Source organism: Coregonus clupeaformis, unplaced genomic scaffold, assembly GCF_020615455.1.
Source record: "Coregonus clupeaformis isolate EN_2021a unplaced genomic scaffold, ASM2061545v1 scaf2475, whole genome shotgun sequence".
In the NCBI taxonomy this organism is placed as follows: Eukaryota; Metazoa; Chordata; class Actinopteri; order Salmoniformes; family Salmonidae; genus Coregonus; species Coregonus clupeaformis.
This window is the reverse complement of record NW_025535929.1, coordinates 1-72,089: the sequence shown is the minus strand read 5'-3', so window position 1 is coordinate 72,089 and position 72,089 is coordinate 1. Positions and strand designations below refer to the sequence as shown.

Below are 72,089 nucleotides of genomic sequence, written 5' to 3'. Positions count from 1 at the left end.
TACCATGTTGTGCTGCTGCCATGTTGTGTCGCCATGTGGTATTGCTACCATGCTGTGTTTCTGTTATTTTATTTTTTATTTTTTATTTTTGGGGGGTAGATCAGCTTTAATATTGCAGATAGATTGTAACTTCCATCAATGTAATTGCCTGCATCACTTCCAATCCCCCATATGTATTTTTTTCCCTCGCAAATATATATATACACACACTACCGTTCAAAAGTTTGGGGTCACTTAGAAATGTCCTTGTTTTCCATGAAAACATACATGAAATGAGTTTGAATAGGAAATATAGCAAAATGAATAGGAAATGTAGTCATTGACAAGGTTAGAAATAATGATCTTTAATTGAAATAATAATTGTGTCCTTCAAACTTTGCTTTTGTCAAAGAATCCTCCATTTGCAGCAATTACAGCCTTGCAGACCTTTGGCATTCTAGTTGTCAATTTGTTGAGGTAATCTGAAGAGATTTCACCCCATGCTTCCTGAAGCACCTCCCCACAAGTATGTCAACTTCTGAAGCTGAAATAAATCAGTGTACATATACAGTATCTACATTTTTGTAAATATTTGAGTATATCTTTCACTGAAGAAATGACACTTTGCTACAATGTAAAGTAGTGAGTGTACAGCTTGTATAACAGTGTACATTTGCTGTCCCCTCAAAATAACACAGCACACAGCCATTAATGTCTAAACCGCTGGCAACAAAAAGTGAGTACACCCCTAAGTGAAAATGTCCAAATTGGGCCCAAAGTGTCAATATTTTGTGTGGCCACCATCATTTTCCAGCACTGCCTTAACCCTCTTGGGCATGGAGTTCGCCAGAGCTTCACAGGTTGCCACTGGAGTCCTCTTCCACTCCTCCATGACGACATCACGGAGCTGGTGGATGTTAGAGACCTTGCACTCTTCCACCTTCCGTTTGAGGATGCCCCACAGATGCTCAATAGGGTTTAGGTCCGGAGACATGCTTGGCCAGTCCATCATCTTTACCCTCAGCTTCTTTAGCAAGGCAGTGGTAGTCTTGGAGGTGTGTTTGGGGTCGTTATCATGTTGGAATATTGCCCTGCGGACCAGTCTCCGAAGGGAAGGGATCATGCCCTGCTTCAGTATGTCACAGTACATGTTGGCATTCATGGTTCCCTCGAACTGTAACTCCCCAGTGCCGCAGCACTCATGCAGCCCCAGACCATGACACTCCCACCACCATGCTTGTACTCCTCACCTAGTTGCCGCCACACACGCTTGACACCATCTGAACCAAATAAGTTTATCTTGGTCTCATCAGACCACAGGACATGGTTCCAGTAATCCATGTCCTTAGTCTGCTTGTCTTCAGCAAACTGTTTGCGGGGCTTTCTTGTGCATCATCTTTAGAAGAGGCTTCCTTCTGGGACGACAGCCATGCAGACCAATTTGATGCAGTGTGCGGCGTATGGTCTGAGCACTGACAGGCTGACCCCCACCCCTTCAACCTCTGCAGCAATGCTGGCAGCACTCATATGTCTATTTCCCCAAAGACATCCTCTGGATATGACGCTGAGCACGTGCACTCAACTTCTTTGGTCGACCATGGTGAGGCCTGTTCTGAGTGGAACCTGTCCTGTTAAAGCTGTAATGCATCCTGATGTCTTTGCTTGCTGGGTCAGTAGGGCACCTCAGAGACAACTACAGGTCTTGACAGGTGGTCATGTAGTCAGCAACCATCTTCTGGTAGACAGACTGCTCACTTTGAACAAGCAGGAGATGCTGCACTTGTTTTTTTCAGATTGGCAGATCTGAAGACCTGATAGTTGTTCCTCTTGCACTGCCAGCACAGGTCTGTCCTGGGCTTAGTGCTTGAGACGTGGGGTAGCAATTGTCACCACAGAGTCTTGAAGGAAGACAGCCCGACTGCACGTACCTCTGGAAAATACACAAATAATGTAAGATCAATAAAAATAGTGCCAATCATGTTGCTGCAATAATAAAAAAGGGTTTGTTTATGCTTTACATACTTTACAAGTGTTGTCATTGATTCCTTGTAGAGACGCCACACCGCTATTTTTGTCATGAGATGGCAGCAGCTTTCCACCAAAGTGTTTGTGTCCTGGGTGGCGTCCTGGTAATACTATTGCATTATCCTCTGCATAGTTGTTGATGAAGTTCATAACTCCGCTGCAAGTCCTCATGCTTCAGGTGTAACCTGCCGCTTAGGCCATCTATTTTTGAATTAGACCATTCTTCTTGTATGACTTGTGGAGGAGAGTCAGGCGTGTTCTATTGATGCTGAAAAACAAATTCCAGTTACAAATATTTTAGCAATAAAGATGAGGCTTACCCAGACACAATTCTCTAAATTGACATCTAGCTAAGTGGATGGGTCTCTATTGTCTGGACCTGTTCACATGTTCATGAAAATACAATAGATGGGCGTAATCACCCCCCAGACACACCTGGCTAACTTGATGGGTCATGTAATCATTGGGCAAAGTGGAGTCTTTTGTTTAGATATGTAAATTAGCTGGATAGCTAGCTAGCAAAACAATGAACCATTATCCCAATCTATACAGTACTAGGAATACAAACCAATTGCCATAGCTACACGACGCATGAAATGCTGTAGTATGAATCTGCAGGTAGCTAAAGCTAACCAACTAGGTTCCATTTTAGCTATCTAGCTAACATTAGGCTATAACTAGCAATGCAAATGATTTTTTTAGATATATATAATATTACTAAGCAGATCATGTAATCATCTGGCGAATGGAGTCTTTTGTTTAGACATGTAAATTAGCCTAGCTAGCTAGTTAAACAATGAAAAATTATCCCAACCAATACAGTACTAGCAATACAAACCGATTGTCATAGCTACGCCACCATGCCATGAAATGCTGTAGTATGCTGAAATAATAGATCCCAGAAATGACTATATGCACAAACGCTTATTTCTCTCAAATGTTTTGCACAAATATGTTTACATCGCTGTTAGTGAGCATTTCACCTTTGCCAAGATGGATCCATCCACCTGACAGGTGTGGCATATCAAGAAGCTGATTAAAGAGCATGATCATTACATAGGTGCACCTTGTGCTGGAGACAAGAAAAGGCCACTAAAATGTGCAGTTTTGTCACACAACACAATGCTACAGATGTCTCAAGTTTTAAGGAGAGTGCAATTGGCATGTTGACTGCAGGAATGTCCACCAGAGCTGTTGCCAGAGAATTTAATGTTCATTTCTCTACCATAAGCCACCTCCTCACCAGGGTCTTGATCTGACTGTAGTTCGACATCGTAACCGACTTCAGTGGACAAATGCTCACCTTCGATGGCCACTGGCACGCTGGAGAAGTGTGCTTTTCACAGATTAATCCCGGTTTACACTACCGGCAGATGGCAGACAGCGTGTATGAGGTTGTGTGGGTGAGCGGTTTGCTGATGTCAACGTTGTGAACACCCCATGGTGGTGGTGGGGTTATGGTATGAGCAGGCATAAGCTACGGACAACGAACACGATTGCATTTTATTGATGGCAATTTCAATGCACATAGTTACCGTGACGAGATCCTGAGGCCATTGTCGTGCCATTCATCCGCCGCCCTCACCTCATGTTTCAGCATGATAATGCACAGCCCCATGTCGCGAGGATCTGTACACAATTCCTGGAAGCTGAAAATGTCCCAGTTCTTCCATTGCCTGCAAACTCACCATAAATGTCATCCATTGAGCATGTTTGGGATGCTCTGGATCGACGTGTACGACAGTGTGTTCCAGTACCTGCCAATATCCAGCAACTTCACAGCCATTGAAGAGGAGTGGGACAACATTCTACAGGCCACAATCAACAGCCTGATCAACAGCCTGATGCAAGAGGCAAATGGTGTTCACACCAGATACTGACTGGTTTTCTGATCCACGCCTCTCTTTTTTAAAGGTATCTGTGACCAACAGATGCATTTCTGTATTTCTAGTCATGTGAAATCCATAGATTAGGGCCTAATTATTTTATTCAATTAACTGATTTCTTTATTTGAACTGTAACTCAGTAAAATTGTTGAAATTGTTGCATATGGCGTTTATATTTTGTTCAATACTATCAGTTGAACATCATCATTGTCATCAACCCCCGTGATCCATCTTCCCTCTCCTCCCTTCGCATTTTGAGAAAGGGGAAAGCAGAGATGACATGAGGAATCACCCAATTACAATTGAGGGTCACCCAGGGTTCGTAATCGGCATTCCTGATGCTGCTTGAGATGGAACAATGTAGTAGTGTCACCTGTCATGTGTACTGTAGCTAACTGCCTTTATGGAAATTCGAAGTAAGCTTTATTTAAAAAGGCTTTTCAATGGCTGTATTGTTAAGTGGGTTATTTTGTAAAAAAACATATACATATTATTAGTGTAATCATGTATTATTATTATTATGAAAGAATATGAAATGATGTCAACACCAGGTTATGAAGGTTTTTTCATTCCACATTCACAAATGTTTCCAAATTACCATGACTCTCTGTTGTATGTATGGAGGCATATAGCTGTCGATGTAATTTGCATGTCATTGTCTTCACGCAGTCAGAAGCGCTGTTCACAAGTGTCACCGCAGAGAACAAGTCCATATCTTCGGCCTGTAGTAGTCTGTTAGGCGGCTCGAAAAGTGACAACAGTTTCATAACAAGGTGCGCAATGAAAAGAAAACTGCGCTGCGTAATGGCACGAAGCAGCCCGGTAGCCTCGACGCGCACTCTCCGCCTCCAAGGCCTCGTGTGTTTTCCACCTCGGTCAGTAATGTGGATATGTCGTGAAAACTCTTCACAACTTTGACCGTTGTCAAGTGGCCAGTCCATCTCTGGTTCAAGAGACGTTTCAGGGGTATCGCTTGAACAGAATAGCCAGGTTGGCTTCCTGATGAAGTTGTACAGCATGTTGCATACTCCAAAAAAAATAATCGACAGCTGCTTCACTGGACATGGCATGAATCACAACCAGATGAAGTTGGTGATTAAAGCAGTGAATATATGGTATGTTATGATCCAGCTTGTTTTGGAGCAATTTCTGCACACCACCATGCCTGCCAGACATGAGTGATGCGCCATCATAAACTTGACTCAGGATTTTGTCCGTGCTGAGTCCGGCGCTGGTGAGCTCATCAATGATGACACCTGTCAGAGCCTCTGCATCACTTTTCTCAGATGTGGCCATTACCAAGAGGCGCTCACACAGACCATAGTGTTTGTCAACAAAACGCACAACTACAGATATGTTTTCTTGGCCTAAAGGATCCCGTGTGACATCCACTTTAATACCAGCTATCGCCGACTTGTCTCACTATCTCCTCTCTGTCACGAGATTGCTCATCATTTCGAGAATCTCGTTTTGTATCTGTGGGCTGGTATAGCGTGCATCTCTGTGGGATTGTTTTTGTAATCCGTGTCAGTTCAGGATCTTTGCGCATGGTGTACTCAAAGAGAGACAAAAACAGCCCCATTGAGCAATTATCATCTAGCACACTGGCAAAACCAGCATTATCCCACGTAACGGCAATTGATTCACCACTAAAAACTCCAGCATATCAATTACAGCTGACATGTAGTATCTGTTGCGAGCCAGTTGCTCTAAATTTAAGAGTGGAAATCTCTTTTCCTGTCTCTCTACGTTTTTCTGAATCTCTCCACATTGCTTCACAGGCTAACTGTTCTTTTGAAGCTGCATGCTTATTTTAAGCCCTTGCCTGTTCCAATTGCATGTTTCCAATCATTACATCCCTTAATGGAGAAGTTCGCGTCCGATGATACAGATTTGAATTTCCTGCACGCATAACAAAATGCGGAGTCTTTTTCCACCGAGTACTCAAGCCAGTCCCTGTTCAAATACCAGCTAGAGCAGGGGTGTCAAACGTAACGCCCACGGGCCGGATCAGGCCCGCAAACGGGTTTAATCCGCCCGCGAGATGATAAATTTTTTTATTTTTTTATTTTTATATTTTTTAAGTATAAAAATGCGCTGCAATTTTTCAATAAAATAAACTGCTGTTCCAATTTCGTCCACTGGATGGCGCAATAGCAATTGTGTTAAGCAAGCAAACTGTTTATACCGGGCAGAGCAAGTAGGTCAACACGTGCAGCCAATGAGCTACTTTTGTTTTGCCCGCGATATTTATTACGGCTTCTACTTTTAACATTATGTGCTTTGGCACCCTCATTGCCCCAATATGTCTCTGTCAAAAAAGAGAAAAGTGGACGCAGAGTGCAGAGTGTTCCAAGAAAAATGGTCATCCTATTTAATCACGGAATTGAATGGGAAAGCTGTATGTTTGGTGTGTTCAGAGCATGTTGCAGTGCTGAAAGAATATAACCTTTGGTCGCCACTATGTGAGTCTTCATGCCGACAAATATGACAACTTTCAAGGACAGCGGAGATGAGAGAAGGTGAATGAACTGTTGGCGGGTCTGAAGAAACAGCAGTCTGTGTTTACTCACAGCCGAGACATCAGTGACGCTGCAGTGAAAGCTAGCTACCTCATTGCTAATGAAATCGCAGTGGCTTCAAAACCATTTAGTGAGGGTGAATTTGTAAAAACATGCATGATGAAGGCAGCTGAGATTTGGTGCCCTGAAAAGCGGCAGGCTTTTTGCAAATATCAGCCTGACAAGAAACACAGTGGCAGACAGGATTTCCGATCTTTCAGTGGATTTGGACAGCCAGTTGAAGCAAAAAGTAAAGTCATTTATTGCGCTTGCGTTGCAATTGATGAAAGCACGGACATTATAGATGTTGCACAACTGGCCATTTTTTCATCCGCGGAGTTGATGACACATTGACCGTCACCGAGGAGTTCGTGGAGTTGGTGCCGACGACAGATACAACGACAGCAGCTGATATTTTTACCGCACTGGTCGGGTGGTGATCAGGGTCGGAGTGGACTGGTCCCGCGCTGTCAGCCTGGCTACAGAAGGTGCGCCCTCAATGATCGGGAAAAAAGCAGGCGTTGTGACAAAGTTCAGAGAGAAAGTGCAATCTGCAAATGGAGGACGTGATTTTTTTGACTTTTCACTGTATTTTGCACCAGGAGGCTTTGTGTTGCAAGTCATTAAAGATGGATAACGCCATGAAGGTGGTCATCCAAACTGTTAATTTCATCCGATCCAGAAGCCTGAATCACCGTCAGTTTGACAGCCTTCTCAGAGAGAAAGACCACATCTATGGCCTGCCATACCACACTGAGGTAAGATGGTTAAGCCGAGGTGCTGTGCTGAGGCGTTTCTTTGATTTACGAAGAAATTGAACAGTTCATGGAAGAAAATGGCAAACCAGTGTTAGAATTTCATTCCGCAGAATGGATGCCGGACCTTGCATTTATGGTGGATGTTACAGAGCACCTGAATAACTTGAACAAACAGCTGCAAGGCGTAACAAAGTTGTCACGCAGTATTATGACAGCATACGTTCTTTCAAGTTGAAGCTGTCATTGTGGAGACGCAACTTGCCGGTGGTGATGCAGCTCACTTCCCCTGTCTGAAAAATTGTACGCGACCCAACATGCTTGGAGACATGAAGCGGTTCAAAGATAAAATAACTGGACTGTTACGGAGTTTGAGCAACGCTTTCAGATTTATGTTTATATGTTTTTATGTTGATGTGCTATTGTTTTTAATTGATTTTATTTTATTTGTATATTTAACCTATTCTTGACTCTGTGGCTCTTGCACTTGTTTGGGGAACAGGATTTCATTATTTTTATCTACATTTCTGCCTGAGAAATGACACCCTGATATAGTTCTGTGATCTGTGAAACAGTTCTGTAATCACTGAGGCATTGTGTGTTTGTGTGTTCTTTTTCTTTAAAATTTTCAAATAAACTTGACGTGTTTTATGATTAATAGTGATGTTGTGCTTGTACTATTTTGGACACACTGTCCTCAGGCTCCAGCTTTATGTTGTATGTTGATCGTATTAAAACAAAGAAAACAATCGAAGTTGTTGTTTTTAGTTATATATACCATGATTTTTCCGGTCCGGCCCACTTGGGAATAGATTTTCCTCCATGTGGCCCCTGAGCTAAAATGAGTTTGACACCCCTGAGCTAGAGGAAAATGATCGTTTTTTAACCAAACATTTTGACTGAATATTTCCTCAACACAACCTGTTTGGGTTTGTCCATGCCGAGGTCACTCATACCCACTGATTCAACAGGCAGTTGTGGCCCAAATGCTGCCCCGGACTCCACGGAGCTACTAGCATCAGGCTCAGACTGTCGTCCAGGGTCTCCTTCTCCAACTACAACATCAGAAGCGTCGGTGTCGTATCCAATTTGGCAGAGGAGACTGTTGGTGGGGCTTTTCAACCACTTACGGATATATATGACGAACTGAAGCGAGTAAGCCGTCGAAAACTCATCCAGCTTTCAAAAATGCTGTGGTAACTGTTGAGCGTTACACTGACGTAGGCTACGCCACGTACGTAGCCTAACTTCTTTTTATTAAGGCCGTGATAGGCTGTTGCAGTGTAGATTCCATCAATCAAACAAAATCACACCATTGTTTCTTTATATTTTTTTATGTTTTAATGATAAAGAATGCAACATTAATGCAACACAAAATTAGCAACTATTATAATATATATATATATATATATATTTTTTACATTACATTTACGTTATTTAGCAGACGCTCTTATCCAGAGCGACTTACAAAATTGGTGCATTCACCTTACAGCCAGTGGGATAACCACTTTACAACACATTTTATTTTTTTATTTTTTTGTGGGGTGAGGTAAGGGGGGAGGATTACTTTATCCTAACCCAGGTATTCCTTAAAGAGGTGGGGTTTCAAGTGTTGTTCCACCATTGGGGTGCGAGAGCAGCGAACAGTTTTGACTGGGCTGAGCGGGAACTATGCTTCCACAGAGGTAGGGGGCCAGCAGGCCAGAGGTGGATGAACGCAATGCCTCGTTTGGGTGTAGGGACTGATCAGAGCCTGAAGGTACGGAGGTGCCTTCTCACAGCTCCGTAGGCAAGCACCATGGTCTTGTAGCAGATGCGAGCTTCAACTGGAAGCCAGTGGAGTGTGCGGAGGAGCGGGGTGACGTGAGAGAACTTGGGAAGGTTGAACACCAGACGGGCTGCGGCATTCTGGATGAGTTGTAGGGGTTTAATGGCACAGGCAGGGAGCCCAGCCAACAGCGAGTTGCAGTAATCCAGACGGGAGATGACAAGTGCCTGGATTAGGACCTGTGCCGCTTCCTGTGTAAGGCAGGGTCGTACTCTCCAAATGTAGTAGAGCATGAACCTACAGGATCTGGTCACCACCTTGATGTTAGCGGAGAACGACAGGGTGTTGTCCAGGGTCACGCCAAGGCTTTTTGCACTCTGGGAGGAGGACACAACAGAGTTGTCAACCGTGATGGCGAGATCATGGAACAGGCAGTCCTTCCCGGGAGGTTCAGCTTGACGTGGTGATCCGTCATCCACACTGATATGTCTGCCAAACATGCAGAGATGCGATTCGCAACCTGGTTATCAGAAGGGGGAAAAGGAGAAGATTAGTTTTGTTTCGTCTGCGTAGCAATGATAGGAGAGGCCATGTGAGGATATGACAGAGCCAAGTGACTTGGTGTATAGCGAGAATAGAAGGGGGCCTAGAACTGAGCCCTGGGGGACACCAGTGGTGAGAGCACGTGGTGCGGAGACAGATTCTCGCCACACCACTTGGTAGGAGCGACCTGTCAGGTAGGACGCAATCCAAGAGTGAGCCGCGCGGAGATGCCCAACTCGGAGAGGGTGGAGAGGAGGATCTGATGGTTCACAGTATCAAAGGCAGCAGACAGGTCTAGAAGGACAAGAGCAGAGGAAAGAGAGTTAGCTTTGGCAGTGCGGAGAGCCTCCGTGACACAGAGAAGAGCAGTCTCAGTTGAATGACCAGTCTTGAAACCTGACTGGTTTGGATCAAGAAGGTCATTCTGAGAGAGATAGCAAGAGAGTTGGCTAAAGACGGCACGCTCAAGAGTTTTGGAGAGAGAAAGAAAGAAGGGAGACTAGTCTGTAGTTGTTGACATCGGAGGGATCGAGTGTAGGTTTTTTTGAGAAGGGTGCAACTCTCGCTCTCTTGAAGACGGAAGGGACATAGCCAGCGGTCAAGGATGAGTTGATGAGCGAGGTGAGGTAGGAGAAGGTCTCCAGAAATGGTCTGGAGAAGAGAGGAGGGATAGGGTCAAGCGGGCAGGTTGTAGGGGCGGCCGGCCGTCACAAGTCGCAGAAGATTTCATCTGGAGAGAGAGGGGAAAAGAAGTCAAAGCATAGGGTAGGGCAGTGTGAGCAGGACCAGCAGTGTCATTTGACTTAACAAACGAGGATCGGATTTCGTCAACCTTCTTTTCAAAATGGATTCAGCAGGGAGGTGAAGGTGGTAAAGAGCTTCCTAGGGTTAGAGGCAGATGCTTGGAATTTAGAGTAGTAGAAAGTGGCTTTAGCAGCAGAAACAGAGGAAGAAAATGTAGAGAGGAGGGAGTGAAAAGATGCCAAACCCGCAGGGAGTCTAGTTTTCCTCCATTTCCGCTCGGCTGCCGGAGCCCTGTTCTGTGAGCTCGCAATAAGTCGTCATGCCACGGAGCAGGAGGGGAGGACCGAGCCGGCCGGGAGGATAGGGGACATAGAGAGTCAAAGGATGCAGAAAGGGAGGAGAGGAGGGTTGAGGAGGCAGAATCAGGAGATTGGAGGAGAAGGATTGAGCAGAGGGAAGAGATGATAGGATGGAGGAGGAGAGAGTAGTGGGAGAGAGAGAGGGAAGGTTGCGACGACGCATTACCATCTGAGTAGGGACAGAGTGAGTAGTGTTGGAGGAGAGCGAGAGAGAAAAGGATACAAAGTAGTGGTCGGAGACATGGAGGGGAGTTGCAGTGAGATTAGTAGAAGAACAGCATCTAGTAAAGATGAGGTCAAGCGTATTGCCTGCCTTGTGAGTAGGGGGGACGGTGAGAGGGTGAGGTCAAAAGAGGAGAGGAGTGGAAAGAAGGAGGCAGAGAGAAATGCATCAAAGGTTGACGTAGGGAGGTTAAAGTCACCCAGAACTGTGAGGGGTGAGCCATCCTCAGGAAAGGAACTTATCAAGGCGTCAAGCTCATTGATGAACTCTCCAAGGGAACCTGGAGGGCGATAAATGATAAGGATGTTAAGCTTGAATGGGCTAGTGACTGTGACAGCATGAAATTCAAATGAGGAGATAGACAGATGGGTCAGGGGAAAAGAGAGAATGTCCACTTGGGAGAGATGAGGATTCCTGTGCCACCACCCCGCTGACCAGATGCTCTCGGGGTATGCAAGAACACATGGTCAGACGAGGAGAGAGCAGTAGGAGTAGCAGTGTTTTCAGTGGTAATCCATGTTTCCGTCAGCGCCAAGAAGTCGAGAACTGGAGGGTAGCATAGGCTGAGATGAACTCTGCCCTATTGGCCGCAGAACGGCAGTTCCAGATGCTGCCGGAGACCTGGAACTCCATGTGGGTCGTGCGCGCAGGAACCACCAGGTTAGAGTGGCAGCAGCCACGCGGTGTGAGGCGTTTGTATAGCCTGTGCGGAGAGGAGAGAACAGGGATAGACAGACGCATAGTTGACAGGCTACAGAAAATGGCTACAATAATGCAAAGGAGATCGGAATGAAATGAACTAAACATCTGGGAAAGCGAGAGAGCGGGGCCTCCTTCACTTACGTTTCACTGAAATATAACTCTCCCAACTTCCACCTCAGAAAGATCCACCTCACTTTTTAAGAGATCTGTGCCTCAAGTGGGGGTTGCCAAGCATTTTGGGGGCGGGCCCGGCCCCCTATGGCCCGCCCATAGCGACGGGTGTGGTCCTCTTAAGCACGTTATTTCAATATTTCCTAGCTCTGAATTGACGCAGGTTACACTTTTGCAAAACTACTCGGTTAAAAATAAGAGCATGAATGACAATAAAGGTATGACTTTAATTATATGCATAATGATGTAGTAAACAACATCGCTCAGCGTGGGAACTTTTGGTGGGGGAAGTAGCCTTTATAAGTCTCCATGGTGGGTAAAGACCATCACTTCGTTGTCTTGTTGGGAATAGTAATAATTCGTGACAGTACGCATTGTATTAGTCTAAGAGTTGTTTTTCATTTTATTTCTCACATTAAAAAGACATTTGAGAAGGATTTGAGAAGCGAATTGCTTGCAGTTGTACATATGACGCACAGACACACTAAAGCTGTACAGTGTAGTTAGAAAAGACAGTTTACATTATTTGCAGATGTGTTCCCTTTTATTTACAAATCGAAAAATTTAACATTTGAAATGAATGTGGCAGAACAGTTAAGCCAAGAGTTCCTGTGGGAGTCTTCTCCTTCAGTCTTTTTGCCTCCTATGCCTCGTTTCCCATTAGATGGGATTTTCCCAATGCCAACTTCACCTGAGACAGCCACTATCCAGTGTCATGTGTTGCTGAATTACAGATCTCGCTATCCCAATGTCGCTGCTGTCCATGGTGCTGAAATATCCAATCTCGGCTATTTGCATACATAGGACCATTCACACTTGACACCACACAAACAAGTTAATGCTTTTTCTCTCACACACTTTTGAACATTGCACAACCTGCAACAAGACACTGAAACAACACTTAATTTCAAGTTTGTTTCTTTCTGAATAAAGATGAAATCAATGTGTGGAAGGAGATTGGACAATGTATAGGCATTCCCTATAGCTGTTTTTGACTGGAGCATGATCCGATTGCTTTGTTTGAGCCAGAATGGAAATTTGGTCTGAGAAACGACGCCCATTATAGCATGACTATTTCAGACAGAATTAACTTTATGTTATATGTAAAAATATAAATAAGGCAGTGTTTATATGACCCCCTTTCAAACAGTCACTTATTTATCACTTTCTTGCAGATATACAGTGCATTCAGAAAGTATTCATACCCCTTAACTTATTCCACATGTTGTTTTCTTACAGCCTGAATTCAAAATGGATTCAATTATAATATTTTCTCTCACGCAGCTACACACAATACCCCATAATGACAAAGTGAAAACACGCTTTTGAAATTTCTGCAAATGTATTGGAAATTACATACAGAAATATCTCATTTACATAAGTATTCCCACCCCTGAGTCGATTAAAGCTGTGTCTTTCTGGGTAAATCTCCAAGAGCTTTGCACAACTGGATTGTAAAATATATGCAATATACATTATATAGACAGCCATTTTTTTTTTGCCATAGGTTTTCAAGCCGAATTAAGTCAAAACTGTAACTAAGCCACTCAGAAACATTCAATGTCGTCTTGGTAAGCAACTCCAGTGAATATTTGGCCTTGTGTTTTAGGTTATTGTCCTGCTGAAGAGGGAATTTGTCTCCCAGTGTCTGTTGGAAAGCAGACTGAACCAGGTTTTCCTCTAGGAATCTGCCTGTACTTAGCTCTATGCTGTTTCTTTTTATCCTAAAAAAGTCTCTAGTCCTTGCCAATGACATGCATACCCATAACATGATGCAGCCACCACCATGCTTGGAAATATGAAGAGTGGTACTCAGTGATGTGTTGTGTTGGATTTGCCCAAAACATTACGCTTTGTATTCAGGGCATGAAGTTCATTTCTTTGCCACATTATTTGCAGTTTTACTTTAGTGCCTGATTGCAAACACAATGCATGTACAGGTTTCCTTCTTTTACATTTACATTTTAGTCATTTAGCAGACGCTCTTATCCAGAGCGACTTACAGTTAGTGAGTGCATACTCTGTCAATTAGGTTAGTATTGTGGAGTAACTACAATGTTGATGATTCATCCTCAGTTTTCTCCTATCAAAGCATTACTTTCTACTGTTTTTGGCCTCATGGTGAAATCCCTGACCGTTTTCCTTCCTCTCTGGCAGCTGAGTTAGGATGGACACCTGTATTTATGTGGTGACTGGGTGTATTGATACACCATCCAAAGCGTAATTAATACCTTCACCATGCTCAAAGGAATATTCAATGTCTGCTTTTTTTGTACCCATCTACCAAAAGGTGCCTTTCTTTGCGAGGCATTGGAAAACCTCCCTGGTCTTCATGGTTGAATCTATGTTTGAAATTCACTGCTCGACTGAGGGACCTAATAGATAATTGCATGTGTGGGGTACAGAGATTATGTAGTCGTTCAAAATTCACTATTATTGCACACATAGTTAGTCCATCTAACTGATTATGTGACTTGTTAAGCACATTTTTACTCCTGAGCTTATTTAGGCTTGCCATAACAAAGGGTTGAAAACTAATTGATTAGATTACTAGATACTAGACTCTGTCAATATGTTTTTGGAAGTGGCTCTGCATTTCTTGCATACATATCATATTTATTTAAGGATTATGACGACTTTCTAAAAGGACAAAGCTGTTTCTGTGTGCTCCCCTTGTCTCCACTGTCACTCACCACATCCCTCGATGCGTGCAAACAGAGCATCTATATTAGGGATGGGCAACTCCAGTCCTCGGGACCTGATTGGTGTTACACTTTTTCCCCAGCCCCAGCTAACACGTTTGACTCTAATAATCAAGTACTCATGGGTTTCAGTTTAGAATGCAATAAGTTTAATCATCTGTGTTTGCTAGGGATGGGGAAAAAGTGTGACCCCCTCCGACTCCCAAGGACTGGAATTGTCCATCCCTGATCTATATGGTAGGACCAGTACCAGACCTGAATGAATGTGTCTGTTTTGAATATTCACGGAGACAGAATGATGTGGTTGATAGCAGAGACGTCATGCCCAAAGGGGGCACAGGGTCACTTGCCCCCTCAGATTTGTGATGTTTAAATTTGTCTTGCTATATTTTCTCTGTCATACTACTAACCATGAAGTTGGCTTTAGCTAGCCCAGATAGGATCCCAATCTCCCAACCTAATAACTACACTGAACAAAAATATAAACGCATTATGTAAAGTGTTGGTCCCATGTTTCATGAGCTGAAATAAAAATCCCAGAAATGTTCCATTCGCACAAAAAGCTTATTTTTCTCAAATTGTGTACACAAATTTGTTTACATCCCTGTAAGCGAGCATTTCTCCTTTGCCAAGATAATCCATCCACCTGACAAATATGGCATATCAAGAAGCTGATTAAACAGCATGATAATTACACAGGTGCACCTTGTGCTGAGGACAATAAAATGCCACTCTAAAATGTGCAGTTTTGTCACACAACACAATGCACAGATGTTTCAAGTTTTGAGGCAGCATGCAATTGGCTTACGGACTGCAGGAATGTCCACCAGAGCTGTTGCCAGATACGTTTATGTTTATTTCTCAACCATAAGCCAAGGCGGCTTTAGAGAATTTGGCAGTACTTCTAACTGGCCTCACGACTTCAGACCACTTGTAAAGCAGCGTATGGGCGAGCTGTTGGCTGATGTCAACGTTGTGAATGCTCCATGGTGGCAGTGGGGTTATGGTATGGGCAGGCATAAGCTAAAGACAATGAATACAATTGCATTTTATCGATGACAATTTGAATGCACAGAGATACCGTGGGATAGTGTACGTGCACAAAGTGAGTTTGTAACATGTATATCATTCTTACTTGTTGTTCTTTATATTTACTACCATTGCCTACTGTACAGTTGCCTCTCTGTGTTTTACTGTGTTGTGTAATACTCCGCAGGTAGCATTATGCCATTAATACAGCCCTTCCTTTGTTAATAGCGTTGTTGCTCTACTTGTGCTATCAGTTATTGTGCATATTCATTACCCCTGTTATCTGTCCATTACAGGACCACTATCATTCCAATACCTTTCCATGTCCATTTCATCCGTGTGTGTCAATAAAGTATCCTTGAATGTAACTCTGAGGTTGCCTTATTCCCCTCTTACCGGGGGAGGTGAAAGCGCAACCTGGTCTCAGAACATTTCGTATTATTCTGTATGTACAAAGCTGTGATCAAGGCAAAGGGGTGGCTACTTTGAAGAATCTCACATCTGAAACATATTTTGATATGTGTAACACGTTTTTGGTTACTACATGATGCCATATGTGTTATTTAATAGTTTTGATGTCTTCACTATTATTCTACAATGTAGAAAATACACAAGACACAGAGGAGGAGAAACTATCCAACACCCTGGGAGAGAGAACGAGTGACCTCAGTCGAACTCACAGCCAGAAAGATGGGTTAGATACAGGAGAGGAGGAGGTTACCCCGGATGCCATCACCCCTGCTCCTGTGAACAAGGAATGAGAGGGGAAGCCTTCTAATCAGGCCAACGGGCAGGCGGAGCGAGAGGTCATAGTGATAGTGATTCACACCCAGAGAGAGACAGACAACCCATACAACCTCTTGGCTGAGATTAACCACACAGAGGTAGAGGCAGAGGGCCTTCAGGGCAAGCCAGTCAGCCTGCCTGCTCTGATCCTCAAGTCAATTGTATTTAAATTCATATTCATTAAAGATTTTTAGTCAAGACTTGAAAAGTGCCATTTATTTCAAATGATAATTATTCAGTGTCTGCAACCCTCAAGAACCAGGGTGAGTCTGGGTCCCCCTTTAACTGGGCAAACACAACTTGCATATCGTCATAGACTAGGCCGAAACGTTAATCTTTTAACCTTGCTTAAATAAAACAATGCATTTTTAATAGTGAGCAAGAGTTTTCTATGATGATTAAAGTTTTTTTGTCGCGCCCTCCACTTTTTTGTCAAATAATACATCTAAAAAAATGTAATAAGTTAATTATTAAAAGCATTAAAATTGCGATTGGGATGTTTCCCACTTATTTATACAACCTACTCCACAAAGTTTAGAGAAATGTTCTGAAATTAATTAAGAATTAAACAGAAGAAAATCAGAATTGAAGGCAACTATAATGCAAAGAATTTAATGGTCTATGGTTCAATCCTGTTTCTGGTCTAATGAATAGTTAATATTGTTCCTCCCCTATTCCTTGTGGCAAGCGCAGCAGCACACTGCCCTCCAAAGCCTGCAAAAAAACGCTGGACTGCCCCTTTCCTCGCCCTGCATGGAACATCCAGGGTCACGTCCTTGGTGACGTGTGGGGTGACGTCCAGGGTGACCACAGCAACATCCTCTGGAAAGGGACAAAAGCAGGACAGAACGTAAATAAATGCAAACCGTAGGTTCTAAACACTGGCCAGTTGAATGGGATCTTTTATTTCAGCTCATGAAACATGGGACCAACACTTTACATGTTATCATGACGAACGGCACCTGTCAGAGTGCTTTCTATAAGTCTTACTCACCTGCTTGGATGGCAGATGGCAGAGTGGCGTAGACGGCCACCATGAGAGGCTTTTCTTCAGGTGTGACGTCCACAACCTCCAAGAGTGAAGAAGCAGGGTATGCATCTGTGTTAGGGGTGAGGTCCACAACCTCCAGGTGGGAAGAAGCCGGATCTGCCTCTGTGTTTGGGGTGATGTCCACAACCTCTAGGTGGGAAGAAGCCGGGTCTGCATCTGTGTAAGGGGTGATGTCCACAACCTCCAAGTGGGAAGAGACAGGATCTGCCTCTGTGTTTGGGGTGACGTCCACAACCTCCAGGTGGGAGTAAGCCGGGTCTGCCTCTGTGTTAGGGAGTGATGTCCACAACAACTCAGGTGGGAAGATGCTGGGTCTGCCTCTGTGTTAGTGATGATGTCCACAACCTCCAGGTGGTAAGAAGCCGGCTCTGCCTCTGTGTTACGGGTTGATGTCCACAACCTCCTGGTGGGAAGAAGCCGGGTCTGCCTCTTTGTTAGGGGTGATGTTCACAACCTCCAGGTGGGAAGAAGCCAGGTCTGCCTCTTTGTTAGAATTGATGTCCGCAACCTCTAGGTGGGAAGAAGCCGGGTCTGCCTCTGTGTTTGGGGTGATGTCCACAAGCTCCAGGTGGGAAGAAGCCGGGTCTGTCTCTGTGTTAGGGGTGGTTTCCACAACCTCCTGATAGGAAGAAGCCGGGTCTGCCTCTGTGTTAGGGGTGATGACCACAAACTTCAGGTGGGTAGAAGCCCGGTCTCAGCCTCTGTGTTAGGGGTGATGTCCACAAGCTCCTTGTGGGAAGAAGCCAGGTGTGCCGCTTTGTTAGGGGGTGATGTCCACAACCTCCAGGTGGGAAGAAGCCGGGTCTGCCTCTGTGTTAGGGGTGATGTCCACAACCTCCAGGTGGGAAGAAGCCGGGTCTGCCTCTGTGTTAGGGGTGATGTCCACAACCTCCAGGTGGGAAGATGCTGGGTCTGCCTCTGAGTTATGGGTGATGTCAACAACCATACGGTGGGAAGAAGCAGGGTCTGACTCTGTGTTAGGGGTGATGTCCACAAACTTCAGGTGGGTAGAAGCCGTCTCAGCCTCTGTGTTAGGGGTGACGTTCACAACCTCCATGTGGGAAGAAGCCAGGTGTGCCTCTTTGTTAGGGTTGATGACCGCAATCTCTAGGTGGGAAGAACCCGGGTCTGCCTCTGTGTTTGGGGTGATGTCCACAAGCTCCTGATGGGAAGAAGCCAGGTGTGCCTCTGTGTTAGGGGTGATGTCCTCAACTTCCAGGTGGTAAGATACTGGGTCTGCCTCTGTGCTACGGGTTTTGTCAGCAACCTCCAGGTGGGAAGAAGCCAGGTGTGCCTCTGTGTTAGGGGGGATGTCCAAAACCACCATGTGGGAAGAAGCCGGGTCTGCCTCTCTGCTACGGGTGATGTCCACAACCTCTAGGTGGGAAGAAGCTCGGTCAACCTCTGTGTTAGGGGTGAATCCCACAACCTCCAGATGGGCAGAAGCCGGGTCTTACTCTGTGTTAGGGGTGATGTCCACAACCTCCGGGTGGGAAGAAGCCGGGTGTGCCTCTTTGTTATGGGGTATTTCCACAACCTCCAGGTGGGAAGAAGCCTGGTCTGCATCTGTGTTAGGGGTGACAATTAAAATCCTGATTGGCTCTACTACTACAAGGCACCAGGATGTCATGACAAAAGGCATCTGTCAGAGTGCTCTCTATGAGTGCTACTCACCTGCTTGGATGTCAGCTGGTAGTGTGGCGGAGACGGCCACCACTAGGACAGGGGGAACTCGCAGGGTGTCTGCAGTAGGCTGGAAGTAGCTTTTCACCTCGTCCGCCACAAAGGCACAGACAGAGCTCATAAAAAAGGGGTCTTGAGGTCATCCAGGGAGAAGGACTGCCTGATTCTCCCGAGGATCGACCTCACAGAGTCAAAAGCAGCAGCCCGGGAGAAAGGGGTGTGAGGAGAAGAGGCCTTCAACGTGTTGGAGAGCTTCTCCCCTACGGCCACCACCATACTCACAGCCATCCCGCTTAGGAGGATGGGGTGATCTGAATGGCCTTCCTCTGGCTGAAGCCACAGGGCCAGGAGGATCCTGGGCACCAGCTCCACCACCACCTGGGATGGGCTGAGCAGGTTGCTACAGGGCTTATTGGACAGCTTGTCCAGAATGCTCCTCACAGCTCTCTCCACGATGATGTGGACCTTGGGGTCGCTGAAATCAACAAAAAGCAGCAGAGAACGCTAAACGATGTGCAATGTTCACACAGAGAACACTGCCCTAGTTATTTTCTGCATAGCTCCAGATGTGTAGATGAATGGAGCAAGCTGTATGCAGGGCAGTACATGGAACTCACATGTCAGCGCCAGCTGGAGAGGTGGTGTGCATAGAGCGGCGGAGCTTGCAGACAGCCTTGTGCTCCATGTCAATCATTTTTAGGCAGGTGTTTACTTCCCAGGTCTGCCGTAGGAAACAGGAAGTCCCATTAGTGTAATTTCACAACAGATATATTCTGCTGTACTGACTAGTTGTTGAAAGGCTAGAAAGGAGCTCACTGACTGATAGTCTAAGTCTCTAACTCTCATTCTCTTACCAGCCGTGTGAGTTCGTTCCCCTCCTCCAGGGTTTCCTTCCACACCCTTCAAATAAAACACAAAGCATTTCCAACTTTCCTGGCTTCCTATTGATCTGTTGTTTATTTTACCCACACCTCCTGGAGTGCTGCTGGTGACAGAGAATGGCAGTGAAGGTGAGAGCTGACGTGGTACTCACCTCTCCCTAAGGGATTTTTTGCCCTGAGACACCAGCCAGTCGCTCATGTGCTCCATGGTGACATGGGGCGAGACCTGGCCTCGACTCTGGAGCAGCAGATAGTGGACCATGAACTTCTTCTGCAAGATGATGTAAGGTGTGAGACCGTGCCACTAAAGACCATATAATGTGCTTTCAGAAGGGCCTCATTTCACAACTGCTCATGTCCTCACAATTTGCAAGTGATATTAAAAACTCTTATGACCATCTTCTCTAAACTGTCTTGAAATAAAACTCTTGTTTTGGGATTAAATCTATCTCTTTTTTTCTGTGGTTACTTTTTTTGTGGGATGAATCTTACCTGTTTATTGTAATATGCTTCCTCCCAGCAGGCCTGCAGAGTCTGAAAATAAAGGCTGCTTCTACAGAATTCCTTTGAAGATAATTAAAACAATTATGCTTTATTAGGTACATTATGCACAGGCATTTACAGTATGCCAAAAGGAATATCTCCTAAGATTACCTTAGTGGGACCATAAGTGAACTCAGGAATGCTCCCAACTGTCATGAGCCCTCTCACTCCACCGGGTTACCACCTTAATTTGTTTCCACTATCTTCCACTCTGCTCACCACTCTCTCTCTACTCAGCCTAACTAGCTCCACCTGTCCCTGCTCTGCTCGGCTCTAATTACTCTGCCAGCTGCGCTGCATTACCCACTAACCTCTCCCAGTATTTAAAGTCCTGTCTTTCAGCTCTCCTTTGTCAGATCGTCTGCAAAGCTCACACCCGAACCTGTTTGCTCGCGCTTCTGGCTCTCCCTTGTTTTGTGACCCCGGACCTGCCTGATTCTTGGATACTCTTCTGCCCCAGGAAAACCAGACCTGCTTTCTGCCATTACGACTCCTGACTACTCTTCGACCCCGGTAACTCTGACCAGCCTTCTGCCTTGCTACAACGTATTTGGATTTCCCTTGAACTGTACTTCTGCCTTGTTTCATCCGCGCCGTTGTGTCTGTGTTTCCTCCCCCAGGACTTCTGGACCACCAACCACCGGCCTCATCGGACGCACCGCTGCCACTGGGGGGGGGCACAGACCCAGCACATTGGACGGAATAACCCCTGGAGCCTTCACTCACTCCCTACTTCCCTTTTCCCTTAAGTTTTAATAAACTTTCTGGTGTGACGCAATTGTGGTCCTCTTGTCGTCTGTCTGAACCGTGACAGTACGATCTGACCATCATGGACTCAGCGCACACTTCCCCCGACATGGAAACCGAAGAACCTGAGCAACCCACCGCCATGCTACGCCTGGAACACACTGAGAGAGAGCTAGGCCGCATGAGCGGCGACATCACCTCTCTGCTTCAGGTCGGCTACCAACAGCATCAGCAGTTCCAGCAGCACCAGCAGCAGTCCCAGCAGCAGCAACAACAACTCGCCATGATCATCCAACTCCTCACCAACCTTACCCCCAGCCAGTCTGCCCACCAGCCCTGCCTCCCGAGTTACCTGCCCCGGTCATTGCAGCCGCTGCCCCGAACCCAAGATTGGAAACCCCGAGACGGTTCAACGGCGATTCTACCCAGGTCCGGCCATTCCTGACTAGCTGCCGACTTCAGTTCTCCTTGCAGCCAAGGACCTTCGCCACGGAGGGGGCTAGGGTCGGGTATGCCATCACTCACCTGACGGGCCGAGCTCGACTCTGGGGAACAGCAGAGTTCGAACGTCAAACCCCCCGCATGTGCAACCTTCGACCTGTTTGCTGAGGAGATGCTGAAGGTGTTTGACCTGGATTCACCCACCGCAGAGGCGTCTCGTGAACTGTTCAGTATTCGACAAGGCAGACGTACAGTCGCAGACCATTCCATCGACTTCCGAACCCTGGCAAGACGAAGTTCTTGGAACACACCATCGTTGGTGGACGCGTTCTTCCATAGCTTGGCTGACTATATCAAGGCCGAGTTGGTCTCCCATGAACTGCCTTCCACTCTTGATGAAGCCATCGCACTGACTGTCCGGATCGACAGAAGGATACAGACCCGTCGTCGTGAGAGGGGGCGCCAAGGTCCACCAACTACCGGCATTCGGAGAGATCCGACTGGGCTCCTGTCAGCTACTGCCACTCACCCAAGTCAGCTTGATCAGTCTGAGCCTATGGAGATTGGGCGAGCCTCTCTCACTCCTGCAGAGCGCCAGCGCCGCTTCACCTCAAACCTCTGCCTCTATTGTGGAGGTGATGGACATCGTGTGGTAACCTGCCCTTTAAGGCCGAAGCTCACCGGGCATAGGGGGAGTCCGGTTGAGCTCAATGACCATCCAGTCCTCCGACCGCAAACCCTTGCTGCAAGTTCACCTCCGCCTCTCTGACTCAACTCACACCCTGGCTGCTCTGGTGGATTCTGGCGCCGAAGCCAACATAATGGACATCAAGCTGGCACGCCAACTGGGACTGGAGAACCTCCGTTTGACACCTCCTATTCCTGCCCGGGCACTGGACGGACACTTACTCGGATCGGTCACTCATGTCACGGCCCCGGTCTTGATGGGTCTGTCCGGGAAACCATCAAGAAACTATCCAGTTTCACCTGCTCCCCTCTCCAGGCCAACCCCTCATCCTGGGTTACCCATGGCTCCGCCGGCACAACCCTCAGCTCGACTGGGTGACCGGGGTGATCAGGGGAGTGGGGAGAGGACTGCCACCGAACCTGCCTGCTTGCTGCCGCACTACCCCCTCGGCCAGTACCTACTAACTCCGCCCCTGACCTCTCCCATGTCCCAGAATGCTACCATGGTCTCAGAGAAGTGTTTAACAAAGCAAGAGCCACATCTCTGCCCCCTCACCGACCGTACGACTGTGCCATCGACCTCCTCCCTGGAACAGCCCCTCCAAGGGGCCGTCTTTATTCGTTGTCTGCTCCTGAAAGAAAGTCCATGGAGGACTACATCAATGACTCTCTGTCCACAGGATTGATCCGTTCATCTTCATCTCCGGCTGGTGCTGGCTTCTTCTTTGTGGGGAAGAGGGACGGATCTCTTCGCCCCTGCATCGACTACAGGGGACTCAACGACATCACAGTGAAAAACCGTTACCCTCTCCCTCTGCTCACCTCTGCTTTTGAGTTGCTCCAGGGAGCCACTGTTTTTACCAAGTTGGATCTCAGAAACGCTTACCACCTAGTGCGGATCCGGGAGGGAGATGAATGGAAGACCGCCTTCAATACACCAACAGGCCACTACGAGTATCTGGTTATGCCTTTTGGCCTCACCAATGCTCCTGCGGTGTTCCAGGCTCTAGTGAATGATGTACTGCGGGACATGTTAAACAAGTTTGTCTTCGTTTACCTGGATGACATCTTAATCTACTCCAGAAACCTGTCTGAACACACCCGCCATGTCCAGCAAGTCCTTCATCGTCTTCTGGAGAATTCCCTCTACGCCAAGGCAGAGAAATGTGAGTTTCACGTCAAGACAGTGGCCTTCCTGGGGTACATAGTGGCAGAGGGAAGTATCCAAATGGATCCTGCCAAAGTATCAGCAGTCACTTCATGGCCAGTTCCGGAGAACAGAAAGAAGCTGCAACAGTTTCTGGGGTTTGCTAACTTCTATAGAAAGTTTATCCGGGAACTACAGTACCGTTGCTGCCCCTCTCACTGCTCTAACCAGCACCAAGCAACCCTTCACCTGGACCCCAGCAGCCGACAAGGCCTTCAGTACCCTCAAGGTAAGGTTCACCTCCGCTCCCATCCTCCAGATGCCTGACGTGGACCGGCATTTCATTGTGGAGGTGGACGCCTCGGATGTGGGAGTTGGTGCTGTGATTTCTCAGTGGGCTGCGGAGGATAGGAAGCTCCATCCCTGTGCCTTTTTCTCACGTCGGTTGTCCCCCTCTGAGTGCAATTACGACATAGGGAACCGAGAGCTGCTGGCTGTGAAGCTTGCCTTGGAGGAGTGGCGTCACTGGCTGGAGGGGTCCACCATTCCATTTCTCGTTTGGACCGATCATAAGAACTTGGAGTACATCCGCACGGCCAAACGGTTGAACTCCAGGCAGTCCCGCTGGGCCCTGTTCTTCACCAGGTTTAATTTCACTCTGTCATACCGGCCTGGATCACGCAACACCAAGCCAGACGCCCTCTCCCGTCAATTCCAGAAGGATGACAACCCCTCCAAGGATCCTGTGTCGATTCTGCCAAGTCCCTGCATCGTAGCAGCTCTGACCTGGGCTGTTGAGGAACAGGTGCTGGAAGCTCTCCGTAACCAGCCCGGTCCCAGCACTTGCCCAGCTGACCGCCTTTTTGTCCCCGAAAACCTGAGGTCCCAGGTCGTTCAGTGGGGACATGACTCCCGCCTAGCTTGTCACCCTGGCTCCACCCGCACTTACAACCTGCTCGCCCAGAGGTTCTGGTGGCCCGCTCTGAGAAAGGATGTACGGGAATCTGGTCCAAGCCTGCCCCATCTGCAACCAACACAAGTCGTCCTGCCAGCCCCCCAGCCGGATTGCTGCAGCCCCTGCCTGTGCCCAGACGTCCCTGGTCTCACATCGCCCTTGACTTTGTCACGGGGCTGCCCCCTTCAAGTGGCAAGACCGTCATTCTCACCATAGTTGACCGATTCAGCAAGATGGCACACTTCATTCCCCTCCCCAAGCTCCCAACCGCCAAGGAGACCGCCCAGGTGGTCCTGGAACACGTCTTCCGGATCCACGGACTGCCAAAGGATGTAGTTTCTGACCGTGGTCCACAATTCTCCTCCGCTTTTTGGAAGGAGTTCTGTCACCTGCTGGGAGCCACAGTCAGTCTGACTTCCGGATTCCATCCCCAATCCAATGGGCAGTCAGAGCGGGCAAATCAGGAGCTCGAGAAGGCACTGCGATGCATGACTTCACGCAACCCCCACTCCTGGTCGCAGCAATTGACATGGGTGGAGTACGCACACAATTCTCTGACCTGCTCTGCCATCGGTATGTCCCCTTTCCAATGTGTTTATGGATACCAGCCTCCTCTATTTGCCAGCCAGGAAGGGGAGGTTACTTGCCCATCTGCACTTGCTTTTGCCCGTCGATGTCGCCGCACCTGGTCACAGGCCCGAGCCACACTTCTCAGATCCGTTGCCAGCTACACTACCGGGGCCAACCGTCGGAGAATCCCTGCTCCCACCTACCATGTTGGTCAAAGGGTGTGGTTGTCGTCAAGGAACCTGCCACTCAGGGTGGAGTCGCAAAGCTGGCACCTCGGTTCATTGGCCCATTCCCTATCATAAGAGTGATTAGCCCAACTGCTGTCCGGCTCCAACTGCCTAATTCCATGAGGGTGCACCCCACTTTCCATGTGTCTAAGATTAAGCCCATTCATGAGAGTCCGCTGGTCCCTGCTGCGCCTTGTCCTCCTCCTCCACAGCTCGTCGATGGTGGTCTGGTTTACACCGTCCGCCGCCTGCTTCGGTCCAGACGGAGGGGTAGGGGTCTCCAGTACCTCATTGACTGGGAGGGCTATGGACCTGAGGAAAGGACCTGGGTGCCAGCTAGTCGGATTGTGGATAGGACTCTCATCACCGCCTTCCACCAACGGCATCCTGATCAACCTGCAATCCGTAGGGGCCGCCCCCAGAGGGATCCCTAACCGTCCTGCCCGCTCGGCTTCCTGTCCTGTGCCTGATCCTGTCTCGGGACCTGTCCCATCTCCCGACCACGGCCCTCCGGCTTCCTCCGAGGATGAGGACGTTCGCTCGGACCGTTCGGAGGAGTTCTAGCCCTCCTCCGGCTCCCCTCCTCCCGCCCGGCGTGGTGTTGCTCTTGGGACTTCTGGGGCCGTCCCTTGGGGGGTTCTGTCATGAGCCCTCTCACTCCACCGGGTTACCACCTTAATTTGTTTCCACTATCTTCCACTCTGCTCATCACTCTCTCTCTACTCAGCCTAACTAGCTCCACCTGTCCCTGCTCTGCTCGGCTCTAATTACTCTGCCAGCTGCGCTGCATTACCCACTAACCTCTCCCAGTATTTAAAGTCCCGTCTTTCAGCTCTCCTTTGTCAGATCGTCTGCAAAGCTCACACCCGGAACCTGTGTGCTCGCGCTTCTGGCTCACCCTTGTTTTGTGACCCCGGACCTGCCTGATTCTTGGATACTCTTCTGCCCCAGGAAAACCAGACCTGCTTTCTGCCATTACGACTCCTGACTACTCTTCGACCCCGGTAACTCTGACCAGCCTTCTGCCTTGCTACAACGTATTTGGATTTCCCTTGAACTGTACTTCTGCCTTTTTTCATCCGCCCCGTTGTGTCTGTGTTTCCTCCCCCCAGGACTTCTGGACCACCAACCACCGGCCTCATCGGACGCACCGCTGCCACTGGGGGGGGGCACAGACCCAGCACATTGGACGGAATAACCCCTGGAGCCTTCACTCACTCCCTACTTCCCTTTTCCCTTAAGTTTTAATAAACTTTCTGGTGTGACGCAATTGTGGTCCTCTTGTCGTCTGTCTGAACCGTGACACCAACCCTATCCATGGTCAGAGGGGGACGAAATGCAGCGATATAAATATACGGGATGCTCTAGAGATAACAGGAATGACTTAAAGTCGCGAATGATCAATGCCTGTGGAGTCGTCCAATATGCTGCGCTGAGAATTGAGTTGTAGGCGATATTTGGATATGTTTGGCGCAATTTACATGTTTACATTCTATTGCCATGGAGAAATTGAGTTTCTAGAACCTGTTTTCTTCTATGTCTTTATTTCGTGAAATATTAAGATCTTTATTTTGTCATAATGTGTATATGAGGACGTTGGAGCCCGTTCCGATTCATGACGCGGTTATCCAGGTGCATGTTGCATAGACCTACTAATCCAACCTTGGCTTACAAGTTAAATTAAATTAGTATATATGCCTATACAAATCTATTGACCACATCCATTTAAATCAATGATTGTCAATTGAAAATGTGGTAGTTGTGTTATCCTGTTGTGCGTGTCAGGGCTCCTCTTAAGCACGTTATTCCAATATTTCCTAGAATTGACGCAGGTTACACTTTTGCAAAACTACTAGGTTAAAAATAAGAGCATGAATGACAATAAAGGTATGACTTGAATTATATGTGTAGTAGTGTGATGTTGTTCCCCTAGATTATGCACCAAATTGCACACAAGGACAGTTCAAGTAGGCCAGGTCAAGAGGGGATGTTAATAAGTTAATAATAATAATAATTCAATGTGGTTTCTTTATTTAATTACAGCTGCATAGCTAATGTTATTTTTTGGTGTACAAACATTTTTATGTATCTATATTGCAAATAGACCTAATTGTAAAAGTTGTGTATATTTTGGTTTGGTCCATCGCGGGTTATCTGTATTTATGTACCCTCTTATTGTTCTCTTTTGCCTGACCTTCAACTAGCAAGGTATGTTGTCCTTGGCGCCGTAATTTGTCGATATAAAACTGTGGTAAAGTTACACAAAGTGCTGTTACGCAACTACAGGTTTTGTTACAATGTGGACAATATAAAGATGTATGTTAACAACTTTCACCGAGCTCGCTAATTAGGGTACCTATTGTAACTCGGGAGTATTTGGGTCAGTGTTTGAGTGAGTTTCTATGTGCTCACGCAGGTGCCCGAGAGCTGTGGCTGCACCAAGGGCTAAGCTATTGTGTGTTGTCTCTTCGTGTACAGGTATGTCATTTATTTTGTCAGAATTATGTTGTATATCATTTTACTTGTATTGTATAGTGTGTTGTTAGGCACTGAATGTGTGCATGCAGCACCTGTTCATTTTTGCCTGACCTTCAACTAGCAAGGTGCCCGAGAGCTGTGGCTGCACCAAGAGCTAACATATTGTGTGTTGTCTCTTCGTGTGCAGGTCGAATAAAAATTATCCAACCATCAGAATTCCAGTTGTGGCAGTGTCCTAATCGTGACCTGCCGACTGGTCGCCAAGCCGACCGCCGGAGCTGTGCATGTGGATGAGGTGCACGACCTGCGCATGTGAATTTGTTGATGGCTTACTGTAAGTGAATATATACTGTAAACAGTGAAAGTGAATGTAGAATATTCATTAGATACAGGTATTCGTGCTTATTTGTATGTTTTGGATGAATTTGTTTATTGCATTAATTTTTTTTGGTATTTGAATGCACTAAATTACATTGTATTTTAGTGCTCTGTTGAGCCATGGAAGATTCTCAAATCCATAAGACGTGTTATGCTGTGGATTTTAGTGTGGGTAGAGGGAGGGGTGTCCTTCCATTTACACCAATTGTACAGTCAGCTCCTGGGAGTAGAGCGTTTGCTTGTCCTGAGTTTGCAAGCACTGGGAGGGGTAGGCTGTTTGTTCCACCTGACCAGGGTATCCCACCTCTGTCTTTTGATGTACCATCATCCACAGTACTCGGTGATAATGGGACGCCTCCGAGTCAGCTTAGTGACCTTATTAAGCAGATTGGTTCAGAGATAGGAGAATCTATCAGAGCGAGTTTACTGCAGCCTGGGGTTTCAAGTCTTTCTCCTGCCCGTCCCCCTCACCAACCCCAGCAGTTTCCCCTGCCTGAGCAGTGTGGGTCAACCTTTATTGATGCGTCCAAGCTGAATCTGGTTGTGAAGTCAGATGTTAGTGCTCCACCTCTTTTTAGGGGTGATGGCTCAGATAAGTACTCTGTCCTGGAGTGGGAGGAGTTAATGGAAGTCTACCTAGAGAAGAGGGGTTACACTGGGTCTGGGAATGTTGGGGAGGTGATGTCTAGGCTCATGGGGAGGGCACGGGATGTGACCAAAGTCTGGAAGCGTAACAACCTTGTTGTCACAGATGTTAAGGCGGTGTTCAGTGTTTTCAAGCAACACTTTGGGGATACTGTCTGCTCAGGTATGCCATTAGCTGATTTCTATTCAATCAAACCATATGCTAATGAGGGTCCAATAGATTTCTGGATTAGGCTTAACAAAGCTGCAGAGGCAGCCGAACAGTACCTTGTGAGTGAGGGCAGGACCTTACCCAATCAGTGCTCAGAATTGGCAGTCATGTTTGTACGCAACTGTCCTGATAAAGAGTTGGCCCAAGTGTTCAAGAGCAAACCCATTCGTGACTGGACAGCCAGTGAGGTACAGGATCGGTTGGATGAACTGTTAAGGGAACGTAAAGCATGTAGAACACAACTTTCACAGCAGGTTGCTGCTGTTTTTGACTGCCCTCAGGAGGGAGTGGGTCCTGTGAAAAGACCTAATGTGTCATCTTTTTCTCAATGTGGCCGTGAACCAGACCAGGCATCATCTGTATCTGAGGGTGGGACATTAAAGAAAGTTTTGACTTTGTTAGAGAAGGCTCTGGTCAGCAATACTCAGCAATACTCAGTCTGTGAGTGGCACAGTGGTCTAAGGCACTACATCGCAGTGCTAGCTGTGCCACTAGAGATCCTGGTTTGAATCCAGGCTCTGTCGTAGCCGGCCGCGACCGGGAGACCCATGGGGCGGCACACAATTGGACCAGCGTCGCCTAGGGTAGTGGAGGGAATGGCCGGCTCAGTTCGTAGAGCATGGTGTTTGCAACGCCAGGGTTGTGGGTTCGATTCCCACGGGGGGTATGAAAAAAAAAAAGTAACGTATGCACTAACTGTAAGTCGCTCTGGATAAGAGCGTCTGCTAAATGACTTAAACATGTTAAATGTAGAGGGCCCCGTAAACAGTTCCACAAACTTCAGCATGAGTGCGCTGACTGTGGAAGCACTAATCACTGGACCAAAGCTCAGTGTCAGATGCACCAGCTGTGCGTCAAGTGCTTTTCTCCGGGCCACATGAGCTTTGACTGTAGTGAGGCTGGGCAGCGACAGAACCCTGGATGTGGACAGACTGGCAGGTCTCAGGAAAACTAGAAAGCCTCCGTTCTGAGGAGGGCAATGTGGGGCATTCTTATTTTTCCTCCACTGATGATGATATCCAATCTGTTTATTCTTACTTTTGTGAGTCAGTACCCAAGAACAACACAGTCATTTTTCAGAACACAATGAGAATTACTCAGAATGACAGTTTGTTTTACACCACTGTGCTAGTACAGGATAAAGTTGAGCTGAAGGGGATGTTAGATAGTGGGTCCATGGCTACTACTCTGCGCGCAGATATTGTACCTCGGTTGAGGGAGGCAGGAGTGGTAGAGGGGAACTTTCTAGCTCCTTCAGACATCATCCTGGTGGGTTGTGGTGGGAACAAACTAGCCCAGTGGGCATGTGTGACTTAAAAATTCAACTTTATGGCTTCTGTTATGTAGTCCCAGTGCTTATTGTTGATGGGCAGGTTGATGAACTCATTGTGGGAACTAATGTGTTGAAGTCTCTGATTAGACAGTGAGTTTCTATGTGCTCACGCAGGTGCCCGAGAGCTGTGGCTGCACCAAGGGCTAAGCTATTGTGTGTTGTCTCTTCGTGTACAGGTATGTCATTTATTTTGTCAGAATTATGTTGTATATCATTTTACTTGTATTGTATAGTGTGTTGTTAGGCACTGAATGTGTCCCCTGTCGGTCTGTCCCCCTGTCGGTCTGTCACCTGTTTTTCTGTCTGTGTCCCAGGAGCCAGAGTAAATGCCAAAGACAACAAGTGGCTCACTCCTCTGCACCGGGCCTTGGCTTCCTGCAGTGAGGTACGTGTAGTGATACTGTCAGCCCTCACACACACTCCTGTGCATATGTGTTTGACTGTTAAGTGTGTTGTGATTTTTAAATGCACTTTAAACAAAGTTGAACATGATTTGAACTGTGTTCCTGTAGGAGGCTGTCCAGGTGTTATTGAAACACTCTACTGACGTGAACGCCAGGGACAAGAACTGGCAAACGCCGCTCCACATCGCTGCGGCCAATAAGGCAGTCCGCTGTGCCGAGGCCCTGGTCCCTCTCCTCAGCAACGTGAACGTGTCAGACCGGGCCGGGCGCACGGCGCTGCACCATGCAGCCTTCAGTGGACACCAGGAGGTTAGCAATTAGCATGGACATGATTACACACTGTAGTCTACACTTTATACCTGCCCTATCCCCACGTTGAGCTTACTGTGCATCCGATTACTTACAATGGTTGTATGTAGGGCTGTGACGGTAATTGGATAACCGTGACATTGACGGTTTTGGATGAAGAACACCATGAAAATAAAATTACCGTCAAAACCAAAAAGAAGTATGATTTTCTCTCCATAAAATGTTTTATCACCTTTATTTTAATGTAGATATACTTTATCCATAGCGGGAGTGTTAACTATTGATTATATGGTATTGTTTTGCTGACTTAGTTGGAGGAGATATAGACAGTTTAATAGATGGACTATCTTTTGATGCACCGCAATCACCAAATCTGCTCTATGCGCGAATAGGAGAGAATCTTTGAAGGTCAATTCAGGTTAATTGAAGAGGGGGGGGGTGAGGTGAAAAGTGGGGACCGGGGGTAACTATAGTACCTCTAGATCTATAGCCTACAGGCTGGGGGGTGGGTGGGTAGCCTCTGACCTCTGACCTTCACCTCTGACCTTTTTCATTGTTACAGTAGATCAGAGGAGTGAGGTGAAAAAGATGGCTCTCATTGCAAAAAAAACCCCATAACAACCTGTTTGGGCACATTTCAGTTTCACACCTAACGACGATGGAGAACCAGATGACTTGGCCAGCCTGTTTGCAGAATATGCGCAAAACCCATAGGCTACCTACTAAGAATTCCAGCACCACAAACGGGACACCGATAAGTGGCGAGCACTGCCAGACACTGGAACTCGTTATTTAGTCATAGGAATGGTGCCTTTACGAACGGTGGAGAAACCCGCCTTCAAATAAATGCTCTGGAAATTTGACAGACTATACGAGTTACCGGGGAGAAAGTATTTGTCTCAAACAGCGGTCCCTACCTTGTTCAACAAGGTGAAGGGGGAGGTTCAGGCAGAGCTAAAGGACGTAGATTTGTTTATTTTTGCACTGAATATGGACATGTGGTCAAGTGTAAATATGACTCCTTACATGAACCTAACAGTGCACTATCTGACGAAAGACTGGACACTGAAATCCAACTGTTTGGAAACAACCTACATTCCGGAATTCCTTGACTGGGCCCTTGACGAAAATCTAATGTCCTGTATCGCCACAGACAACAGGGCCAACATTGTGGCTGAAGTGAGGCAACTGAACTGGCCTTGGCTAAATTGCTTTGGCCACAATCTCCATCTCGCTGTCACCATCAATGTGAAGCCAGAGCACAGGCCGTGTTCTAGGCCTATGTAGAACTCTGGTGGGCACTTTTTAGCAGAGCTGGCGATTTAAAAGAGGGACCTAGTAAGGCCCAGACCGAGCTGAACCTCCCAATTCACAACCTCATTCTTGTGAGAAATGAAGTTTTAATAACTAAGCTGTAATAACCATTTATAGGCTATTCAATGTTAAAAGAATAAGCTATGCAAAATTATTGTTCATGAATAATTGTAATTCAGATGCCCGAGCAAATAAACAAACAAAATAGGCTAGTTTCCTTGAATCACTTAATGTTGCATTACCATAGGCCCATTGTTTTATTTAGCCAATCATACTCTAATTAAACCACTGATTATAATGAGTTAATAATGAGAATATAGAACATATTCTGGGAATCCTACATGTTACGTGTGTATACTATACCAGAAAGCATGATCATTAGCTTCTTCTGGATTGTTTTAAATCGCGTAGCCTGTCGGAAGGCAGCGGGTGCGGCGAATAGGCTTCCAAATAGATGACTGTTGAGTTGTGAATGTCAGTGAAAGAGAGGCTCAACCAGGCATATCGCAATTTTTCAAAATACAATGGAGGGAAAACAGTTTGGAAAGCAATTGGCTTATTGCTTCAAAGAGAAGAAGATGAAAATACTAATGTCTTTTTAATGATCAAAATCCTCAACTTAATTGAGGGAACAGTATTATTGGCATCGGCTATATCCCCGGTGAGTGTGCATATTCACTGTCTTTATCACTGGGTCAGTGCCACTTGAAAGTCGTGTTGAAAAAGATTCTGCTAATCTCTCTAGTCATATAAAGTGTAGTAGAATTGCGTGATTTTAAAATAATAAAAGGCCACATTTTTCCAGTGAAAAGAAACCTACTCCACCACCCGCTGCATTGAACAGCCTGTGATTGAGTTATATTATTAGCCTAAATTATGACTATCCAATTTACTAATCACATTAGGAATAGTCAGCTATTTTACATAAGTTCCGAGCTGGTCATGGGTGCACTTCAGCCACGCTCAAGGTCCTAAACGATATTATAACCGCAATTGATAATAGACAGTACTGTGCAGCCGTCTTCATCGACCTGGCCAAGGCTTTCGACTCTGTCAACCACCGCATTCTTATTGGCAGACTAAATAGCCTTGGTTTCTCAAATGACTGCCTCGCCTGGTTCACCAACTACTTCTCAGATAGAGTTCAGTGTGTCAAATCGGAGGGCCTGTTGTCTGGACCTATGGCAGTCTCTATGGGGGTGCCACAGGGTTCAATTCTTGGGCCGACACTTTTCTCCGTGTATATCAATGATGTCGCTCTTGCTGCTGGTGACTCTCAGATCCACCTCTACGCAGACGACACCATTTTGTATACATCTGGCCCTTCATTGGACACTGTGTTAACAAACCTCCAAACGAGCTTCAATGCCATACAACACTCCTTCAGTAGCCTCCAACTGCTCTTAAACACTAGTAAAACTAAATGTATGCTTTTCAATCGAACGCTGCTGGCACCCGCCCACCCGACTAGAATCACCACTCTCGACGGGTCTGACCTAGAGTATGTGGACAACTACAAATACCTAGGTGTCTGGTTAGACTGTAAACTCTCCTTCCAGACTCACATAAAGAATCTCCAATCCAAAGTTAAATCTAGAATCGGCTTCCTATTTCGCAAACAAAGCCTCCTTCACTCATGCTGCCAAACATGCCCTCGTAAAACTGACTATCCTACCGATCCTTGACTTCGGCGATGTCATTTACAAAATAGCCTCCAACACTCTACTCAGCAAACTGGATGTAGTCTATCACAGTGCCATCCGTTTTGTCTCCAAAGCCCCATACACTACCCACCACTGTGACCTGTACGCTCTTGTTGGCTGGTCCTCACTACATGTTCGTCGTCAAACCCACTGGCTCCAGGCCATCTATAAATCACTGCTAGGCAAATCCCCGCCTTATCTTAGCTCATTGGTCACCATAGCAGCACCCACCCGTAGTCTGCGCTCCAGCAGGTATATCTCACTGGTCATTCCCAAAGCCAACACCTCCTTTGGCCGCCATTCCTTCCAGTTCTCTGCTGCCAATGACTGGAACGAATTGCAAAAATCTCTGAAGCTGGAGACTCTTATCTCCCTCAATAACTTTAAGCATCAGTTGTCAGAGCACCTTACCGATCACTGCACCTGTACACAGCCCATCTGAAATTAGCCCACCCAACTACCTCATCCCTATATTGTTATTTATTTTGCTCTTTTGCACCCCGGTATCTCTATTTGCACATAATCTCTTGCACATCTAGCATTCCAGTGTTAATACTATTGTAATTATTCTGCACTATAGCCTATTTATTGCCTTACCTCCATAACTTGCTACATTTGCACACACTGTATATATATTTTCTGTTGTATTTTTGACTTTATGTTTTTTTACCCCAAATGTAACTCTGTGTTGTTTTTATCGCACTGCTTTGCTTTATCTTGGCCAGGTCGCAGTTGTAAATGAGAACTTGTTCTCAACTGGCTTACCTGGTTAAATAAAGGTGAACAATTTTTTTTTTTTTTTTTAAGTTTGCAAATGTGATGATGCATGGAATGCTTGATATTTTTCATGGAGAAAATTAGCTTCCCCAAACTTGAGAGCAAGACTGGCCTAAACGCGCTAATGTTTTCCTTTGCTAATGTCCGTCCCGCCCCCCTGTCAGCTGTCAGTTTTGTCGATGACCACGTACATAAGACACGCCAATCACCGACACCTGAAGTTCCATGACCATCACAGCCCTAGTTGTATGCTTGAGTTTGTTCAGAGGAGGCTTTGAATAAAATCCGATCTGAGTGTGAAATGCCTTACTGAGGGTAAATGGAAGCTCCTCTTGTGCCCGGCTCAGCCTTATACAGTTTAAGGTACTTTACCGTATCCATTTCAGTAAGGCCAGATTGTCCAAATTCTACCCAAATATTGATGGTACATGTGACAGGTGTAAAAGCTCCTTGGCGGACTTGACCCACATGTTCTGGTCCTGTCCCCGTCTGGCAGATTATTTGTCCACTATTTAAAACCCTTTCTGAAGCATTTGATATAAAGTTGCAGCCTAGTGCAGAAATTGCTATTTTTGGAGTACCAAACAACAATCCTTCTCTGACCAATAGACAGCTAGATGCCATTGCCTTTGCCTCCATGTTAGCCCGCAGAAGGATTTTATTGGATTGGAAATCTATCAATCCTCCCTTAGCCTCTCTTTGGCTCAAAGATCTGAAGCTGTTCCTAAAATGAGAAAAAATGAAGTTACCATTCGAGGGTCAACCAACTCATTTTATTCCTCCTGGGACCCGATGATATCCTATTTTGAACAGCTCCAAACACTTCCTCCAGATTAGTACTCTTGGCCCCACCTTGAGATTACTGCTATATAGGCCTATAAAATCACTTAATCACCTGAAATTGTTAGGCTATTACATTTTTGCTTGAAGTAACGTTGTTGTATACTTTTGTTTTGTTTTCTGACATGTAACTCAATTACTTTCCCTTTCTTTTTAAATGTGTTTGGAGGCATTCTGGGGGAGGGGGAGGTCAAAGGGGGGACTAAAAGGGGAGAAATGTACCATGTCTTTACATGTTATCTTTCATTCATTGTGAATACAAAATATATAATTTTAAAGGGAAGGCTTTGAAGCCAGATTTAGCGGATTTTGCTGTTTAGTTTTCCTCAACCTGTGTTTTGTTTCTCTCTCCTCTCCCTGTTAGATGGTGAGGCTGCTTCTCTCCAGAGGAGCCAACATTAATGCCTTTGACAAGAAGGATCGCCGAGCAATCCACTGGGCTGCTTACATGGGTGATGAGTTTACCACATCATTTACATTCTGACTAATGTCCTTTATACCAATGAATGAATGAATGAATGGACTGTGTGTTAGTCTCACAGCTCAGCTGTATGAGCCACGTCTAGTGTGTTATTATGTCAGAATCATGTACTAAGTAGGTTGATTAGATGTTTTCAGTTGTACTAACATGATGTAGGTGTTGCTTATGGTGCTGTGTACCACTGTAAACTAATCTATCTCTCCCTCTCTCTGCCTATCTCTCTGTGTTTGTATCTCTGTTTCTCTCTTAACCCCCTTACTATCTCCCTCCCTCTCTCTCTCTCTCTCTCTCTCTCTCTCTCTCTCTCTCTCTCTCTCTCTCTCTCTCTCTCTCTCTCTCTCTCTATTTATCCCTCCCCTTCTCTCTCTACCATAGGGCACATTGAGGTGGTGAAACTGCTGGCCTCTCATGGATCAGAGGTGTCCTGTAAAAACAAGAAGGCCTACACCCCTCTCCACTCTGCAGCCTCCAGTGGAATGATCAGTGTGGTCAAGTACCTCCTGGACCTTGGTGTGGATGTGAGTCAACACGCATTCAAATGTGTAGGGGGTTTTTCATAATAGTAATGAAGAGAGAGAGGTTAGAGCCAGTGATTTGGACCAGGGGGTTTTTCATAACCAAGTAATGAAGAGAGAGAGGTTGGACCAGGGGGTTTTCAGAACCAAGTAATGAAGAGAGAGAGGTTGGACCAGGGGGTTTTTCATAACCAAGTAATGAAGAGAGAGAGGTTGGACCAGGGGGTTTTTCATAACCAAGTAATGAAGAGAGAGAGGTTGGACCAGGGGGTTTTTCATAACCAAGTAATGAAGAGAGAGAGGTTGGACCAGGGGGTTTTCAGAACCAAGTAATGAAGAGAGAGAGGTTGGACCAGGGGGTTTTTCATAACCAAGTAATGAAGAGAGAGAGGTTGGACCAGGGGGTTTTCATAACCAAGTAATGAAGAGAGAGAGGTTGGACCAGGGGGTTTTCATAACCAAGTAATGAAGAGAGAGAGGTTGGACCAGGGGGTTTTTCATAACCAAGTAATGAAGAGAGAGAGGTTGGACCAGGGGGTTTTTCATAACCAAGTAATGAAGAGAGAGAGGTTGGACCAGGGGGTTTTCATAACCAAGTAATGAAGAGAGAGAGGTTGGACCAGGGGGTTTTTCATAACCAAGTAATGAAGAGAGAGAGGTTGGACCAGGGGGTTTTCAGAACCAAGTAATGAAGAGAGAGAGGTTGGACCAGGGGGGTTTCAGAACCAAGTAATGAAGAGAGAGAGGTTGGACCAGGGGGTTTTTCATAACCAAGTAATGAAGAGAGAGAGGTTGGACCAGGGGGTTTTTCATAACCAAGTAATGAAGAGAGAGAGGTTGGACCAGGGGTTTTTCATAACCAAGTAATGAAGAGAGAGAGGTTGGACCAGGGGGTTTTTCAGAACCAAGTAATGAAGAGAGAGAGGTTGGACCAGGGGGTTTTTCATAACCAAGTAATGAAGAGAGAGAGGTTGGACCAGGGGGTTTTCATAACCAAGTAATGAAGAGAGAGAGGTTGGACCAGGGGGTTTTCATAACCAAGTAATGAAGAGAGAGAGGTTGGACCAGGGGGTTTTTCATAACCAAGTAATGAAGAGAGAGAGGTTGGACCAGGGGTTTTTCATAACCAAGTAATGAAGAGAGAGAGGTTGGACCAGGGGTTTTTCATAACCAAGTAATGAAGAGAGAGAGGTTGGACCAGGGGGTTTTTCATAACCAAGTAATGAAGAGAGAGAGGTTGGACCAGGGGGTTTTCATAACCAAGTAATGAAGAGAGAGAGGTTGGACCAGGGGGTTTTTCATAACCAAGTAATGAAGAGAGAGAGTTTGGACCAGGGGGTTTTTCATAACCAAGTAATGAAGAGAGAGAGGTTGGACCAGGGGGTTTTCATAACCAAGTAATGAAGAGAGAGAGGTTGGACCAGGGGGTTTTCAGAACCAAGTAATGAAGAGAGAGAGGTTGGACCAGGGGGTTTTTCAGAACCAAGTAATGAAGAGAGAGAGGTTGGACCAGGGGGTTTTCATAACCAAGTAATGAAGAGAGAGAGGTTGGACCAGGGGGTTTTTCATAACCAAGTAATGAAGAGAGAGAGGTTGGACCAGGGGGTTTTCAGAACCAAGTAATGAAGAGAGAGAGGTTGGACCAGGGGGTTTTCATAACCAAGTAATGAAGAGAGAGAGGTTGGACCAGGGGGTTTTCAGAACCAAGTAATGAAGAGAGAGAGGTTGGACCAGGGGGTTTTCATAACCAAGTAATGAAGAGAGAGAGGTTGGACCAGGGGGTTTTCATAACCAAGTAATGAAGAGAGAGAGGTTGGACCAGGGGGTTTTCATAACCAAGTAATGAAGAGAGAGAGGTTGGACCAGGGGGTTTTCATAACCAAGTAATGAAGAGAGAGAGGTTGGACCAGGGGGTTTTCATAACCAAGTAATGAAGAGAGAGAGGTTGGACCAGGGGGTTTTCATAACCAAGTAATGAAGAGAGAGAGGTTGGACCAGGGGGTTTTTCAGAACCAAGTAATGAAGAGAGAGAGGTTGGACCAGGGGGTTTTCAGAACCAAGTGACCTGATCAGGAATGTATTGTTTTGTTCCCCCCCTCTCTCTCTCTCTCTCCACTCTTTTCCCTCCCTTGCTCCCTCCAGATAAATTAGCCCAATGGGTACGGTAACACCCCCTCCACGTGGCATGCTACAACGGGCAGGATGTGGTGGTGAATGAGCTGATCGAGTGTGGCGCCAACGTGAACCAGGTGTACGAGAAGGGTTTCGCCCCACTCCACTTCACGGCCGCCTCGCGCCATGGGGCGCTCTGCCTGGAGCTGCTGGTGGGCAACGGGGCCCTCGTCAACATCAAGGTGAGGAGACCGGATGACCAACACTGTGTCTGAACTAAATAACACCCTATTCCCTATGTAGTGCACTACTTTTGACCAGGGGCCCATAGAGCAAGGAGCCGTGATGACACTGCCTGTGTCCCAAATGGCACCCTGTTCCCTTTTATAAGTACACTACTTTGGTTCAAAAAGTAGTGTACTTATAAATAGGGTGCCATTTGGGACGCACACACTGACGCAGCACATGGCTTAGTATTTGGCCCTGGTCTACATTCAAATACCAATGGAATAGGCCTAACAATGCAAACTAAATGCCATCAAGCGCTCCTCCAATACGTGTTTGATTTTGCCTGTGGTCAGCAGCACAGACTGCCGTGTGAACCATCTTTGTCTTTCTATCTGCAGAGTAAAGATGGAAAGACCCCCCTCCACATGACGGCCATCCACGGACGCTTCTCCAGATCTCAAGCCATCATCCAGAATGGTGAGTCGCTGTGAATGCTCTCAACTGAATATATATGAACCAGTAGGCTCTTCAGCATTGTCTTTTGTCTTCAAACCATGATTCACTGGCACAGAGCAATGTTACTTGCAATGTGGTTGAACATGAAGCTTCATGAGGCCTCTAGGGTCAAGTGGTTGACGTGTGTGTGTGTCTGTGTGTGTGTATGTGTGTGTGTGTGTGTGTGTGTGTCTGTGTGTGTCTGTGTGTGTCTGTGTGTGTGTGTGTGTGTGTTCTGTAGGTGCTGAGATCGACTGTGAAGAAAAGAATGGAAACACACCTCTGCACATCTCTGCTCGCTACGGCCATGAGTTACTCATCAATACACTCATCACGAACGGAGCTGACACAGCCAAGTGAGAACACACACAGTTTCCAGCAAAAATGCAACATGCATCTGCAATTCTGTCATTGACCGAATTCCCGCTTGGAGACTATGCTCAACACATTGTGGTGTGTGGGGGTTGATAGACAGGGCATTGCAGCATGCTGATGTGTTGATCTGCTGTGGGGTTTAATGAGGACTGTGATGTGGTGCTGTTTCCAATCTTAGCTGAATCAACTGTAAGTCGCTCTGGATAAGAGTGTCTGCTTAAAGTCTAAAATGTAAAAAATGTGTTGCAGGCGAGGCGTCCATGGGATGTTCCGCCTCCACCTGTCTGCTCTCAGTGGGTTCTCTGACTGCTGTCGGAAGCTCCTCTCATCAGGCTTTGATATAGACACCCCTGACGACTTTGGAAGGACCTGTTTACATGCTGCAGCAGCTGTTGGGTGAGTGGACTGGTCCAGGCTTTACACCAAGGAATATTTAGTTCATGAACTGGAAAGCCACCAGAAAGAACAAACACATATTCACACTCTTACATTTCACATTGTTTAGCAGTATAAAAAAATCGTATAGATCATTAGTGCGGTATCATTTCTGTATAATGTGGTTCCATGCCATGGTGGTATTGACTTGCGCTCTGGTCTAAATTGTCTTTATATCTTCTTGAAAGAGAAGAGAAACCTGCAAACTGTTCTTGCTAGTATCACTTTTTATTATTGCTTTTATTAGCATTATAAAAACAGTGATACTAGCAAGAGCAGTGTACGGGTTTCTCTTTTCTTTAAGGTTCTCATTGTTACCATCCACCTGATAGCTCAGATGTGAAAGGGCCTTTCTGAACTTGATATCTTGTTACCATCCACCTGATAGCTCAGATGTACGAGAGCCTTTCTGAACTTGATATCTTGTTACCATCCACCTGATAGCTCAGATGTACGAGAGCCTTTCTGAACTTGATATCTTGTTACCATTCACCTGATAGCTCAGATGTACGAGGGCCTTTCTGAACTTGATATCTTGTTACCAGGAACCTGGACTGTCTGAATCTGCTGCTCAACACAGGGGCAGACTTCAACAGAAAGGACAGCTTCGGAAGGTCTGTCTGTGGCATCAAATAACTTTCATATGTGATCTTTATGATAATGGGGAATATAGTATAGGGGCATATAGGAATTATTAGGGGAAATATTGGGCGGCAGGTAGCCTAGCGGTTAAGAGCGTTGGGTCAGTAACCGAAAGGTTGCTGGTTCAAATCCCCTAGCTGACTAGGTGAAAAATGTGTCTATGTGCACTGCAGCAAGGCACTTAACGCTAATTGCTCCTGTAAGTCGCACTGGATAAGAGTGTCTGCTAAATGACGTAAATGTAAAATGTAAATGTTTTACAGCTCCAATAAGCTGTTTCTGTTGTTGATGTTGAATGGTTTCTGTGCGTTCTTCTAGGAGTCCTCTGCATTATGCGGCAGCCAATTGTAACTACCAGTGTCTGTTTGCCTTGGTGGGGTCTGGGGCCAGTGTGAACGATCTGGATAAAAGGGGGTTGCACCCCGCTCCACTACGCTGCTGCCTCCGACACAGACGGAAAGTACGTCTCACACCTCTCTTACTGTTGTGTGTGTTGTGGTGCCATGACCTTTCACATTTCACTGTAGTCTGGAGAGTATGTTGTGGTGCCATGACCTTTCACATTTCACTGTAGTCTGGAGAGTATGTTGTGGTGCCATGACCTTTCACATTTCACTGTAGTCTGGAGAGTATGTTGTGGTGCCATGACCTTTCACATTTCACTGTAGTCTGGAGAGTATGTTGTGGTGCCATGACCTTTCACATTTCACTGTAGTCTAGAGTATGTTGTTGGCCGTGTTTGAATACATACTAGTGTTAAATCTGCAGTGTGAAAGCTTGGCCACGTCTCCTTTGGGAAAGTGTCTCTGCTTGCTTATCTGTCTGTCTTGATGTTGGTATAATGATTAGTGAACTCTTGACCTCTGACCTCTAGGTGTCTGGAATATTTGCTGCGAAACGACGCTAACCCAGGGATCAGGGACAATCAGGGCTACAACGCAGTCCATTACGCGTCTGCGTACGGACACCGCCTCTGTCTGGAGCTGGTGAGTCAGAACCACAGGGGACTAGACGCCCTGCATTCACAGACCATTTTGTCTGCGTCCCAAATGGATGTAGGGCCCATAGGGCTCTGGTCAAAAGTAATGCACTATATAGGGAATAGGGTGCCATTTGGGACAGACGTTGATATTCAGTAGGTTTTAAGGTGTGGTTGCATGTTTGTCGTGGCCGCATCGTCACTCTTGATGTTCTTTTTCCAGATTGCAAGTGAAACACCTTTAGATGTGGTAAGTACCAGTTGGTTACTTTTCCTCACACTAGCTTGTTTAAGATACGAATGCAACACCCCAGTATGTCTGCAGGGGCTGGTCACTGAGATTTACAACATGAAACATGCTACTAGACTAACCTTCAAAGTAAATATGTTACAAGTCTAAACTGGCCCGTCCTTGTCTTTCCCCAGCTAATGGAAACCTCAGGGACAGACATCCTGAACGACTCTGATGTCAGAGCTCCCATCAGCCCCCTACACTTAGCTGTGAGTAAAGCCTACCTGCTCCTGTAGGGGTCTCGCCACATGACAAATGGCACCCTATTCCCTATTTAGTGCACTACTTTTGACCAGAACCTTATGGGCCCAGATCAAAAGTACTGCACTACATGGGAAATAGGGTGCTATCTGGGATGCAGGCATGGTGTTGTTTTTCCACGAAAAGTTGATTGTCCAGACACTCACACACCATGTTCCTATCTGTTCCTGATTAGTGTAAAATACATGCATATTTTGACACGGTGATGATGAGGATGATTTCCTTATTTTGCCATTTGAGTTAATCAACCTCCAACAGAGGAGTAGTAGTGTGTTTGTTTCTAAATCTCACGCTTGGCAGGGACCTTCGATGTTGATGCTGGGCGGGAGAAAAAAATGGGCACCCGATTTGAGAGACACTGGTCTACTTTAGAGGTCTAGGACTGTTTCTGTTCAGGCATACCACTGGTCTACTATAGGACATTGAATATATTAAGAGTGTATATCTGTTCAGGCGCACCACTGGTCTACTATAGGACATTGATTATATTAGGAGTGTATTTCTGTTCAGGCATACCACTGGTCTACTATAGGACATTGATTATATTAGGAGTGTATATCTGTTCTGGCATACCACTGGTCTACTATAGGACATTGATTATATTAGGAGTGTATATCTGTTCTGGCATACCACTGGTCTACTATAGGACATTGATTATATTAGGAGTGTATATCTGTTCAGGCATACCACTGGACTTTGCTTCAGACTGTGTGTTTGTTTCCATTCAGGCGTACCACGGCCACCACCATGCTATGGAGGTCCTGGTTCAGTCTCTGCTGGATCTAGACGTGAGGAACAGCCAGGGGCGCACCCCTCTGGACCTGAATGCCTTTAAAGGCCATGTGGAGTGTGTTGACGTCCTCATCAACCAGGGAGCCTCCATCCTGGTTAAAGACTTCACCCTGAAGAGGACCCCCATCCACGCTGCAGGTACGCATAGGATATCACGTAAGACCTAGAGATTCTGTAATTCAAAAGTTTTCCTTACCAAGATGGACATTTGTTTGGTCATGTTGCTAGGACGCCAATGTCCACTCTAGGGATATTATATAGCATAGTGTGAAAATGCCCACTACACACTGATCTAAGGTCATTTTTTGTCATTATTGCTGAGGATCTGGGGAGGGTAAGCTGATCCTAGATCAGTGCACAGGGGGACTTCTATCCAGAGCCAGGTACACAGCTAGCAGGTGACAGGCTTCGAGGGCCTCAGTCCCAAAATGTTTTATTATCTGCTGTGTTAACATCATGAGGATGTCATCTACCAATACCACTGTTCTAGAAATCTGTCTGTTCATGTGAAGGTAATAGTCGTCCAGCAATCAGCTCATATCCTCTCTGTTTAGCCTCCTCTAGCTACCAACGGTCAATCATCTCACATTCTTATATCCTCTCTGTTTATCCTCCTCTAGCTACCAACGGTCAATCATCTCACATTCTTATATCCTCTCTGTTTATCCTCCTCTAGCTACCAACGGTCATTCGGAGTGTTTGCGTTTGCTGATTGGAAATGCTGACCTCCAGAGTCCAGTGGACGTTCAAGACGGGAATGGACAGTAAGTCAATTGGGTTTTGGATACAATTCCTGAAATAAAGAGATTTTGACACTAGTTCTACGTCCCAAATGGCACCCTATGCCCTACTTGGTGCACTACTTTAAACCAGAACCCTATGGGCTCGGGTCAAAAGTAGTGTACCATATAGGGAATAGGTTGCCATTTGGGACTCAGCCTGGTTATTACCAGTTTGTAATATGACCTTGTTGTCTTGTGTATCAGAACCCCTCTGATGCTGTCGGTGCTGAGCGGACACACAGACTGTGTGTACTCACTGCTCAACAAGGGAGCCAGCGTAGAAGCCAAAGACAAGTGGGGCAGAACAGCGCTACACAGAGGGGTGAGGAGGAGAGCTGGCTGTATACGCTCACACACAGAAAGAGACGGGGAGGCTCAAATATACATATTATCTTCAGAAAAGTAGTTGTCCATGGGTAGTGGTGTATTCATCCCTGTAGGGGGACCTGTCTCCAGACATCATTTGTAATAATTGATGATTCATTATTATATCATTGATTATTAGTTATTCAAATCCATTCTTGTCTCCCCGCCCTTCCTCCCAGGCGTTGACGGGTCATGAGGAGTGTGTGGAGGCCCTGCTGCAGCACAGCGCCAGCTTCCTGGTTCGGGACTGTAAGGGGCGGACCCCTGTCCACCTGGTGGCGGCATCCGGACACATCGGGGTGCTGGGGGGCTCCTACACGCCGCCCAGTCAGTGGAGACCCTCCCCGTCATCACAGACAACCAGGGCTACACGCCACTACACTGGGCCTGCTACAACGGTACGTACTGGACTAACGGAACACTAGATCTTTTCTGATTTTCTCTCTTCAGCACCGTAAACATGTCCCTGAATTAGGCAGGCCATACAACTAGGGGTGTAACGATTCGATTTGTATCACGATTCGTGGTTGTCGATACGATTCAAGGACGATATTGGTTCATTTAGAACGATACGATCCGAAACGATTCAGTGACTTGAAATCGATTCAGTAACCTTTTAGCCAAAAATTCAACCAGTGTGACTGAAATAAATACCTGGATACTGGACAGTGCAGGTGAAGTTTCCTAGATTCCTGTTCCTTGTAAGGACCGCAATGGTGGCTTGATAATTTCTCGCTCGTCGGCTTCTCCTCTGTCGTCCGCCATGCTATGTTTTGTTGTCTTTGCGCCTTTGCGCTGCTGCTGGCGTGGGGCGATGACGTCACGGATAGGCAGACTGAATCGAGTAATGTTTAAAGCCTTTATCATTAAAAGTGCTAAGAAAAAACATCCATATAAAGTCTGACGTGCTTAAATCCAATGGGTTATTTCCTAGTATCGATACAATCGATTTATTACATTTTAAAACGATGTTAGAGTGATATATGTTGTCCAAAAGGCCAACTCGCCGAGCACAGATCGATGTAGTTGGATCATAGGAATATAAATCGATACATCGATGTAGTAGATGGATCGTTACACCCCTACATACAACGGTACGTACTGACTAACTGGACTGTAGCTCTGTTCTCTCCTCCATGAAGTGTACACTCATTCACTCCCTCTTGTGGCTTGAAAAGCATTCGATTGGTGTGGACGGAGCCATGTGGGGGAATGAACAAGACTACAACAGAATTAGGGGTTATGACTCTCAGTGGAGGACCTTACACTGAAACAGGACTTTGTCAGGGATTGACATAGCATATGTTGTAGCTAAAACATATTTTGTGACTTCACCATTGTCAGATGTGTAGCTTTCTCTGAGAGTATTGTTGTGGTCTGCAGCGACGTCATCTTTTTCCGGTATGAATCAATCTTCCACTAGGCCATGACACGTGTGTAGAGGTGCTGCTGGAACAGGAGGTTTTCCACAAGACCGAGGGCAACTCGTTCAGCCCCCTCCACTGTGCTGTGATCAATGACAACGAGGGGGCTGCAGAGATGCTGATTGACACTCTGGGGCCGGCCATTGTCAACGCCACTGACACCAAGAACGGGTAACTACAGCACATGACAAAGTCCTTTTCTTCTGGAGAATAATGTTGTCTTGGGAATAAAATGACCTCTGGGGTTGGATGAGGGATTGTAGATTACTTTTAATACATCTATTAGTGATTTTATATTTCTATGGTATAAACAGGGTTAATTGAACAAACTTGTTTACAACAGTCCTACATGATATCGGTGAAATAAGTTTCCTCTCTCTCCAGGACCCCCCTGCATGCGGCGGCTTTCACGGACCACGTGGAGTGTCTTCAGCTGCTGCTAGGCCACAACGCCCAGGTCAACTCCCCCGATGCCTCCGGGAAGACCTCCCTCATGATGGCTGCTGAGAACGGACAAACCAACGCTGTCGGTACGCAGCCCCCTCTCCTCCGCTTTGCCTCGCCCAGCCGGCTTAAGTTCAACATGTCTGTTTTACATTTTAATAAGTCGCTTAATTTCCTAATTGAGTTTCTTTATGTTTCTCTGTCTGTGTCAGAGCTGTTGGTGAGCAGTGCCAAAGCAGAGCTCACCCTGCAGGATGCAGTCAAGAACACTGCTCTTCATCTGGCCTGCAGTAAGGTGAGCATCCCCACATGAAGATGACGTTCATCTGAACAGTTGGCTCTCTCTGGTTGAAATTTTGGTCTGACATGTTTGACTCTGGTTTTTAAAGGGGCATGAAACCAGTGCCTTGTTGATATTGGAGAAGATTACAGACAGGAACCTCATCAACTCGACTAACGCAGCCTTACAGACGTACGTATGGTTCAGCTGTATTAATTGGGCCAGAAGAATTAGAAGAAGTGCACTATATAGGGAATAGTCTGGCATTTGGGAGGTATCCTCATTTGCTGCTGGCTAATCTGACGGTACTTTCTCCTCAGGCCGTTACACGTTGCAGCCAGAAATGGTCTGACGGTGGTGGTTCAGGAGCTACTAGTGAAGGGTGCTAGCGTGCTAGCAGTCGATGAGAATGGTAAGATCCATAACGCTAACACCGTTTTCTTCTGTACTTCTCTTCTCAATGTGTCCACAAATGTTTCTCTCTAGTCCACTGCTTGGTTATTGTCTTAACTTTGTATCTCCTAGCCTGCTGTTATTTCATGTTTTTCACCAAAAGTGTTATAGTAAACGGTGATGCTCCTGAAGTGACCCTCTGCTGTTCTGTTTGAACCCCTCAGGTTACACGCCTGCCTTGGCCTGCGCCCCCAACAAAGACGTGGCGGACTGCCTGGCGCTGATCCTGGCCACCATGATGCCCGTGTCCCCCTGCAACCCGGCGCCCAGCCTGTCCTTCAGTGCCATTAACCACTACACCACCAGCCCCTCCAAGAGTGTGACCTTCGACAGCCTGCCCGTGCTGCGCAGCGAGCACAGCTCCTACTGCAGCTTCAACAACATCGGCCACCGCGACCACGATGGAGGCTTCTACAAGGATGAGGAACTCAACGACTCAGACTCAGAGACATACTGAGGGGGGGTGGTGGTCGCTGCCCAGGAGGGGAGCCAAGGGCAGGCGGATGGACAGTGAAGTGGGGCAGAGGCCACAAACAAATCCACACATACACACCGTGTCTTAAATCACCACAGCCAGCTTTGGGAGGGCACGAGCCGAGACAGTCCGCACAGGAGCCTTAAGAGTCCCGCAGTTGGAGAGAGAGAAATGGAGGGAGGGAGGAGGGGGGAGGCACAACAGGCTGGCTGGCCACACTCATCCTCTCATACCACCAGGTGTCCTTCCAGCAGATACTGGACTTCGACCTGGAACTGCTGCTGCTATACCCCACCTTTACCTTTACCCACAAAGGTCCTAAACGGTAGAAACTGTCCAGCCAACAGACAGACGGACACCTTATGGCGGCAATAACCTGTAGTCCAAGGGGATAGTAGCACTTCACTGAGTGAAAAACAGACATGGACCAAAAGATGTGGAAGAAGCCTTTTCAAAACCTGTTTTGACAGTAGAAATGGGATTGAGCGTTTTGGCCTGAGAAAAAACATAAGGAGTGATGTTTCATTTAAGTTTTATGAGAGTGATGGTCATGTTTATCCGCACACTAAGACAGTCAGAACGCACCTAGCCTCTTGTCTGTAATCCATGTGGGAGGAGGGGAAATCATTTATTTTTTATGAACAAACATTTTAATAATATCATTCATGTCTTAAGCTCCTGACCCTCTGTGGGAACCAAAGAATCGTAGTATTTGCTCTCATGAGTAATTTCAAAGAATTTCCATCCCCAATGGCACCCTATTCCCTTTATAGTACACTACTTTTGACCAGGGCCATAGGGTTCTGGTCAAAAGTAGTGTACTCTATAAAGAATAGGGTGCCATTTAGATTTTGCATTTGTATGTGAGCGACAGGACTTTTTACATTTGCGTTATTAAACCTACCTGTCCTTTGCCCTCTAGAAAATATTTTAGAAAGTAAATTATTAATTCATGTATTCTTTCTTGTGATATTTATGTCATCATTTTGTGCCTTCTTTAGTTACTGAGGGGAGGTTAGGAGAGTAGGGGCAGCTGTATGAGCGAAAACAATGATGCACACTAAGTACTACAACGTTTGTGAAAAGCACTGATACTATTCCGAGGCATACGAGGGGGGAAAACATGCCTCCCTTGGAGAGGAGAAACACTGTAAACCAATGGTAGGACAGCAGCATTTAGATTTTCTTCTGTTGAAAAAAAATATATATATTATTTGTCTTGGTCTTATAATCAATGTATTTTGACAGGTTTTGCTTGCTTAACTTCTTCAAAAAAATGAAACCACTCAATCCTTTTATGTGATTGCTTGTTCAAACCCCCGTTTTTGTCTCTTTTTGAAAATAATTTTAACTGGAAATATGTACAATACATATGCTATGTTCGTCAAATCAGGATCAGGAGGTTCACAGGTTTTTTCGTGTCCTTTTTTTTCTTTAAAAGGATGAAACTAGCATGTACATATGAAATAGTGACTGAATTCGAAACTCCCATGAATTCTTTCAGTATCTGAAGATTGCTGTACATTTTATGAGTAATAAAATGTTATGTTATTTAATAATGAACTATGGGTTATCTGTTTTATGTGACAACCGCAGTATCAATTTCTAGGTGACAGTGGTGCTAATCCCAAAAGAAAGGCTACATACAACAAGGAACAAGAAGTCTATTGGCAAAGTGATGAATATTGCATGTACCTTGGCCTAACGGTGTGGGTTATGTATTTTATTTTTCATGGCGTCCTCAACATTACAGTTTTAAGGGCAACAATAGCCTACATTTGTTTACAACTCGCAGGATTTCCATACATGAGCTTTCAACAACACAGAGTGTTGCATCAGCACGAGATCGAAAGTGCGTCAAATCTGTACAGGTCATTGTTACGTCATCACTGATAAATGTTGAAACTGATCAAAAACCGCTGGAGCGGTGCTGGAGGATTGCGTTTGTTTTCGCTTTGGATGCGCGTTCATTTTGGCAAGGAAATGTGCTGATTTTGCAAGGAGATGGAGAATAAAGAGTTCAAGGTAGACATGTTATTTATTTTTAAATCTTCAATTATATTAATTACTGTGTAATATTTATTTATTTATTTATTTATTTAATATATATAATTACATTATAAATTACTGTTAATATTGTTTAACAAATGAAATAATGTGCTATTCATGCTGTAATATCAAACTAGAAAGTATATGGCCGGGGAGTCATGAGAGTTGGCTAAAGGTACAGTAGGGTCAAATGGGGGTCAAAGGTTATGACAGCACCTTCATAAATTCGTCCAAAATGGCACCCTATTCCCTATGTAGGCTAGTGTACTACTTTTGACCAGGAGCCATAGAAGGGTTGGCTGACGTCACGAAAATGATGCTCGCGCATCGATGGCCGGAAGTCGTGTATCTTGTTATGATTCTGTACCTCAGCTAACAACAAGCTGCCATGTGGGGAATCGTAGCTCTATGGCATGTTTCAGCTCGTTGTATGGTGTTATTGATACCATGTCTTGTTTTGAGGTGTTTTGACTGATATCATGTCTATGCAATGACTAAAATTCGCTACCTAGCTAACCAACAACAACTGTAACAATGTATTTGAGACGAGTTCATTGTTCAAATGTATTTATGTTTGCATTAAACATTTAGAGACTAAATATAGTTTACATGTTGTCTAAGTCAAACCCTGTCTATTTTGCCCCATAGTTGCATGCCAGTTTTGTTGCTAAACAACCAACCCCTCTATAGAGTGTTACAGTGGAGGTGTGATAATACCCATAAAACCTAGCGGTCAAACAGGGAAATGGTTCCAATCGTTTTTCCACCATTAATTTTTCCCATAGGCGATTTTAGAAACACATAAAATATTTTATTTTATTTATTTTTTTATTTTATTTCACCTTTATTTAACCAGGTAAGCCAGTTGAGAACAGGTTCTCATTTACAACTGCGACCTGGCCAAGATAAAGCAAAGTAGTGCAATAAAAACAACACAGAGTTACATATGGGGTAAAAAAACATAAAGTCAGAAATACAACAGAAAATATATATACAGTGTGTGCAAATGTAGCAAGTTATGGAGGTAAGGCAATAAATAGGCTATAGTGCAGAATAATTACAATAGTATTAACACTGGAATGCTAGATGTGCAAGAGATTATGTGCAAATAGAGCTACTGAGGTGCAAAAGAGCAAAATAAATAACAATATAGGGATGAGGTAGTTGGGTGGGCTAATTTCAGATGGGCTGTGTACAGGTGCAGTGATCGGTAAGGTGCTCTGACAACTGATGCTTAAAGTTATTGAGGGAGATAAGAGTCTCCAGCTTCAGAGATTTTTGCAATTCGTTCCAGTCATTGGCAGCAGAGAACTGGAAGGAATGGCGGCCAAAGGAGGTGTTGGCTTTGGGAATGACCAGTGAGATATACCTGCTGGAGCGCAGACTACGGGTGGGTGCTGCTATGGTGACCAATGAGCTAAGATAAGGCGGGGATTTGCCTAGCAGTGATTTATAGATGGCCTGGAGCCAGTGGGTTTGACGACGAACATGTAGTGAGGACCAGCCAACAAGAGCGTACAGGTCACAGTGGTGGGTAGTGTATGGGGCTTTGGAGACAAAACGGATGGCACTGTGATAGACTACATCCAGTTTGCTGAGTAGAGTGTTGGAGGCTATTTTGTAAATGACATCGCCGAAGTCAAGGATCGGTAGGATAGTCAGTTTTACGAGGGCATGTTTGGCAGCATGAGTGAAGGAGGCTTTGTTGCGAAATAGGAAGCCGATTCTAGATTTAACTTTGGATTGGAGATTCTTTATGTGAGTCTGGAAGTTGAGTTTACAGTCTAACCAGACACCTAGATATTTGTAGTTGTCCACATACTCTAGGTCAGACCCGTCGAGAGTGGTGATTCTAGTCGGGTGGGCGGGTGCTAGCAGCGTTCGATTGAAAAGCATGCATTTAGTTTTACTAGTGTTTAAGAGCAGTTGAAGGCTACTGAAGGATTGTTGTATGGCATTGAAGCTCGTTTGGAGGTTTGTTAACACAGTGTCCAATGAAGGGCCAGATGTATACAAAATGGTGTCGTCTGCGTAGAGGTGGATCTGAGAGTCACCAGCAGCAAGAGCGACATCATTGATATACACGGAGAAAAGTGTCGGCCCAAGAATTGAACCCTGTGGCACCCCCATAGAGACTGCCATAGGTCCAGACAACAGGCCCTCCGATTTGACACACTGAACTCTATCTGAGAAGTAGTTGGTGAACCAGGCGAGGCAGTCATTTGAGAAACCAAGGCTATTTAGTCTGCCAATAAGAATGCGGTGGTTGACAGAGTCGAAAGCCTTGGCCAGGTCGATGAAGACGGCTGCACAGTACTGTCTATTATCAATCGCGGTTATAATATCGTTTAGGACCTTGAGCGTGGCTGAAGTGCACCCGTGACCAGCTCGGAAACCGGATTGCATAGCGGAGAAGGTACGGTGGTATTCGAAATGGTCGATGATCTGTTTGTTAACTTGGCTTTCGAATACTTTCGAAAGGCAGGGCAGGATGGATATAGGTCTGTAGCAGTTTGGATCTAGAGTGTCACCCCCTTTGAAGAGGGGGGATGACCGCGGCAGCTTTCCAATCTCTGGGGATCTCAGACGTTATGAAAGAGAGGTTGAACAGACTAGTAATAGGGGTTGCGACAATTTCGGCGGCTAGTTTTAGAAAGAAAGGGTCCAGATTGTCTAGCCCAGCTGATTTGTAGGGGTCCAGATTTTGCAGCGCTTTCAAAACATCAGCTGTCTGAATTTGTGTGAAGGAGAAGCGGGGGGGGCATGGGCAAGTTGCAGCAGAGGGTGCAGAGTTGGTGGCCGGGTTAGTGGTAGCCAGATGGAAAGCATGGCCAGCTGTAGCAAAATGCTTGTTGAAATTCTCGATTATTGTAGATTTATCGGTGGTGATAGTGTTTCCTAGCCTCAGTGCAGTGGGCAGCTGGGAGGAAGTGCTCTTATTCTCCATGGACTTTACAGTGTCCCAAAACTTTTTGGAGTTAGTGCTACAGGATGCAAATTTCTGTTTGAAAAAGTTAGCCTTTGCTTTCCTGACTGCTTGTGTATATTGGTTCCTAACTTCCCTGAAAAGTTGCATATCGCGGGGGCTATTTGATGCTAATGCTGTACGCCACAGGATGTTTTTGTGCTGGTCAAGGGCAGTCAAGTCTGAGGAGAACCAGGGGCTATATCGGTTCTTAGTTCTGTATTTTTGAATGGGGCATGTTTATTTAAGATTGAGAGGAAATTACTTTTAAGGAACAACCAGGCATCCTCTACTGACGGAATGAGATCTATATCCATCCAGGATACCTGGGCCAGGTCAATTAGGAAGGCCTCCTCGCTAAAGTGTTTTAGGGAGCGTTTGACAGTGATGAGGGGTGGTCGTTTGACCGCGGACCCGTTACGGACGCAGGCAATAAGGCAGTGATCGCTGAGATCCTGGTTGAAGACAGCTGAGGTGTATTTAGAGGGTATGTTAGTCAGGATGATATCTATGAGGGTACCCATGTTTACGGATTTAGGGTTGTACCTGGTAGGTTCGTTGATAATTTGCGTGAGGTTGAGGGCATCTAGCTTGGATTGTAGGATGGCTGGGGTATTAAGCATATCCCAATTTAGGTCACCAAGCAGTACAAACTCTGAGGATAAATGGGGGGCAATCAATTCACATATGGTGTCCAGGGCACAGCTGGGGGGCTGAGGGGGGTCTGTAGCAAGCGGCAACAGTGAGAGACTTATTTCTGGAAAGGTGGATTTTTAGAAGTAGAAGCTCAAACTGTTTGGGCACAGACCTGGATAGTATGATAGAGCTCTGCAGGCTATCTCTACAGTAGATTGCAACTCCACCCCCTTTGGCAGTTCTATCTAGACGGAAAATGTTATAGTTGGGGATGGAAATTTCAGAATTTCTGGTGGCCTTCCTGAGCCAGGATTCAGACACTGCTAGAACATCAGGGTTGGCAGAGTGTGCTAACGCAGTGAATAACTCAAACTTAGGAAGTAGACTTCTGATATTTATGTGCAAGAAACCAAGACTTTTGCGATTACAGAAGTCATCAAATGATAGCGCCTGGGGAGTAGGAGTGATACTGAGGGCTGCAGGGCCTGGGTTAGCCTCTACATCACCAGAGGAACAGAGGAGGACTAGAATAAGGATACGGCTAAAGGCTTTAAGAACTGGTCTTCTAGTGCGTTGGGTACATAGAATAAAGGGGGCAGATTTCCGGGTGTTATAGAAAAGATTCAGGGCATTATGTACAGACAAGGATATGGAAGGATATGAGTAAAGTGGAGGTAAACCTAAGCGTTGGGTAACAATGAAAGAGATAGCATCGCTGGAGTCATCAATTGAGTCGGTCTCCGCGTGTATAGGGGAAGGTGCAAAGGAGCTATCTAAGGCAGGTTTAGCTAGGCTGGGGGGTCTACAGTGATATAGTACAATTAGAAATAACCGAAACAACAATAAACTAACCATGTTTGGGCTGAGGCTAAACATAAACAGGATGTAGTACCGTAAAAAGGAACAGTCCAGCAGATATCAGCTGTATATCTGAGTTATCATAAGGTCCGGTGGTGAAGCACTAGTAAGAGGCCACGGCTAGCGTGTGCTAGCGGGCCAGGGCTAGCAGATGGATGGAATCTTCGTGGTTAACGTCGTAACCACATCAGACGATTTCGTCGGCAGACCAGTCGTGTAGGATCGGGCGGGCTCCGTGTCAACACTAGGTGGTCCCGTCCGGTTGACAGAGAGGTAGATAGCCGGGAGATGGGCCTAGCTCAGGATGATTAGCCAGACCACAGCGTCCGTTTTGTTGTAGCTGCTCAGCTGGTAGCGATGAATCCGGAGTTAAAGGTCCAGTGATTCAGTGATTCCGGCGGAAAAACTGATATGTTCTGGGTCGATAACGCGCTGTGTTTTTAATCCCCGCGGAAAAAAATCCAATGTTCTGGGTGAAACACCGCTAGCTGTGGCTAATAGCAAGTAGCTAGTTAGCTGGCTAGCTAGTTTCAACTGGAGATTCTAGATTCTAGATAAAGGTAAGTCGATAATAGAATCCGTTCCACATTGAGTGAGGCGGGTTGCAGGAAAGTATATTTTGTAGAAGGATGAAAAGTCTGATAGGGAAATATGTACGAAAAATACAAAAAACAGGGTATTTACAGGCTATTTACAGACACACGACAGAAACAGGACTGCACTACTTCGCCATCTTGGAAAAAAGTGGCGTGACGTTTTTGTAACCATGTAAATCTCTCTCGGACAAGTTGATGTATTTGATGTATTTTTCTATTACATGTATGACATTTCATTGAGATATTTTGTGTTTTAATGACGCAAAATTGAATTACAGCCTAACTCTGCTTTCTGTTGTCGCCATCAGGCTGCAGTGGTGACCTTCACTACCGTGACCCACAAGGATGAAACTTCCCAGACCAGCCTCACCCTCAGCAGGGGAAAGAGAAGCTACCCAGACCTACACACCTTTGTGCAGGGCATGAAGGACGAGTAAGTTGCTCTTTGGCTTCCCCATGCATCCCCTAGATATGTTCCCTATCTCAATTGCATACTCCTCGTGTCCTCTCTTCTCAAAACCCATTGGATGAGAAAGCCAGAGGTCCCGCCCTTCTGACCTTCTCATCCAATGGGTTTTGAGAAGGAGGCGAGGAGATTGAGAGTCTCCCATAGTCTCGGGCCAATACAAAGGACTCAACGGACCAAATAACCAATCAGGGATGTCTGGGTGTGGCCTAGTTCCATAGAGGTCCATCCATAACGTAGTCTAAGATAATAGAGGTAATGTCCATCCATAACGTAATCTAAGATAATAGAGGTAATGTCCATCCATAACGTAATCTAAAATAATAGAGGTAATGTCCATCCATAACGTAATCTAAAATAATAGAGGTAATGTCCATCCATAACGTAATCTAAAATAATAGAGGTAATGTCCATCCATAACGTAATCTAAAATCATAGAGGTAATGTCCATCCATAACGTAATCTAAAATAATAGAGGTAATGTCCATCCATAACATAGTCTAAGATAATAGAGGTAATGTCATGTAGTTCATTGTGTACTTGCATTTATTTACTTTTCAGCCATTGGAATCTGCTGAGTGAGAATATGCGTGCCGGGGTGAGTTATAGTCACCTCTAAAGTAGTTAATGTTGGTAAAATGGACCAAACATTCATTTGTGGAAATCCTGCAGGACCTTTAATCCTGAACCACTGCTTTAATTGACTAGCTTGAGTAAATGGTTCTACATTTTATATCAGTGCAGCCCCTTTAACAAACTAACTCTGTATGGTCTTTTAACATTGCAGATGAGCAGACATGAGTTTAGTGCCAAGTGCATGGATATTGTAGCATGGGTGATGGAGTCTACATCCACTGTGGTTGTTCCCGCCCTTGACCTCACCATGCAGATAGAGCTCTCTGATTCGCCAAGCTCTTCTGGATCAGGAAGTAATGAGGCAGGAGAGGTGACCTCTCTTGGCCGCAGCGTCAGATTCAGCTGTAGTGGAGGACCCAGCAGGTGCACCAGCGCCAGAACCGCCTGCAGCACACGCACTCCCACGCCTTTCCCCTCCTCTCACAGGTACCTAGCCCTATCCATGCCTCTAACAGGTACCTAGCCCTATCCATGCCTCTCACAGGTACCTAGCCCTATCCGCTCCTCTCAAAGGTACCTAGCCCTATCCTCTCCTCGCACAGGTACCTAGCCCTATCCCCTCCTCTCAAAGGTACCTACCCCTATCCCCTCCTCTCACAGGTACCTACCCCTATCCACGCCTCTCAAAGGTACCTAGCCCTATCCCCTCCTCTCACAGGTACCTACCCCTATCCACGCCTCTCAAAGGTACCTAGCCCTATCCCCTCCTTTCACAGGTACCTAGCCCTATCCCCTCCTCTCACAGGTACCTACCCCTATCCACGCCTCTCACAGGTACCTAGCCCTATCCCCTCCTCTCACAGGTACCTAGCCCTATCCCCTCCTCTCACAGGTACCTAGCCCTATCCCCTCCTCTCACAGGTACCTACCCCTATCCCCTCCTCTCACAGGTACCTACCCCTATCCACGCCTCTCACAGGTACCTAGCCCTATCCCCTCCTCTCACAGGTACCTACCCCTATCCACGCCTCTCACAGGTACCTAGCCCTATCCCCTCCTCTCACAGGTACCTAGCCCTATCCCCTCCTCTCACAGGTACCTAGCCCTATCCATGCCTCTAACAGGTACCTAGCCCTATCACCTCCTCTCACAGGTACCTAGCCCTATCCACGCCTCTCACAGGTACCTAGCCTTATCCATGCCTCTCACAGGTACCTAGCCCTATCCATGCCTCTAACAGGTACCTAGCCCTATCCATGCCTCTCACAGGTACCTAGCCCTATCCCCTCCTCTCAAAGGTACCTAGCCCTATCCTCTCCTCTCACAGGTACCTAGCCCTATCCCCTCCTCTCAAAGGTACCTAGCCCTATCCTCTCCTCTCACAGGTACCTACCCCTATCCCCTCCTCTCACAGGTACCTACCCCTATCCACGCCTCTCAAAGGTACCTAGCCCTATCCCCTCCTCTCACAGGTACCTACCCCTATCCACGCCTCTCAAAGGTACCTAGCCCTATCCCCTCCTTTCACAGGTACCTAGCCCTATCCCCTCCTCTCACAGGTACCTACCCCTATCCACGCCTCTCACAGGTACCTAGCCCTATCCCCTCCTCTCACAGGTACCTAGCCCTATCCCCTCCTCTCACAGGTACCTAGCCCTATCCCCCTCCTCTCACAGGTATCTAGCCCTATCCCCTCCTCTCACAGATACCTAGCTCTATCCCCTCCTCTTTTTGCAGGTATTTCCTGTTATAGGTACAAATATCCATTCCAGATCCACTTAGTGAGAAATACTACTTAGATACTACACAACCACTCTAAAACGTTTACTCTGAATGTTAATGTTTGCTCTGAGTGTGGTTTGAGATGGTTCACAATGCTTCCTTTGAATAACAATAACAAGGTTGAGTTTGTGTCCCAAATTCTTGGATCATATTTTTTATTTTGTTACCATATACTATTCATTTATGTTGTGCATTCTGCAGGTCCATGACCTCTTTGCTAAGTGAGAATGAAGAGCGATATGTCTCCTCACCTGAGGGTGGCGATAGAGAGATGAGACACAGACAACACTCAGCACCACTGAGATCTGTGTTTGGCATCTCTGAGGACTCTGTCTTCGACATGGTCCAGAGCGGCCAGTCGCAGGGTGACATCGTACCGCTGCCCAAACGGAGTAGACAGGAGAAATACAGACCTAGCAAAATGTCAACGGACGGCAAGTTTATGATGGGTATTGTCGAGTTGGTTATAAACCTTCTCAACTCCAGATTGGCTGAGCTAATGCGAAGTGTCAGTCAGGGAACTCTAGTTCTGCTGACTGGAAGTATCTCAGCAAGTCAACAGTTTGCCCAAGAGATGCTAAGCATGGCGACTTCTAAGATGTATTCCCATGCCATAGAGCATATTGCGCTCGGCCACAAGTCTCCCCTTGAGTTAGAGAGGGAGCTTGAGGCCATCTTGGGTCCTCTGGCTGGACAGGTCATAGTCATCATCATAGATAGCATCATCAAGGCTAAAGCCAACGGAGGAAATGAGGGGAGAGCGTCCAGCCCCTTGACCTATTTTCTAACTGCCATTTCGGCAGAAATACAAAGCCTAGTGGTTCACAGATCGGCTAGCAGACCATCCACCAGACTGTCCAACAACGACCCACTGCTGAACATTTCCAAGTCAAAGGTCTTAAGATCAGTTCTGCTCAAAATGGCAGAGCTCTTTGGCCAAGGTCCAAGTGAAACCTGTCTAGTTCCACTAGTCCAGAGTCAGTCCAACAACTCAATTTGCGACTGGACTGTGAATGCAGGCACCATTCATCCAAGTACATTTCTGTCCGACAACAGAGTGACAGAAGTGTCATCCGATGTTGTGGATCTTGTACTTGAGGTTTTTTGGATAACAGGATTTTTGGATAACAGGAACCCGTCAAGGCCACAGAGTGCCTGCTCCCACAACTCAGCTAGTGGAGCAATAGATATGAGAGCTCTTGCTGGGGACTTGGTCAGACAGGTGTCTGTCAAACTCAGCCCATTTGTCTCTGAGAGTCAACTCTCCACCATGTCCATGACAGATCTGTCATCATCTTTTTCTGACTCCACCTTGAAGCAGTTGTGTTCTCGCTCTGTTGTTGCTCTGGCAACTGCCTGTCAAGCAATCAAAACAGAGCTCGAGAACCAGAGACCTACCAACCTGGCAGCCAGAGACCTACTATCGTCTCTGGTAGAGACCATTGAGGACATGGATATCTCTGACATCCTCCAGGGCCCGTCGGCCATTTTGGAGGAGGCTGCTGTGATAAAGCACCCAGAGATGTCCACCTCGACAATATACAGATCTCTGCTTCTCGACTCATCTCTCGCCTCCTCTAAGATGGTCACTGAGAGCATTATCTTCAACAACCCATGCCCATCAGAGGAGAATGTGAGTATTCAGAAGGAGCTCCCTGCTGATAAAGTTGACATCCTCCATGGTCAACCAGTGGAGGAGTATATTGTCAAAGCTGAGCAATGCATCACTCAGGTCATTCAGGATGCAGCTGTGACATATACTGCTGCGCTGGATAAAACCGACACTTGTGGAAAACTGTCGGAAATCCTATCTGTCCATGTTTCCTCAGAGAATATTGAGGAGGCATCCTCTGATCTCTTTGGTGGAATTATTTCCGAACTGCATGAGGTATCTGAGGTCAATAAGGCCTCCATGCGTACGAAATCAGGTCGCAAAATGTTCTGGGTGGAAGTGAGTTCAGGTTCCCAGAAGATTTATACCAAAACCCTGGACAAACTAAGGAAGCTGTTCACCTCCCACCATCTCACTGAGGGAAAAAATACTCCTGTGCAAATCGAGCTTTCTGCAACTGGACTACTTGTAACTGAGGCCACTGTGCAGGAATCTCCTGTAACTGAGGCCACTTTGGCAGTGTCTCCTGTACAGAAGACAGACAGTAAGACCCCTTCTAAGTCCCCAGCCTCAGCCTACCAGCTCACCCTCGACACCTGCACTAAAGGGGTAATCAAACAGGTGATCTCGGTGCTGAGGGTGGACACTTCAAAGGAAGACTGCTCCGCTTCCGTTGGGGAGAGCACGTCAAATTCATCCTTCGACTTCAACCAGAAGTTGGACTCGATAATTTCGAAATTGGAGGACCTCACCATTTCGAGTGATGTGACGTCAGCCGAGATTGCCACACTCACGCGATCTCTTAGTGCAGCCAGCAGAACCGGCAGATTATGAAATGTTCTTATGACAGATGCTGAGTGTGAGGTTCCAGAGGTTCCATCCACTTCCCCACCCAAGGAGGACCTGACAACCACACCGGCCCCTGCTCCCCAGGAGTCCCAGTCCCGTAAACGCCCACTCATAGTCAGGGTGTTACACGCTCTCTCCAGAGCCATCTCCAAACCATTCAGAGGAGCTTCTGGGAAGAAGAATTAGCCAAATGCCTGATTTTATTAATATGATATTTTAATCAGAGCCTTTATTTAATAAAACATTACTGCATTGATTTCTGTCTATAGTAGTCTTCATGTATGTGCAAGATAACGGTAAAGTACTTCAAACCACATAGTCAAAAGTATTCATAGTGAAGTACCGTTTATGATTATTGATTGTGGAAATACACATAATACAGAAAAGTTGTTGTCACATATAAAGACAGACATAAAGGAGAACTCCGTAGACCAGTCACTGTCACGGTTTCGGCCGAGGCTGCCTCTCTCCCTTGTTCGGGCAGGCTTCGGCGTTCGTCGTCTCCGAATTCTAGCTGCCACCGTTCTATGTTCTGTGTTTCCTGTTTGATTAGTTTTGTCTGTTAGCCACACCTGTTTTGTGTTAGGTCTCATTATGCACCCTATTTAGTTCCCTGTTTGTGTGTATAGTGTTGTGTGTAATTGTCGCTTGTCAGATGGTTGCGTAGCTGTGTTATTTTTCCAGTACGCCAGGATTAGTAGTGTCCTCCTCTGTTTAGGAGAGTTTTGCGCACTGTGTTTTCGTGGCGATCGTGTGTTGACGCCCTGTGCGCGTCTGTTTGGCCTCCTGCCGTTTGTGGATTATTTTTGCATAGTAAAGTCTTGTTGGACTGTACCTCTGCTTCTGCGCCTGATTCCCCACCACACCATCACTACATCGTTGACAGTCACATTCTCAAGCCATAACTAAATCCATGAATGGATCTCCTATAAGATGACAGGAGAACATTTGTAACACTTTCTATGAAGCCTATATCTATAATGCATACACTCAAGTCATTTACATTTTACATTTTAGTCATTTAGCAGAAGCTCTTATCCAGAGCGACTTACAGTTAGTGAGTGCATAAATTTTTTTTTCATACTGTCATACACTCATAATGACTTAACTGAGTTAAGTGTTAAGTAAAGTGCAGTTATAAACACATAATGAGGGCTTATTATGTATTTCTTGCAATAAAAAAAGAAAAATGCTACTAGTTTATTAAATATTCATGACTGCTATTGCACGGCTCATGTCCACACTTCTGTACAATAGGGGGCAGTAATGCACCATAACGTTGGATGCCAACTGCCTATAAACCCCACTGAAGAAGAAAAAGCTACTCATGTAATGCATGCTGGAAAGCAGACAAAACTAATGATTTGCAAGAGATCTAAACACGATTTATAAGCTACTGAACAACAAGTCCAAGAAATCATTGCTAACCGCGTTTGCACTTTGAACAGATTTCCGACAATAATAATGGAAGATGTGACTGGGGCTCAGCTCATTGCAGAGGCACTAAAAGCTCAGGTGAAGTGTGTGCAATATATATAAAAGAGTGTTATACTGTGTAACCGTGTTGCTAATAATATATTAGTCGCTGATCATGTCCTTGGCAGTGAGAATGTAACACTATGAGTTGTGAAAGTGTGCCATAGGTCATTGCACTGGTAAAGCTAACTATTAATATTGTTGTAGAAAAACATTTAGATGTTTATGTGGAATAGTATATGTTAACACCCTTGTTGATGCATGCCAATGTGTGTGTCAATGCAAAGAAAATCTAAACTACATTGTAACAATTCATATACAATTCAGTATGAAAATGTATGCACTCACTAACTGTAAATCGCTCTGGATAAGAGCGTCTGCTAAATGACTAAAAATGTTTAAAAAAAGGTAAATATACTGTATCTACATGTAACTCTCTACAGAATGTAGAATATATGTTTGGAATAGTTGGTGTTCCAGTCATTGAAGTAGCTAAGGCAGCTCAAGCCTCAGGAATAAAGTATGTGGGAATGCGCAATGAACAAGCCATAAGCCACCTTTTTATTACTAAACCAGCTCTCCCCAAATCATGTGATATTAACTACCCGTACATAGACTACAGGAGCGTGTAGTGTGTGAGGGTCAGTTTCATAGCTTTTTGCATTGCTAATTATGTCTGCCTGTCTGTCTGACCCTTTGTGTGTCTTATTTTTCCTCCACTGATGATGATATCCAATCTGTTTATTCTTACTTTTGTGAGTCAGTACCCAAGAACAACACAGTCATTTTTCAGAACACAATGAGAATTTCTCAGAATGACAGTTTGTTTTACACCACTGTGCTAGTACAGGATAAAGTTGAGCTGAAGGGGATGTTAGATAGTGGGTCCATGGCTACTACTCTGCGCGCAGATATTGTACCTCGGTTGAGGGAGGCAGGAGTGGTAGAGGGGAACTTTCTAGCTCCTTCAGACATCATCCTGGTGGGTTGTAGCGGGAACAAACTAGCCCAGTGGGCATGTGTGACTTAAAAATTCAACTTTATGGCTTCTGTTATGTAGTCCCAGTGCTTATTGTTGATGGGAAGGTTGATGAACTCATTGTGGGAACTAATGTGTTGAAGTCTCTGATTAGACAGTGAGTTTCTATGTGCTCACGCAGGTGCCCGAGAGCTGTGGCTGCACCAAGGGCTAAGCTATTGTGTGTTGTCTCTTCGTGTACAGGTATGTCATTTATTTTGTCAGAATTATGTTGTATATCATTTTACTTGTATTGTATAGTGTGTTGTTAGGCACTGAATGTGTGCATGCAGCACCTGTTCTCTTTTGCCTGACCTTCAACTAGCAAGGTGCCCGAGAGCTGTGGCTGCACCAAGAGCTAACATATTGTGTGTTGTCTCTTCGTGTGCAGGTCGAATAAAAATTATCCAACCATCAGAATTCCAGTTGTGGCAGTGTCCTAATTACGTGACCTGCCGACTGGTCAGCTCAAGCCGACTGCCGGAGCTGTGCATGTGGATGAGGTGCACGACCTGCGCATGTGAATTTGTTGATGGCTTACTGTAAGTGAATATATACTGTAAACAGTGAAAGTGAATGTAGCATATTCATTAAATACAGGTATTCGTGCTTATTTGTATGTTTTGGATGAATTTGTTTATTGCATTAATTTTTTGGGGTATTTGAATGCACTAAATTACATTGTATTTTAGTGCTCTGTTGAGCCATGGAAGATTCTCAAATCCATAAGACGTGTTATGCTGGGGATTTTAGTGTGGGTAGAGGGAGGGGTGTCCTTCCATTTACACCAATTGTACAGTCAGCTCCTGGGAGTAGAGCGTTTGCTAGTCCTGAGTTTGCAAGCACTGGGAGGGGTAGGCTGTTTGTTCCACCTGACCAGGGTATCCCACCCTCTGTCTTTTGATGTACCATCATCCACAGTACTCGGTGATAATGGGACTCCTCCGAGTCAGCTTAGTGACCTTATTAAGCAGATTGGTTCAGAGATAGGAGAATCTATCAGAGCGAGTTTACTGCAGCCTGGGGTTTCAAGTCTTTCTCCTGCCCGTCCCCCTCACCAACCCCAGCAGTTTCCCCTGCCTGAGCAGTGTGGGTCAACCTTTATTGATGCGTCCAAGCTGAATCTGGTTGTGAAGTCAGATGTTAGTGCTCCACCTCTTTTTAGGGGTGATGGCTCAGATAAGTACTCTGTCCTGGAGTGGGAGGAGTTAATGGAAGTCTACCTAGAGAAGAGGGGTTACACTGGGTCTGGGAATGTTGGGGAGGTGATGTCTAGGCTCATGGGGAGGGCACGGGATGTGACCAAAGTCTGGAAGCGTAACAACCTTGTTGTCACAGATGTTAAGGCGGTGTTCAGTGTTTTCAAGCAACACTTTGGGGATACTGTCTGCTCAGGTATGCCATTAGCTGATTTCTATTCAATCAAACCATATGCTAATGAGGGTCCAATAGATTTCTGGATTAGGCTTAACAAAGCTGCAGAGGCAGCCGAACAGTACCTTGTGAGTGAGGGCAGGACCTTACCCAATCAGTGCTCAGAGTTGGCAGTCATGTTTGTACGCAACTGTCCTGATAAAGAGTTGAACCAAGTGTTCAAGAGCAAACCCATTCGTGACTGGACAGCCAGTGAGGTACAGGATCGGTTGGATGAACTGTTAAGGGAACGTAAAGCATGTAGAACACAACTTTCACAGCAGGTTGCTGCTGTTTTTGACTGCCCTCAGGAGGGAGTGGGTCCTGTGAAAAGACCTAATGTGTCATCTTTTTCTCAATGTGGCCGTGAACCAGACCAGGCACCATCTGTATCTGAGGGTGGGACATTAAAGAAAGTTTTGACTTTGTTAGAGAAGGCTCTGGTCAGCAATACTCAGTCTGTGAGTGGCGCAGTGGTCTAAGGCACTACATCGCAGTGCTAGCTGTGCCACTAGAGATCCTGGTTCGAATCCAGGCTCTGTCGTAGCCGGCCGCGACCGGGAGACCCATGGGGCGGCGCACAATTGGACCAGCGTCGCCTAGGGTAGTGGAGGGAATGGCCGGCTCAGTTCGAGAGCATGGTGTTTGCAACGCCAGGGTTGTGGGTTCGATTCCCACGGGGGTATGAAAAAAATTAATAACGTATGCACTAACTGTAAGTCGCTCTGGATAAGAGCGTCTGCTAAATGAGGGCAATGTGGGGCATTCTTATTTTTCCTCCACTGATGATGATATCCAATCTGTTTATTCTTACTTTTGTGAGTCAGTACCCAAGAACAACACAGTCATTTTTCAGAACACAATCAGAATGACAGTTTGTTTTACACCACTGTGCTAGTACAGGATAAAGTTGAGCTGAAGGGGATGTTAGATAGTGGGTCCATGGCTACTACTCTGCGCGCAGATATTGTACCTCGGTTGAGGGAGGCAGGAGTGGTAGAGGGGAACTTTCTAGCTCCTTCAGACATCATCCTGGTGGGTTGTGGTGGGAACAAAACTAGCCCAGTGGGCATGTGTGACTTAAAAATTCAACTTTATGGCTTCTGTTATGTAGTCCCAGTGCTTATTGTTGATGGGCAGGTTGATGAACTCATTGTGGGAACTAATGTGTTGAAGTCTCTGATTAGACAGTTCAAATCAAATGACAGCTACTGGCGGGTGGCGGGTACACCAGGTTCCTCTAGCCAGTGTGATGTCAAATCTGGAGAGATGGAGAGGAGACTCCATCCCAGATAAAGTGGGCACCATTAAGTTGAAGATAGCAGTAACGCTCCAACCCATGAGTGAGCATCTGGTGTGGGGCCGCCTACCGCCAAAGACAAAACTCTCTGTGGGCAGTACTGTTGTTGTCGAGCCCAGCACGTCTCGTTGTGTGAATCGACACATACTAGTGGGGAGAGTAGTTACGCCTCTGTGGGGGGGATGGATGGCTCCCTGTGAAGATTGTGAATCCAACAACATCGCCAGTTACCCTGAGACGAAATGCTAAAGTGGCGGATGTGTACCCTTGCATTGCATTGGAGTATTTTAATGATGTCAAGCAGCAAGCAGCTCATCAGAATGTGGCAAAGGCTCAATGTGACAGATCACATGGCAGTCTGACAGCTAAGAGTTCAGTTGGTGGCAGTGTAGATAATGGCAACAGTACACTGAGGAATCTTGGACTTCAAGGCCTGTCTGTTGAGGAGTGTCCAGTTTCACAGTTCTGGAAAGATAAACTTGTCAACTTAATTGGGAAGTATGACACAGTGTTCTCTAGACATAGCCTAGATTGTGGCGAGGCAAAGGAGTTCTGCCTTCGCATACGGCTGACTGATGACCGCCCATTTCGATGACCTTATCGTAGGCTGTCTCCAGCTCATTACCAAAAACTCAGGGAAACACTGGATGATATGGAGGAAAAGGAAATCGTCAGAAAATCCAGCAGCGAGTATGCCTCACCATTGGTGCTGGTATGGAAAAAGTGGTTAAATGCCCGCACAGTAAAGGATGCTCATCCCCTGCCTCATCAGGCTGATGTACTGGCCGCGCTGGGAGGTAATGCCTTCTTCAGCACAATGGATTTGACGTCAGGGTATTACAACGTGCCACTGCATGAAGAGGACAAGAAATACACTGCCTTTTCCTCCCCTTTAGGTCTGCACGAGTACAATCGGTTACCTCAGGGCCTCTGCAACAGCCCGGCTACTTTTATGAGAATGATGCTGACCATCTTTGGTGACCAAAACGTTCTAAGTCTCCTTTGTTACTTGGATGATCTGATGGTTTTTGCTAAGACGGAGGAAGAGAGTCTGCAGAGACTTGAGATGGTTTTTCAGCGGTTGCAGGCGCACAACCTTAAACTGTCTCCGTCTAAGTGCAAGTTTCTGAGGAGGTCTGTAAAGTTTTTGGGCCACATCATTTCTCAGAGGGTGTAGCCACTGACCCTGCTAAAGTTCAAACCATTTTGAATGTGACTGAGAGTGAAGCTGAGAGTGAAGCTGATGGTGTCACACCGTCTCCTATCAAAATAGGTTCTTTCCTTGGTATGGTAGTATACTATTAGCACTACATTGAGAATTGTTCCATGGTTGCTAGGCCATTGTTTCAGCTAACTACAGGTCAGAAGAAGCCTAGGAGAGGCAAGGGTAGGAAGAGGCCTGGTCCCCTCGCAGGCTCACTGCTGCAGACTGGACTGCCGAATGTCGACTCGCTTTTGAAGCTTTGAAATCAGCACTAGTTGACCAGGCACTGCTGGTTCATCCAGATTTTTCTCAGCCATTTCTACTTTCCGTGGATGCATCTACTAGTGGTTTGGGAGCTGTACTATCACAAGTGCAAGATGGGAAGGACATAGCCAGGCCGATAGCTTTTGCTAGTAAATCTCTTAATCATGCACAATCCAAGTATCCTGCTCACCGGCTGGAATTTCTAGCCATGAAATGGGCCATTCATGATAAATTCAGCCATTGGCTGCGAGGGCATAAGTTTACTGTGTGGACCGACAACGATCCACTCAAATATATTCTTACAAAGCCGAGACGATGCATGCGAGCAGAGATGGGTTGCAAAGCTGGCACCCTTTGAGTGGCGCAGTGGTCTAAGGCACTGCATCGCAGTGCTAGCTGTGCCACTAGAGATTCTGGTTCGAATCCAGGCTCTGTCGTAGCCGGCTGCGACCGGGAGACCCATGGGGCGCCGCACAATTGGCCCAGCGTTGTCCAGGGTAGGGGAGGGAATGGCCGGCAGGGATGTTGCTCAGTTGGTAGAGCATGGCGTTTGCAACGCCAGGGTTGTCAATCAATCAATCAATCAATTTTTATTTTATATAGCCCTTCTTACATCAGCTAATATCTCGAAGTGCTGTACAGAAACCCAGCCTAAAACCCCAAACAGCTAGTAATGCAGGTGTAGAAGCACGGTGGCTAGGAAAAACTCCTAGAAAGGCAAAACCTAGGAAGAAACCTAGAGAGGAACCAGGCTATGAGGGTGGCCAGTCCTCTTCTGGCTGTGCCGGGTGGAGATTATAACAGAACCATGCCAAGATGTTCAAAAATGTTCATAAGTGACAAGCATGGTCAAATAATAATCAGGAATAAATCTCAGTTGGCTTTTCATAGCCGATCATTAGAGTTTAAAACAGCAGGTCTGGGACAGGTAGGGGGTTCCATAACCGCAGGCAGAACAGTTTAAACTGGAATAGCAGCAAGGCCAGGCGGACTGGGGACAGCAAGGAGTCACCACGGCCGGTAGTCCCGACGTATGGTCCTAGGGCTCAGGTCTCTCAGTTGGCTTTTCATAGCCGATCATTTAGAGTTGAAAACAGCAGGTCTGGGACAGGTAGGGGTTTCGTAGCCGCAGGCAGAACAGTTGAAACTGGAATAGCAGCAAGGCCAGGCGGACTGGGGACAGCAAGGTGTCATCATGCCCGGTAGTCCTGACGTATGGTCCTAGGGCTCAGGTTCTCAGAGAGAAAGAGAGAACAGAGAATTAGAGAGAGCATACTTAAATTCACACAGGACACTGGATAAGACAGGAGAAGTACTCCAGGTATAACCAACTAACCCCAGCCCCCCGACACATAAACTACTGCAGCATAAATACTGGAGGCTGAGACAGGAGCGGTCCGGAGAACACTGTGGCCCCATCCGAAGAAACCCCGGACAGGGCCAAACAGGAAGGATATAACCCCACCCACTCCGCCAAAGCACAGCCCCCGCACCACTAGAGGGATATCCCCAACCACCAACTTACAATCCTGAGACAAGGCCGAGTATAGCCCACAGAGGTCTCCACCACAGCACAAACCAAGGGGGGGCGCCAACCCTGAACAGGAAGATCACGTCAGTAACTCAACCCACTCAAGTGACGCACCCCCTCCCAGGGACGGCATGAAAGAGCACCAGCAAGCCAGTGACTCAGCCCCTGCAACAGGGTTAGAGGCAGAGAACCCCAGTGGAGAGGGGAACCGGCCTGGCAGAGACAGCAAGGGCTGTTCGTTGCTCCAGCCTTTCCGTTCACCTTCACACTCCTGGGCCAGACTACACTCAATCATATGACCTACTGAAGAGATAAGTCTTCAGTAAAGACTTAAAGGTTGAGACCGAGTCTGCGTCTCTCACATGGGTAGGCAGACTGTTCCATAAAAATGGAGATCTATAGGAGAAAGCCCTGCCTCCGCTGTTTGCTTAGAAATTCTAGGGACAATTAGGAGGCCTGCGTCTTGTGACCGTAGCGTACGTATTGGTATGTACGGCAGGACCAACTTCGGAAAGATAGGTAGGAGCAAGCCCATGTAACGCTTTATAGGTTAACAGTAAAACCTTGAAATCAGCCCTTGCCTTAACAGGAAGCCAGTGTAGGGAAGCTAGCACTGGAGTAATATGATCAAATTTCTTGGTTCTAGTCAGGATTCTAGCAGCCGTATTTAGCACTAACTGAAGTTTATTTAGTGCTTTATCCGGTAGCCGGAAAATAGAGCATTGCAGTAGTCCAATCTAGAAGTAACAAATGCATGGATCAATTTTTTCTGCATCATTTTTGGACAGAAAATTTCTGATTTTTGCAATGTTACGTAGATGGAAAAAAGCTGTCCTTGAAACAGTCTTGATATGTTCGTCAAAAGAGAGATCAGGGTCAAGAGTAACGCCTAGGTCCTTCACAGTTTTATTTGAGACGACTTTACAACCATCAAGATTAATTGTCAGATTTAACAGAAGATCTCTTTGTTTCTTGGGACCTAGAACAAGCATCTCTGTTTTGTCCGAGTTTAAAAGTAAAAAGTTTTCAGCCATCCACTTCCTTATGTCTGAAACACAGGCTTCTAGCGAGGGCAATTTTGGGGCTTCACCATGCTTCATTGAAATGTACAGCTGTGTGTCATCCGCATAGCAGTGAAAGTTAACATTATGTTTTCGAATAACATCCCCAAGAGGTAAAATATATAGTGAAAACAATAGTGGTCCTAAAACGGAACCTTGAGGAACACCGAAATGTACAGTTGATTTGTCGGAGGACAGACCATTCACAGAGACAAACTGATATCTTTCCGACAGGTAGGATCTAAACCAGGCCAGAACTTGTCCGTGTAGACCAATTTGGGTTGTGGGTTCGATTGTGGGTTCGATTCCCACGGGGGCCAGTATGAAAAATAAAAATGATGTATGCACTCACTAACTGTAAGTCGCTCTGGATAAGAGCGTCTGCTAAATGACTAAAAATGTAAAATAAAAATGATATCCAGTACATACAGTGGGGAGAACAAGTATTTGATACACTGCTGATTTTGCAGGTTTTCCTACTTACAAAGCATGTAGAGGTCTGTAATTTTTATCATACATACACTTCAACTGTGAGAGACGGAATGTAAAACAAAAATCCAGAAAATCACATTGTATGATTTTTAAGTAATTAATTTGCATTTTATTGCATGACATAAGTATTTGATACATCAGAAAAGCAGAACTTATTATTTGGTACAGAAACCTTTGTTTGCAATTACAGAGATCATACGTTTCCTGTAGGTCTTGACCAGGTTTGCACACACTGCAGCAGGGATTTTGGCCCGCTCCTCCATACAGACCTTCTCCAGATCCTTCAGGTTTCGGGGCTGAGATCCCCAAAGCCTACAAGAATTCTGATAGTGAAACTCCACTCAGCTGGGATGGTGCTGTGCCTGATGTTGTTAACTTGGTTGAAGATGCTTTGTCAGTCTGGTCTGTGACAATCTACCAGGATTCTGATCAGTCGTCTGACACTACTAGTGTTGAGTCGGAAATTGAAAGTGTGCTGGCTCCGGATATGCTGATCTGTAGTACTCCCCAACCTGAGGTTAGACCTTTGAGCACGGTTGGTGCTGTCCGTGACATTCCTGCTAGGTTTTTGGGTGAGGGTGTTCGGACTAGACTAGGTAGATTTATTAATCCAGTGAATAGGCTAATCCAAACTATGTCTACACAGGAAATGAAACAATTCTTGGTTTCTCAGTGACGGTAGGATATTGCCTACCTTTTCTTTGTTATGTGTATGTGGTAATCTAAGTGGGTCTTAGAGTGATTTGTGGGTTTGTCTAATATTTTTGACAATTCATGTAACTTTGTGTGTAGTTCATCAGCATAAAATGTATTTGGCATTTTTTGTATAGGGTTGAATAAGGGATTAGCTACCTCTTATTTTTCCTAATCCTTCACGGGATAGCTTTCCAGCTGATCGACCATTTGTGGGTCTAGAATTAAGGGACTACACTGGGTTACTCTGTCGCCCTGTGGGTGTGGAATGTTTTTTTTTCTTTCTTTGCTTTGTTACCTTCGAGGTAATGTGTTTTGTTTGTGTTTATAATATAGTGTAAAACAGTAGGGGTGAATGTAGTAGTGTGATGTTGTTCCCCTAGATTATGCACCAAGTTGCACACAAGGACAGTTCAACTAGGCCAGGTCAAGAGGGGATGTTAATAAGTTAATAATAATAATAATAATAATATTAATTCAATGTGGTTTTTATTTAATTACAGCTGCATAGCTAATGTAATTTTTTGGTGTACAAACATTTTTATATATCTATATTGTAAATACACCTAATTGTAAAAGTTTTGTATATTTTGGTTTGGTCCATCGCAGGGTTATCTGTATTTATGTACCCTCTTATTGTTCTCTTTTGGCTGTCCTTCAACTAGCAAGGTATGTTGTCCTTGGCGCCGTAATTTGTCAATATAAAACTGTGGTAAAGTTACACAAAGTGCTGTTACGCAACTATAGGTTTTGTTACAATGTGGACAATATAAAGATTTATGTTAACAACTTTCACCAAGCTCGCTAATTTGGGTACCTATTGTAACTCGGGAGTATTTGGGTCAGTGTTTGAGTGAGTTTCTATGTGCTCACGCAGGTGCCCGAGACTGTGGCTGCACCAAGGGCTAACCTATTGTGTGTTGTCTCTTCGTGTACAGGTATGTCATTTATTTTGTCAGAATTATGTTGAATATCATTTTACTTGTATTGTATAGTGTGTTGTTAGGCACTGAATGTGTGCATGCAGCACCTGTTCTCTTTGCCTGACCTTCAACTAGCAAGGTGCCCGAGAGCTGTGGCTGCACCAAGGGCTAACATAATTTTTTTGTCTCTTGTGTGCAGGTCGAATAAAAATTATCCAACCATCAGAATTCCAGTTGTGGCAGTGTCCTAATTAAAAGTACACAACGCAGAACGAACCACGCTACATATGCATAATGATGTAGTAAACAACATCGCTCTGCGTGGGAACTTTTGGTGGGGGGGAAGTAGCCTTTATGAGTCTCCATGGTGGGTAAAGACCATCACTTCGTTGTCTTGTTGGGAATAGTAATAATTTGTGACAGTACGCATTGTATTAGTCTAACGGTTGTTTTTAATTTTAGTTTCTCACATTAAACAGACATTTGAGAAGGATTTGAGAAGCGAATTGCTTGCAGTTGTACCTATGACACACATACACACTAAAGCTGTACAGTGTAGTTAGAAAAGTCAATTTACATTATTTGCAGATGTGTTCCCTTTTATTTACAAATCGAAAAAATGTAACATTTGAAATGAATGTGGCAGAACAGTTAAGCATAGAGTTCCTGTGGGAGTCTTCTCCTTCAGTCTTTTTGACTCCTATGCCTCGTTTCCTATTAGATGGGATTTTCCCAATGCCAAGTTCACCTGAGACAGCCGCTATCCAGTGTCATGTGTTGCTGAATTACAGATCTCGCTATCCCAATGTCGCTGCTGTCCATGGTGCTGAAATATCCAATCTCGGCTATTTGCATACATAGGACCATCCACACTTGACACCACACACACAAGTTAATGCTAATATCACACACACTTTTGAACATTGCACAACCTGCA

The 72,089-nt window shown here is 45.9% G+C and overlaps 1 protein-coding gene and 1 pseudogene across 1 annotated transcript; both read left to right on the top strand.

Moving 5' to 3' along the window:
• The first annotated feature begins 30,376 nt into the window (after positions 1-30,376).
• On the top strand, positions 30,377-47,565 carry LOC123481297 (annotated as a pseudogene).
• A 1,754-nt stretch (positions 47,566-49,319) lies between these two features.
• Positions 49,320-60,033, top strand: LOC123488757. The gene is made up of 5 exons (XM_045219557.1): positions 49,320-49,413; positions 54,801-54,925; positions 55,520-55,556; positions 55,746-56,020; positions 57,518-60,033. Exons 1-5 carry the CDS (start codon positions 49,393-49,395, stop codon positions 59,760-59,762), a joined length of 2,703 nt encoding a protein of 900 aa, XP_045075492.1. The 5' UTR covers positions 49,320-49,392; the 3' UTR covers positions 59,763-60,033.
• Positions 60,034-72,089: the final 12,056 nt, after the last annotated feature.

Bases quoted from the DNA above. Each gene is read 5' to 3' on its own strand.
- LOC123488757 (XM_045219557.1), top strand. From the start codon at position 49,393: ATGGAGAATAAAGAGTTCAAG. The intron at 49,414-54,800 runs GTAGACATGTTA...TGTCGCCATCAG, and splicing joins TGGAGAATAAAGAGTTCAAG to GCTGCAGTGGTGACCTTCAC. The intron at 55,557-55,745 runs GTGAGTTATAGT...TTAACATTGCAG, and splicing joins GTGAGAATATGCGTGCCGGG to ATGAGCAGACATGAGTTTAG.